This window comes from Micromys minutus (genome assembly GCF_963924665.1).
Source record: "Micromys minutus genome assembly, chromosome: X".
NCBI lineage: Eukaryota > Metazoa > Chordata > Mammalia > Rodentia > Muridae > Micromys > Micromys minutus.
In genome coordinates, this window is record NC_137970.1 from 111,435,082 (window position 1) to 111,507,170 (window position 72,089).

General features: G+C 39.6%; 3 protein-coding genes and 1 pseudogene across 4 annotated transcripts; 2 read left to right on the forward strand and 2 right to left on the reverse strand.

Moving 5' to 3' along the window:
* Window positions 1-8,718: 8,718 nt before the first annotated feature.
* LOC308415290 (cancer/testis antigen 55-like) lies at window positions 8,719-19,585 on the forward strand (the record flags this gene model as incomplete). The annotated part of the gene is made up of 5 exons (XM_080910277.1): window positions 8,719-8,800; window positions 9,671-9,855; window positions 17,967-18,111; window positions 18,778-18,890; window positions 19,391-19,585. 5 exons carry the CDS (start codon window positions 8,719-8,721, stop codon window positions 19,583-19,585), a joined length of 720 nt encoding a protein of 239 aa, XP_080766403.1.
* A 7,013-nt stretch (window positions 19,586-26,598) lies between these two features.
* Window positions 26,599-44,825, reverse strand: LOC308415206 (synaptonemal complex protein 3-like; the record flags this gene model as incomplete). The annotated part of the gene is made up of 6 exons (XM_080910223.1): window positions 26,599-26,700; window positions 29,877-29,975; window positions 32,805-32,904; window positions 33,575-33,692; window positions 40,504-40,581; window positions 44,654-44,825. The coding sequence occupies 6 exons, from the start codon at window positions 44,823-44,825 to the stop codon at window positions 26,599-26,601; spliced, it is 669 nt and encodes a 222-aa protein (XP_080766349.1).
* A 2,014-nt stretch (window positions 44,826-46,839) lies between these two features.
* On the reverse strand, window positions 46,840-49,983 carry LOC308415207 (methylosome subunit pICln-like; annotated as a pseudogene). The gene is made up of 3 exons: window positions 49,503-49,983; window positions 48,461-48,493; window positions 46,840-47,037 (listed from the first exon to the last, which is right to left on the reverse strand). The product of its transcript is annotated as a methylosome subunit pICln-like (transcript).
* On the forward strand, window positions 47,414-48,842 carry LOC308414593 (heterogeneous nuclear ribonucleoprotein F-like; the record flags this gene model as incomplete). Its single annotated transcript, XM_080909826.1, has 1 exon — window positions 47,414-48,842. Exon 1 carries the CDS (start codon window positions 47,604-47,606, stop codon window positions 48,840-48,842), a length of 1,239 nt encoding a protein of 412 aa, XP_080765952.1. The 5' UTR covers window positions 47,414-47,603.
* Window positions 49,984-72,089: the final 22,106 nt, after the last annotated feature.

Sequence of the window (72,089 nt, forward strand, 5' to 3'; positions counted from 1 at the left end):
ATGGGACTCATAACAAAGGGAGCAGGTTTGTCTCTGAGTATCTTGCCTGCTTTTGGGCTCTTTTCCTCTTATTTTTCCCTGCCTTGTCCAACCACCATATTAAGGCTTTCATCTTGTCTTATTGTGTCTTGTTTTGTTGTTCTTGGTGGTTTTCTTTCAGAGGCCTGGTCCGTTCTGAAAGAAAACAAAAGGGGAAGTGGATCTTGGGGAGAGAAATTCTTAGGTCTAGATTTGTTTCTAATTTGGAGTCTAGAAGAACTAGGGAATATTCCTCAGAGATAGGGGTAATTTATCTGAATTAGTAGGCAGGTGCAAAGGAAATTTTAGTTTCTTAAGGAGTAAAGGTGATGATTGTACTTAATTTTCAAAGAAGATCTTATCTTGGCACCACAAGACTGGCTGAGTTAGTTATTTTCCATCTCCAAGAGATGTAGATATAATCCAGGCTTTCTTTCAATGTCTCTCCTGTACACAATTCAATCCAAGGCAAGGGGTAAAAGGATATTTTGATATTTGTCTGAAGTGACTAGCCTCTGGTGAAAAATGGGAATCTAACTTTACAGAGATAAAGCTTCCTCAAATTAGATATAAGAATTTGTTAATGTTTGTGGACACCTTGTAATGGGTAGAAGCCTTTGCTACCTATAGAGAGATTGTTCTGACAATGGCCAAGACTCTTTTTACATCCCTAGGGTTGTGCTGCTCTTATAAGTTGGATCAGATAATGAACATGGTCTTATCTTGTTCATAGCTCAAATGGTCAGTAAGCCTTTAAAAGTAAAACCTGGAAGTTTTACTGTACCTATTGACCTCAGATTTCTGGACAGGTTAAACACATGAACCATACAATTAAGCCCATTGTTTCTAAATTAATTTTGGAGACTTGTGAAAACTGGTCCAACTTTTTACCCCTGATCATTCTTAGGGCAAGATATACCCTGACAAGATCCACTTAAGCTAAGACATTTTCATAAATAGGACTCCTGTTTTGTTATATATTTCCTCTTGATATGACTAGACTGGTTACTTATTCTTTTACTCTTGTTTCATTTTACACACACACACACACACACACACACACACACACACACACAAATCTAACTGGACTGAAGTGCCAAATAAACTTATTTTAAAAGCTGATCTCATGAAACTCAAAACACTTCTGATGCTATGGACAGACAGAAGCTTGCAGACAGAAACCTAGCATGACTGCCCTCTGAGAGGCCCAACAAGCAACCGAAAGTGGCAGATGTATATACTTACACCCAACCATTGGATAGAAGCCAGGAACCCCTTTGGTTGAATTAGGCAAAAGCTGGAGGAAGCTGAGGAGGAGGGTGACCCTGTAAGAGGACCAGCAGTCTCAACCTGGACCCCCAAGATCTCTCACACAGTGGTTCACCAATCAGGCAGCATATACTAGCTAAGATGAGGCCCCCAACACATATTCAGCAGAAGACTGCCTGGTCTGTGTCCAGTCAGAGAAGATGCACCTAAACCTCAAGAGACTAGAGACCCCAGGGAGTGAGGAGGTCTGGTGGGGTGGGTGGGGTGGGGACATGCTCTTGGACATGAGGGAAGAGGAATGGGATGGGGAACTGCCAGAGGGTGGACCGGGAGGGGGATAACAACTGGACTATAAAAAATGATTAAAGAATAATAATAATAATATAATTTCCCACTATTAAAGCTGGAAGTTACAGACTTGAGTAGAGAGCCTTTTAACATACCATACTGTTGGGATAACATTTTTGTACACTGTGTTAAGGTGTGTATGTATCCTTCCTCACCTGCCTAAGACATTCTCTGATTGGTTTTAATAAAGAGCTGAAAAGCTGTAATTAGGCAGAAAAGGAAAGGCATGACTTCTGGCAAGAGATAGAAACTTGGTAGAATCAGGCATGGGAGATTTTATAGCCAGATACAGGGAAAGGAACAGGTGCCAGGATTGAAGGAGAGGTAACAGGCCACACAACAAAAGTGGATTAGTATAAATAGGTTATTAAGTTATATGAGATAGTTGGGAACAATCCTAAGCTATAAGGCATAACCATTTATAAATGAATATAAGACTCTATCATTATTGAAAGCTGGCAGGTTGAGACAGTCTGGTGATATTTGGCTCACTAAACATGGGGCTAAGCTGAGCTGCAGAACAAGCCTGTAGATGCACAAATGGGCAGAAGGAACATTTTTCCAGAGCTGTGGTGGGACTGAGAAAACTAGAATTTCCAAAAGAATAAGGAATTAAGTTTGAAAACAGTAAAATCAAAAATGGCTGGTTGTAAGTCAGAAATATAAGTAAAATAATACAAAGTCTGAAAGCTTCAGTTCAGAAATCAGAACTATATACTCTTCTCATTGTTCTATTAGGCTTTCCAAAACTTCTTATTATACTTACTGACTCTCAGTATGCACAGAGTTGTTTTGCATATAGAAACTGCTGAACTTATTCCAGATGATTCCTTTGTTTTTTATATAACACAACAAGTAATTAGAAACTGAGCTCATCCAATAATATATATCATATTTAATCTTATACAGGTTTGCCAGGATTATTGGCACTAGGAAATGAAGAGCCAGATCAATTATGAATAGGAAATGTATTAGAGGCTTCAAAGGTTCATAAAAGGCATCAGGCAAATAGTAAAACTTTAGAGAAAAAACTCCTATAACTACACAACAAGCCAAGGAAATTATAAAAACAGTGTTCTGCTTATTTTTTATATAATCAAGCTCTATTACCTGCAAGAAGTAGCCCTTAAGGTAATTAAAGAAATGGAATTTGACAGACAGATGTTTCATTTGGCAGAGTTTGGAAAACTAAAGTGTGTATATCATACAATTGACACCTATTTAGGATTCTAATGGGCTCTCTCTTAACCTCTGGAAAGGCTAATTTTATAGTAATACGCTTATTTCAAGTGATGGCAATTTTAGGAATACCTTTACAGATTAAAACTGGTAATGCTTTGGCATCATGGACCCAGTAAAATACAATTTTTTAAATATTATCACATAAAACATATTACCAGTATACCTTATAATCCTACAGGACAAGCAATTGTGGAGAGATTTAACAGAACTTCAAAGGAAATGCTTACTAAACAGAAGGAGGACATAAAGCCTCCCAGAGATAGACTAAATAATGCTTTACTGACTTAACTTTTTAAAATGATTTAGACAGGCAGCACAGCTGCTGGAAAACACTAGATTCTAGAAAGAACTGCTGAATTACACCATCCCAATTATTTTAAGGATGTCAGGCAATGTGATGCATTGGGGTAGAAGTTAATCTTTTGTTTCAACAGAAAGGTAAAGCTGTGGATCCCTTCAAAATTAATAAAGCTTAGGGAGTGTAGCAGCTATTATTCTTCTGCAAATTGTGTTACCCAAAAAGACCCCAGTTGGTTCTGATTGGAAAATAAAGTTGTCAACAACCAATGGTTGGGCAGGAAGACTGAAGCAGGACTTTTAGGTTCCATGGCAAGAAACACAGGAGAATAGAAGAAGGAATTCTGCCATAAGAGGGGCATAGGATAGACCAGTCCATGAAGGAGCAGGAGGGTGAAATAGAGAAAATAAGGCTCCATGGAAGGGCTGCCAGAAGGAAACAGGGCAGCAAAGAGTTATCAGGGAGTGCTTTCCACAGGGAGGTTTGGAAATGCCCAGACATTGAGCTAGTCAAGGCATATCAAAATATAAGGTGTGTGTGTGTGTGTGTGTGTGTGTGTGTGTGTGTGTGTGTGTGTGTGTGTGTGTGTGTGTTTGGAGAGGATTAAATATTTGCTGCAACAAAGGAGACATCCTGAAAATCTTGGCTGTGGACCTGAAAGAAGAAACCAAGAAGAAAAACAAAACAGGTAATATAAGTGCTGATCCCTCTATACTGGACCATCTCTTAGACTGGCTGAAACATGTTTCCACAGTAGCCAATAAATCTTGTTGGCTACAGAGGCCTTATGACTTATCATTCCATACAATCCTTTCATATGGCATGGATGGAGATTTACATCACAGTTTGGTTGTACAGTCCAAACAGTGTTATAAAAATTTTACCTGTTCAAACAATGAGCAAAGATTTCACCTTTAGCTAATTTGTGCACACCGTCCATTCCACACATGTATTAATCCAAAAATGTATATTACCTTTAAAAGTTGATTTGCTTTGAGAACAAAAGGACCAGACACAAATGAAAACAAGACAAGTACCCCAGATGATCCAGCCACACAGACTGCCTCAGTTTCTGTTCTCTTAAAAACCTGCATGTTTTTAAATCTGTTGCCTCTCTGCAGACTCTACTTCCCAACAGGGCTGTCTTGTCTGGCTTCAGTAGGAAAGCATGCACATAATCTGGCAGAGAATTGATGCAACATGGTGGACCCACCCTCTCAGAATAAGAGAATGGGTGGTGGTGGGAAGGATTCTGTAACAAAGGACAGGGAGGAGGGTCAAGATGTAAAATATAAAGAAATACGAATAAGAATTAAGAATTAATTCACGATGTAAAATATAAAGAAATAAAAATTTGCATCCATAACAACTTTAGAAAGCCTAGCTAAGATGCCCCAGCCTCACAGACTGTTCCAGTCAAGACTCAGTTAAGTCCTATACTTTCCTATCACACAGAGCCTGGACTGCAGATGATACAGCTAGGTGTCCTACGACTTGACCAGTATTCTAGTTTTCATAGGGTCCCCAAAAGATGTCACTGCCCTCAGAAATCAGGAAGCATTTTTTTCTTTCCCCAAGAGGTGTGGTGGGTGGTTTTTTGGTTGGTTGGTGGGTGACAGATGTTTGTTGTCATTTAAGGGAGGGTTGGTTAACAATTGCTAATTGTCAGGGGAAAACAATGTAAAGGAAATTCTATTCAAGGATCTTTCACTCTTTCTTTTTCTTCTATCCTTATTGCTCTATCTAGTGTTAGGGGGAAGAGTGGGAGAGAAATGAAAAAAATAGAAGGGACATAAGAATGAGGATAAAGGGGTAGATTATTGAATCTACTTTTTAACTATAAAGCAGCTGCTAGTCTCAAATATTTTATATTGGTATGGATTTTTGCATAATAATACAAACTAAGGTTATTTTTGTTACAACATATTTTAATATGTTAAAACTTGTTTAAGGAATTGTAACTATGTAACTCATTTATAAATGCAATGTAAACTCTAGTCCTTTTATAAGCTACTACTAGACACTGTTTAGAATAATTTTGAGATACAAGTTAATAGTAAGTCAACCAATCTTAAGGTCATAATGTTAGGTACTAATTTAGTTAATTGGAGAAATAAGCTTTATTTAGACCCCTGTAGATGTTTTCAAAGTTAAATAAATAATAAATAACTAGAAACAAGCAATCTTTGTCTATCCAGATATACTTTAGGTAGATAGATGGTAGTCAAACACTTCAGAGATCTACAGAACATGACATTTAAATTTTTTTATTAACATAAGGCTTTTCATGACAGTGAGACATGTTAGCTCCTGGCTGCACCCCCATAGTACTTCACAAAAGATAATGAGCACATAAAGTTTGCTTGCTTGTGGCAAAGCTGCCACTGGGCACAAAAAGCTGCCCTTGCCTCTACAGCTCACAGTATGCCACCCAAACTGTAGACAAGCAGGACACTGAGAAATCAACTGACAAACTGTGCAGAAACAAAGTAGGCCAGTCAGTCCTTCAGTAATTTCTGCTTTACAAATAAGTGTGTCAGATACTCTGGGCCCAGATGACACCACCTTTCTGTCGGTCTAGATGTCCCAATATTGTAGAGAATTCCTGTGTGACTGTTCAGCTGTCCAGCAGTCTCTATCATTTCTATAGTTTTGGAAGCTGCTTGCTCTACACTTTCGGTTTACTTAGGTAATATTTATTCCTTCTCAGGTCTCTGATGGAGTTGAAGACTGGATAGTTATAATCTCACTTACCTTAAGCTGTTTATTATTTTAAAATGTTTTTAAGGTCTAAGAACACGTTTTTAGATTGATAAATGAAAGTTACAATAGAAAGTGATTTTAGGGATAGAACTTTGAACTTTGGATCCACCAAGATAGTATAGATAATAGGGTACTTTCTTCATGGTTGCCAAATACATATGAATTGGGCATTGTGAATGTAAATTTTACCTGATGGTTTTCATAATTGTTCTTAATGTATATAGTTTATTGATGATAGAAAAAGTACATTTTATTGGACTAAAAGGGGAAGTATTTTCCCATTTACAGATGAAAGGTCACAATGTAACAAAAAGGAGAAATATTTCTGTCCAGTGTGTGTGTGTGTGTGTGTGTCTGTGTGTGTGTGTGTGTGTGTGTGTGTGTGTGTGTTTCAATATTGCTGCGTATTCACTAGACCCAGATGACATCACCTTTCAGTCTATATGAAGGGTAATTGTGGGGGATTGCTTCAACCCTGCAACAATCCCCTATATTTTACTCGGGTCATTGGATCCACCTAGGAAATAAGATTATAATCAACAGGGCATGATGGGAAGATCTTTTTTACCATCCAGAGCAGACTATATCAAAGTTATCTATACCCTATTGGCTTAATAGCCCAGGTGACTAAACTTCTAGTTGCCTTTAAAAGTTCCTTGGTCTGAATACTCAGGATTATACTTGACTCCACAAATACCTTAGTGTAGTCCCAGATGTCCAAAATAAAAACTTTCAATTGGCTATAAATTGTAACTGGTCATCTTTGGTGGATTCCTTTTAATACTCATAGGTAGGCCTGTGCCAGGCAGCAAATAGTTGGCCATATGGGCTTCTCTAGCAGAGTAATCTTTTCTCTGGTCTCTGACCTCTGTTATGAGCTTGGAGAACAACAAATTGAAATAAAGCAGGACGCATTTCCTACACAAGAGCAGATATCTGAAATTTCCAGGGGTCAAAGTTCTTTTGTATCCTGTGCTTTACAGAGTATTTTTAAGGGACTGTTATCAAACTTGAGGGTTACAACCCAAACTTCAAGTCAGGTCCAACTAACCATCCTCAAATAAATCAATTAAAAGAACCGACTTAAAAGAAGAAAAATTGATTTATTTAATGGAGCCACATCAGGAAGTGGGACAAAGATATCCCCCAGGTCCATTTTCAGGGCCTGGAAATGAGACCCAAGTTTACATACAAGTATCAGGATAAGTACATCTAAGCAGTTCCAGTCAAGATTTGGTCCTGCATACTACTGGCACATCACTGTCTGGGCTTCAGTCTTATGCAGTGAGGTGGGTTGCCAATTTTTTGGAATAGTGAAATCGCTTACTTGGAGATAACATCCCACTTTGGATGGGACCATTTTCTTCTAACAGCATGAGATTCCTGGGAAAAATTCCCATTTGGTGGGAGTCCATTGTTTCAACAGTCTTATATTTGGACTAAGAGACAGAAGTATCCTTTTAGAATATCTTCACATCTGCCAGGCCAGTTATAGATGTGATATTTTGGCCCCAGGTGGTCTGGTCTGGTTCTCTCCTTAAGCCACACAATCAATAATCTAGGCATGTATCCCAAAAGGATTTTACTTCAACTATGGAAAATAGCCTAATTTAGATGTTGTCCCCATTCTACACAAGTATTGTCATCTGTACACAAGCACTGGAAAAAAACTTCTGCAAATTATAAAGTATATATTATAAAACAAGAATGCTCTCCCTAAAAGTTTTATTTATCCTCCCTCTCTCTCTCTCTCTCTCTCTCTCTCTCTCTCTCTCTCTCTCTCTCTCTCTCTCTCTCTCTCTCTCTCTCTCTCCCTCTCTCTCTCCCTCACCCCTTTCTCTCAGACACACACACACACAATATATATATTCTGATAATATAGGATTCTGACAACGGTGGCTAGTGCTTTTTAAAATTATTTTATATGTATAGATAGGTTTTTTTGGTTTGTTGAGACAGGGTCTCACTGTGACGTTTTGGATGGCCTGGAACTTGCTATGCAGACAAGGCAAACAACAAATACATAGACACATCTTGCCTGTGTCCAAAGAGCTGGTATTAACAGCAATGATAGCATGGGCCACCATTTCCAGTGTATATATGTGATTTTCTTCTATATGTGTGCAACACTTGAATTTCTGGTGTGGAATAGGCCAGTAGAGGGCATTGGAAAGAATACAACTGGCATTTTAGACAGTTGTGAGTTGTCTTGTAGGTACTGGAAAACCGAACATGGGCCCTAACTAATAGCTACAAGTGCCTTGGCTGAATAGTGCTAATGTCTATCACCAAGCATGATTTTTACTGGACAGAACAGAAACGGAGGTTTCACGTAAGACAAACTCCCGACCCTTTCATGAAAATGTAGAAAACATACAATGCCCTTAAAACCAAACTGAGTACCAAAGGGCACAACTGCAAGCAGCATTTCCAGAGACCTTCCTGTTGGTGGCGTCATAATGGGTGGGCGGGACCAAATGTCTTTGCCCAGTGCTGCTCATTGGCTATAGCCAGTGACATAAGCAGTGATGTAGTAACAGCATTGACTCTCATTGGCTTACCAGTGTAAAGAGGTGGACTCTTCCTTGTAAAGGAGCTATAAGGGAAGCTGGGCAGTAGCTGGAGAGGTACCTTGTCTCTAGCTCTTCTAAGAGCTCCCCTTTATCCATTCACTATCATATCACAGAGGTTGGGGTACAGGCCTTATCCTGAGAATCAGACAAAAAAAGCTGAGTCATCTGTAAGACTTGGGCATTGCCCAGGCAGGTAGTGATACCACCATGCTGAATCTTCTACATTGGATATCTGCATTATTTAAAGGAGGAAACACGTCTGAAGAAACATCACAGGAACAGCCTCTAGGTAATCTGGGAACCCCCCACCCCACACACACACTATAGGAGCTTCCTCAAAAAGGGTTTACCTCACCTTAAGGTGGATACAAGGGCACAAATAGCCTAGAGGGACCTACCGCCATCCTGGGTGGACATTGAGCGTGAGGATGTGCCTGAGTTTCCAAGAATTAGGCCAGTGATGAACTGAACTGTTCCCCAAGCTCCTTTGGTATGCCAAAGCAGGAGGGTGTTTGGACCAACTCACAGAACACGTGACACAAGTCTGTGGGCTGTACAGTCTCTGCCTCCGCATCATGTCCTTGAAAGATGCCTTTGTCTATCCCCCAGAAAAGGAAGCATCCCACTTTTGAGAGTGAAATTAGCCTTGTATCCACGCACACTTGTATCTGCAGACAGGAGGCAGGGCTTGTATAGAGGACACCATAAAGGACGGTGGCCCATTGTCCCAGCAGGACACTGGAGCCAGATTCCCAAACATTACATACCCACTATTCTTATGAAGAAGTGAAGAAAATTTGGCAACATGTCCTTACGTCGGCACATCCATTGTCAGAAGGGATGGTGAAGAATTCACAGCTATGGCTATGGATTTGCTGCTGCTGTTGGGTCAGGTGCACACTAGCAATAGTCTAAAGGGGCTTCCTGAGCAGGGAGATGAACACAGCCCTTGCATTGTTACTGGGACAGGTCGCCCACCGCTGAAATAGATGCCGTGGAGGTACCATTCAGTAGTCACAGCCTTAGGATGGCTGTTGTCTTATGGTCAGAGAAGAGATGCCATGGGCTCATGTCTACACGCGTGTGGGCGTAGAACTTGTATGTAGTGGGTGCTTGCATTTGACAGGAACAGTGTGACCTTTGTTTACCTGTGTTGTAGATAACTCCGAGTTTCAGTCTATTCGGGGAATTGTGACATCTCTGTGTAACGACTATGGCTGGATTAATGAATCCGTATTCTTTAATACGGACGTAGTCAGTGACAATGTGCCTCTGACCATCGGGACAAATGTCCTGGCACTTGTGGGAGAAAACAGAAGAACTCATATCTTCAAAGCAATCAAGGTATGGCTGGTCCTCCAGAGTGTTTTACTGTATTGCTTACCTTTCCATTTCCATAATAAAGTGCCCTCACCAGAGCAACTGAAGGAAGAGCCTTTCTTTGGGCTCCTGGGCTCACATTCTAGAAAAGAAAGAGGCCAACATGGCAGGGAGACATAGGGAGCAGCAGGTATGGTGACAGAAACTGGAAGCTGACTGCTCCCCTCTTCAAACACAATCACAAAGCACAGACGCAAATAGAAATGTTGCTAATTACTTTTGGCAAGCTCACAACTCCTAAACTTCCCCTGACACTGCCTCCAACTGGGTCCACGTTTTCACATATCTGAGCTTATGAGGGAATTCCTGGTTTGTCTAAAATTTCATTTTTTTCCACCAAGCTCACACCTAAACCTCCCCTTACAGTGCTTCCAGCTGGGGCCCAGGTTTTCAAGCAGCTGAGCTGATTAGGGAAGTCCTCATTTAAAGCACTATAGTGGGTGAGCAGGGGGGAGGCCTGGCATTAATGCCAGCACTCTGGAGTCAGAAGCAGGAGAATGCCCATGAGTTCAAGGCCTGCCTGGTCTCCATAGTGAGTTCTGTGCCAGTCAGAATTACATGGTGAAAACCCATTTTTAAAAATATTCAGGTAATGTTGATGTATGGTCAAAGTTGATATCCCACTTCTCTGACATTAAGGGAATTGATGTCTTAATATTTAAATGTATTTAAATGCACTGATGCCTCTTTGCTTACTAAATATCTTGTCTTCTCTTAATATTTCACCAACATGTGAATGATGATTCTGTATAATTCTGCAACTTCCATCATATAATGACCAACTATTTTCTCTTTAACATCAAAACCTGCAGATTTAGTGCGACGGTGTATTTCAAACACTTTTTGATGTCCGTTAAAGTGCACTTCCTGTTGACTTTAATTTTCAGATTTAGTATTTCTATGTATGAGTGTTTTGCTTGCATGTGTGCACATCTGTATTCCACATGTTTACCTGGTGGCAGAAGAGGTGGTAAGCCTCCACGTATGGGCAGTGGCTTTACCCCAGGTCCGTTGCAACAACACCAAGAGCTCTTAAAGACTGAGCCAACTCTCCAACCCCAACTACAGTGTATTTAACATAATTCAAAATTTTAAATACTATTATAAAATTTGGAAGACTTACAGAATTCTGTAAACATCATTTCAGTTCAACTCTTTACATATTGATGGCTATTGTCAAATTATTCTTCTTTATATTGTCCTACATGAAAGTCTCAGTAGCAGATCACAGATTATCTCTTTGTCAGTAAACAGACACTTACCATTATGACTACTACTACTACTACTATTACTATTATTATTATTACTATTATTTTTATTATTATTATTATATCATGGTACAATTGAAAACAGAGAAGAAGAGTTCTAATGTTTATTTTATTTTATTTTATTTTATTTTTTGAACAACTTTATTTTAAAAAACAAAGATAAATGTACAAATTTTAAGGATTTTTGCATAAAAGTATAGGAATACATTTTTGTCAATGTTTGGCTTTTTTTTCAAAGGTTTGATAGTGTGCATTAAGGTCTTACTAGTTACAATGAGCATAAAGTACATGTAAAACAGGATGTAACCCGGAATTAGTCAACGTTTTCTTGGTGTGTAAGGATTGAGCATAATTATTTTTTTCGTTTCTTTCCTTTCTTTCTTTTTTATTTTTTTTTCTTGAGCTTCACACAGTCTGTGAGTTGTTTCTGGAGTGTTCAGTGCTTTCTGGGGTTAGTATCTGATTATCAGTGACTGCATATTATGTCTGTTCTTTTGTGACTGGGTTATCTCACTCAGGATGATATTCTCTATATGCATCCGTGTTCTTAAGAATTTCGTTAAGTCATTGTTTCTCATAGCTGAGTAGTACTCCATTGTGTAAATATACCATAATTTTTGTATCCATTCACCATCTGAAGGACATCTGGGTTCTTTCCAACTTCTGGCTATTATAAATAGAGCTGCTATGAACATTGTGGTGCATTTATCTTTGTTGTGTACTAAAGTGTCTCTGGGGTATATGCCCAGAAGTTGAATATCTGGGTCTTCAGGTAGTACTATATCCAATTTTCTGAGGTATCGCCAGACTGATTTCCAGAGTGGTTGTATTAGCTTGCAACCCCACCAACAGTGGAGAAGTGTTCCTCTTTCTCCGCATCCTCGCCAGCATCTGTTGTCATCTGAGTTTTGGATCTTGGCCAATGTGACTGGTGTGAGGTGGAATCTCAGGGTTGTTTTGATTTGCATTTCCCTGATGGCTAAGGATGTCGAGCACTTCCTTAGATGTTTCTCAGCCATTCGATATTCCTCAACTGAGAACGTTTTGTTTAGCTCTGTACCCCATTTTTAATAGGGTTATTTGATTCTCTGGTGTCTAGCTTTTTGAGTTCTTTGTATACCTTGGATATTAGGCCTCTATCTGATGTGGAGTTGGTAAAGATCTTTTCCCATTTTGTTGGCTGCCGTTTTGTTTTCTTGACAATGTCCTTAGCCTTACAGAAACTTTGCAATCTCATTAAGGTCCACTTGTTAATCTTTGACCTTAGAGCTTGAGCCAGTGGTGATTTGTTCATAAAATTTTCTCCTGTGCCTATGTGTTCCAAGATTTTCCCTACTTTTTCATCTAATAGTTTAAGTGTATCTGGTTTAATGTGGAGATCTTTGATCCACTTACACTTGAGCTTTGTACAAGGAGATAAGAAAGGGTCTATTTTTCATTCTTTTGCATGCTGAGTGCCAGTTGGACCAGCACCATTTGTTGAATCGCTGTCCTTTTTCCATTGAATGTTTACGGCTCCTTTGTCAAAAATCAGGTGACCATATACATTAGGGCTCATTTCTGGATCTTCTATTCTATTCCATTGATCCACATTCCTATTTTTGTAGCAGTATCATGCAGTTTTCAGCACAATTGCCTTGTAATATTGCTTGAGGTCAGGGATAGTGTTTCCCACAGATGTTTTCTTGTTGTTGGGGATGGACTTTGCTATTCTAGGTCTTTTGTTATTCCATATGAAATTGCACATTGATCTTTTCAATTCCATGAAGAACTGGGTTGGAATTTTGATGGGGATTTCATTGAATCTGTAGATTGCTTTTGGTAGGATGGCCATTTTTAAAATGTTGATCTTTCCAATCCATGAGCATGGGAGATCTTTCCATTTTCTGAGATCATCCTCAATTTCCTTCTTTAGAGGTTTGAAGTTCTTGTCATACAGGTCCTTCACTTGCTTAGTTAGAGTCACACCAAAGTATTTCATAAATTTTGTGACAAATGTGAAGGGTACCTTTTCCCTAATTTCTTTCTCCACATGTTTGTCCTTTGAGTATAGGAAGGCTACTGATTTGTGTGAGTTAATTCTGTATCCAGCCACTTTGCTGAACTTGTTTATCAGCTGTAGGAGTTCTCTGGTGTAATTTTTGGGGTCACTTAAGTACACTATCATGTCATCGGCAAAGAGTGATGTTTTTATCTCTTCCTTTCTGATTTGTATCCTTTTGATCTCCTTTTGCTGTCTAATTGCTCCAGCCAGGATTTCCAGTACTATGTTGAATAGGTAGAAGGAGAATGGGCAGCCTTGTTAGGTCCCTGATTTTAGCAGGATTGCTTCAAGTTTCTCACTATTAAGTTTGATGTTGGCTGTTGGTTTGCTGTATATTGATTTTATTATGTTTAAGTATGGACTTTGGATTTCTGTTCTTTCCAGGACTTTTAACATGAAGGGGTGTTGAATTTTGTAAAATGCTTTCTCAGCATCTAGTGAGATGACCATGTGATTTTGTTCTTTGAGTTTGTTTATATGGAGGATTACATTGATGGATTTCCTTATATTAAACCATCCCTGCATCCCAGGGATGAAGCCTACTTGGTCATGATGAATGATCGTTTTGATGTGTTCATGGATTCGGTTTGCAAGGATTTTGTTGAGTATTTTTGCATCAATGTTCATAAGTGAGATTGGTCTGAAGTTCTCTTTCCTTTACGGTCTTTGTGTGCTTTAGGTACAAGGGTTATTGTAGCCTCAAAAAATCAGTTAGGTAGTATTCCATCTGATTCTAGCTTTTGGAATAGCTTGGAGAGTATTGTTGTTATATCCGCAATAAATGTCTGATAAAATTCTGCATTGAACCCGTCTGGACCTGGGCTTTTTTTAGTTGGGAGGCTTTTGATGACTTCTTCTATTTCTTTAGGTGTTATAGGATTATTTAGATGGTTTACTTGGTCCTGGTTTAAATTTAGGATCTTGTATCTGTCTAGGAATTCGTCCATTTTCTCCAGATTTTCCAATTTTGTGGAGTATAGGTTTTTGTAGTAGGATCTGATGATTTCTTGAATTTCCTCAGTTTCAGTTGTTATGTCTCTACTTTCCTTTCTGATTTTGTTAATTTGGATACTCTCTCTTTGCCCTCTAGTTAGTCTGGCTAGGGGATTATCAATCTTGTTGATTTTCTCAGAAAACCAGCTCTTGGTTTTGTTGATTTTTTTCAATGGTTCTTTTTGTTTCTATTTGGTCCATTTCTGCCCTAATTTTGATTATTTCTTGCCATCTACTCTTTTTGGGTATATCTGCTTCCTTTTGTTCTAGGGCTTTTAGCTGTGCTGTCAGGTTGCTGATGTGAGCTCTCTCCAGTTTCTTTTTGGAAGCACTTAGGGCTATGAGTTTTCCTCTCAGTACTGCTTTCATTGCATCCCATAGGACTGGGTATGTTGTGATTTAGTTTTCATTGAATTCTAGAAAATCCTTAATTTCTTTCTTTAGTTCTTCTTTTACCCTGGTATTGTTTAACAGAGCGTTGTTTAGTTTCCATGTGTATGTGGGCTTTTTGTTGTCTTTGTTGTTGTTAAAGACCAGCCGTAGACCATGGTGATCTGAGCAGATGCATGGGAGTATTTCAATGTTCTTATATCGATTGAGGCTCGTTCTGTGTCCAATTATGTGGTCAATTTTCGAGAAGGTGTCATGGGGTGGTGAGAAGAAGGTGTATTCTCTTACTTTAGGATGATATGTTCTGTAGATATCTATTAATTCCAGTTTGTTCAAAGTCTGTGCTAGTTTTACCGTGTCCTTGTTCAGTTTCTGTTTCCATGATCTGTCCATTGGAGAGAGTGGGGTATTAAAGTCTCCCACTATTACTGTGTGGGGTGAAATGTATTTTTTGAGCTTTAGTAGGGTTTCCATTATGAATGTGGGTGCTTTTTGATTTGGAGCATATATGTTAAGAATTGGGAGTTCCTCCTGACAGATTTCCCCGGTAATGAGTAAAAAGTGTCCTTCCTTATCTTTTTTGATAACTTTTGCTTGGAAATTTACTTTATTCGATATTAGAATAGCCACTCCAGCTTGGTTCTTGGGGCTGTTTGCTTGGAAGTTTTTTCCCAGCATTTTACTCTGAGATAGTGTCTGTCTTTGTCTCTGAGATGAGTTTCCTGTATGTAGCAAAAGGCTGGATTTTGTTTATGTATCCAGTCTGATAGCCTATGTCTCTTTATTGGGGAGTTGAGTCCATTTATGTTAATAGATATCAAGGAATAGTTGTTTCTGTTTCCTGCTATTATTGCCTTTGTGGGTTGAGTTGTATCTGTGTCTTTTTCTTCTTTTGGTTTTCTTGTTTAGTTTTCTTGTTTTCACTAGGCTGTATTTTCCCACATTGTATTGGGTTTTCCACCTAAAATTTGTTGTCGTGCTGGGTTTGTGGTCAGATATTGTGTAAATTTTGATTTGTCTTGAAATATCTTCTTCTCTCCATCTATGGTGATTGATAGTTTTGCTGGGTATAGCAGCTTGGGCTGGCACTTGTGCTCTCTTAGGGTGTGTATGATGTCTGTCCAGGCTCTTCTAGCTTTCATAGTCTCTGTTGAGAAATCGGGTGTGATTCTGATTGGTCTGCCTTTATATGTTACTTGACCTTTTTCCCTTACTGCTTTTAGTATTTCTTTGCTTTGGGCATTTGGTGTTTGGCTATTATGTGTTGGGCGGTATTTCTTTTCTGGTCCAATCTATTTGGAGTTCTGAAGGCTTCTTTTATGCTCGTGGTCATCTCATTCTTGAGGGTAGGGAAGTTTTCTTCTATGATTTTGTTGAAGATATTTACTGTGCCTCTTAGTTGATACTCTTCTCCCTCTTCTATTCCTATTATCCTTAGGTTCGGTCTTCTCATTGTGTCTTGGATTTCCTGAACATTTTGGGTTAGGAGCTTTTTGTTTTTTGCATCTTCTCTGGCTGTTTTGTCTATGTTTACAATGTTGTCTTCTGCTCCCAAAATTCTCTCTTCGATCTCTTGTAATCTATTGGAAATGCTTGCTTCTGTGACTCCTGATTTCTGTTTTTGGTGTTCTGCCTCTAGGGTTATCTCTTTTAGTGTTTTCTTTATTGTGTTAATTTCCGTTTTAATTTCTCTCTTCCATTCCTTCATTTCTTTGGTTCTGTTTTCCTCTAGTTCTTTGAGTTCTTTGAGTGTTTTTCTTGTTTCCTCTTTAAAAGCTTCTGAATCTTTTTGCTTTTCCTCCCGTTGTTGTTTAAGTATCTCTATCAGCATCTTGAGGTATGATTTCAGGTCTGCAGCTTCTTATTCTGGAGTGTTTGGCATTCCGAAGTTTGCTGTTATGGGAGAGCTGGGTTCTGGTGTTGCCAGGTTGTCTTGGTTTCCTTGGGATATACTCTTTCGCTTTCCTCTTGCCATTTTGTTGTCAGTGATATGTTCTCGCCTCTCCCTTGTATCTGGTCTGTGTCCCTGGATCTCCACTGGTCCAGATGGCAGATGGGCCTAGCCTTGTTCTGCGCCTCAGAGTTGCTGGGTGGGAACAGAAGTTCCAAAGTTGTGTTCCTGGTCCCTGGATCGGGCGGGGCGGGGGGGGTGCGCTTTCTGTGCGCACTCCCCAGAGATCTCTCTGCTCCCTGGCTGCCTCAATCTCCTACTCACTAGTTTTTAAACCTTTAGTGCCTGCCGGACCGGGTGGCAGATGGGCTGGGCTCTGTTCTGCACCCTGAAGACGCCGCCGGGTGGGTTAATTTAATTTTTATACACCTTAATGTTAGTTATAATCTTACTCCTTGTTCTCCTCATACAATCAATTCATCATAGACCTTTCCACAATCACAAAATATATTTCCTAGGAAATAGGTATGTGTTCTCTCACATTTCTAAATCCTGGGTTTTTGGTTTCCATATACTTTAAAATATCGATTCTGTCATAGGTGCACTCTGTCAGGAACATAGGAAACACTTCCCCCAATGTCAGAATCTATCAAATAACGGTAAATTCATAAAACAGTGATTACAATGGTGGCAATTTGCCAGAAAATCCTGCTGTCTTTGGTAATTTGGACAACGTTCCACGGGTCCTTTTATTTCAGTCTTAATCGTCATCCCTAATTCTCAAATAACACATCATAATTAATATGGAAATGAACAAAAATTGTAAGTTACCTACTGCACTCAAACTATTGGAGAAGCTGCAGCAGATTTTCAGGAGCTTGCAGATTAGGATGATAAAAGTATAAATACTCTTTATTGAAAAGATTAAAAACTGAAACACACTAGTTATAAAAAACGACTTCTGTAGTGTCTGCTGAGATTTCGTCAAAGATACAGATCTCTGTCCAGATGCAGAGCCAAAGAGCAGGACTTTCTCCAGGGTCAGGGATAGGTGGACTGATTGAATGAGGGTCACAGGGTGATCTGCAGGACTGGAAAAAGCAGGTAAGTAGACTTATCAGTAACAGGGAATGAGCTCAGCTGAAGACACAGGGCATTCTTTGCTTGTCCCTGTCAATCTTTGACTAATCCATCAAGTGTCAGAGAAAAGGTCATTGGGTCCATTGCCATCAAACAATAGATACACACCTCTTTATGTGGTTAAAAGGAGGGAGTTGCACCCTTACCTGGCTCTGACAAGTTCTTAGGCCTGGTTTTCCCGGTCACTGTTTACAAATGTCTCCAGTTTTCCATTCACTTCAATGCAGGTATACCAGCACCCCTTCTGTGCCCAGGAGTGAAAGCTGTTGCTTTGATGGGGAATCCATGGTAAGGGTGCAATCTCCTGCATGTAATTTTTATTTCACCTGCAGTCACTGTCTCTTTATAGGTGAAAGCTCTAAGTGATATTCCTGGTGGTACTGAGCCATCACAACTTGGCAGACAACTTTGTATTAGATGTGTCACCTCTGTAACTGAAGAAGAAGTCTATGTCAGCAAGGACACATTTTTCCCATTACACATGTTTTCTGGAGGTATGAATTATAGCTTTAAAAACATAGAGCAAGAAATCTAAGTATTGAGCTTGGGTCATAAGCTCTGGAGAGTGTGGGGAGTGTCCTTGAAGTTGAAAGTAAGGCACAATACAGGGGAAAGGACAATATTTTTAAATATTACCTAGAGATTCTGTCCCCTGTGGAGACCATCATCAAAGATCCATGTGGTTTTCCTGACTCTGTTGATTTCATTGGCTGTGTTGTTTTTGACCTTTGGTTTTTCACATAGAGTTTCTCAAAGTTACTGGAAACTCACATGTATCTGAAAATTGTGCATGAGATTAGGAAACCCATCTGTTACACTTTTGAGTGCTGAGATTCTAGTCCCTGTGTCACTGCCCGGGACACATGCACACTATAATCAGTGATGGCCTTACATACGTGTTATTGATTAATCTTGAAAATACTTGCATTGCACATGACTTTCTCAATGCCTGACAAATGCCTCATTGTAAAAGAGCCAGTGTTTAAGGGGCTTTCTCTTTTCCTTCCTATAGGAAGAGAGTTAAGGTGTCTAAGTATTGGAAAATCACTTTACATGCAGGAAATGTTGGTCAGCATATGGCTGTGAGGCAGGACCTAGGAAATGTGATATAACCTAACTTTATTAATGCTCAACAATTCTCACTTCCTTTGTTGTTTTAGCATTCAAGCCTTTCAAAGGAGACTTGCTGCTGGTTGAGTATTCCATGAACCCGGGCACTTCAAACATCAGTTTCCACTCTGTGAGTCCCCTCAACTCTCAGAATATGGATGAGGTAATCGACCTCCATGTTGTCTTGTTGTGGTTAGACAGCTGCCTCTCCTTCTTACTGATCTTTCTTGTCTAGGAGTTTGTTTGTTATGTTTGGCAGGATATCCCCTGCTGAGTGGACACAATTGTTCACTGATTGAAAAGGATATATGCAGAGAGTAGAGAGAGGGAGTGGGAGAGGGAGAGGGAAAGGGAGAGAGGGAGTTTGTGTGTTGTCCGTGACATGAGGCTGTTCTGTGGACAACAGTTAGACAATTGTCTTGTCTGTAAGGAAATAGTGGTGACATTTTGAGTGCACTGGGTTTGAATTGTTTAGCCTCCTGATCAAGGCGGGTCAGACCTTGGTTAGGGCAGCCTGAGAATGAGATGAAAAGTCAAGGAGGTACGTCGTGAGGTCCTGATAGGGTAAAGGAGCTGCTTAGGGTTGTGGGTCTGGGGGTGTGGAGGGCCATCTGTGGTGGGTTCTGTGATTCCCGGACTCATTGTCATCGTTTCTCCTCATAGGTCTGCGTTACTAGCATTGATGGAAGAAATGGTGTTTTGGATTCCAGCATCTTTTTCACCCTGGATTCTCTCCATACTCTCCCTGGGTATATACCCAGGGTGTACGACATTGTGAATGCTACGGTAGTAGACAGCCTACAATCCCACTTCTCTCGCAGAGTGGTGTCTATGTTTCCAGTGGATGTGCTGTATTAATCAATCCTTTTGAACCATTGTTAATGTTACTACTGGATTCTAATTTCTGGTTAAATAAAGTAGTATGAATCAACAAAGTAAATGTGTTGGAAGTCAAGATATTTTCTTTTTAGCACTCTTTTTTTTTTGGTTGTAGTTGTAGTGATGATGACAAAATGCATTTATTTTCGGACGATGACTGTCAATTCATAAATGTGTCCAATAGTGTCTTGAATATAGTACAACAATTCGTGTCCAGGTCAAAACCACATTTGTCCATATGCTAGAGTCTATCTTTTCTGCCAGTGGAACCTCTTTTCTATTTTAGCATTTCACTTCCATATAAAGGAGTGTTGAGTATTTTTCCATCAGCCAGCAGTTATGTTATTTCTTTGTAAATATCTGGGGAAGATTTTTACAGACATTAGTAAAAACATTCATTAAACAGTAGTTTAGCTGTTTTATAATTTTAGCAGTAGGGATTAAGTTGTTCAACAGTGCATTAGTAACTCATTTGCTCACTTAAATGTTAGTATGTGTTAGAATATGTTCTTTGAACTGTTAGGAGTAGCTTTTTTGCAGATATGAATCTGGTGGAAGCATCACAGCATGTTGTTTCATTAGTTTTTCTATATTTAAGGGTATTAGAGTGTCTTACATATGTACTCCCTGAAATTTCTTATTTCTCCTTGATGAAATATAAATACATCCTTGATCAATGGTATGAGAGCTTAAATATCACTGGGAAGTCATTTTGTCCTCATCCCTCGTGTACTGTCTATAATTTGATAATATTTCCAGCAAATAGGAAACAGTAGACTTCTTAACTCGACTCCACTCTGTCCACCAGCCAATTGTTCCTGCTCTGCCTAATAATAATATGAGATAGTAGGATAGGACCTGTTGAATTTGAACCTCGGCTTACTGATTCTTTCTACAGATTCTTTAAAATCTATTATATTTAAATTCATCTGTTTGTGTCCACATGTTCATGCATGCACACATATACACCACATGTCACAGTACTCATGTACAGGTCCAAGGAAAACCTGTGAAAATCTGCTTTCCCACATTGTATGTGTCCCAGCAACTGAATTCAGGTCATCAGGCTTTATCGAAAGCATCTTTAAAAATCATCCCAACTTTAATTTGTGTTTACCTAGATACTTCCCAGCCCCTTGATCCCCAGCAGCCACATCTGCCTTAGCAAAATTTTAGGGATTCTCTGTAATTCTTGACCTTGGCCCAGACACATTAACCAAATTATTCAATGTTTTTTTCAAGTTTCAAAATAAAACTAAAATAACCAAGAGGAAATATAAATTAAAAATAATTGCCATGTAGTGTCTGGAAGATACAGTTGAAGTTTGCAAGAAAACAAATGTTACTAGGCTGCCTCAAATTCATTGCTGATGTGCTTCCTAAAGCACTGAACTATTGAGGATTTTATTTTTCTTTTAAAAACAAGGTATCTATGAGGTTGGGCATTAAGAGACATTTTGGAAGCATGGGACCACTTTTGGCCATTAATAAAAGGAATTATATACTATTGCTTGGTTTAATCATCATGGTTGTCAAAAAAACTGTTTTGTTTTGTTTTGTTTTTTCATTTGAAATCCCCAGAAAGATTCCTCAAGGTCCAAATGCCTGAGTCTCACTCTATGCCTTCCCTTTCCAGCCAGGAAGAGGTTGCAGAGATAGTGCTCCCTGCAGATGTTTCATGAGTCCTAAGAGGTCTGAAATAGCTGCTGTTTTCCGAGAAAACAAGACATACTGAGTCCTTCTAAAATTCCTAGCAGGCAAGTCTGTATAGAGAATTCAGTTCTGGTTCTGGGTTCTTGTTAAAGATTATCAGGCCCATTTTGGGATCCTTCCAATTGGGAAAAAAAGTTTCTGAGAAGCTTTTTCCTAGTCCTATTGCACTTAGTAGGGACACCAATTAGTAGGGACATTGTCTTCTGGTTGTGCTTCTCATGGCATAACTGCTTTTGCTCAAAAGACTTGCTGGCTAACTGTGTGTGAGAGTGATTGAAAGCAAGCAGAGCAAGTTTGGCCTAAAGAGTTCATTACATTTCTTGATTTTAATGCTGGTGTTTCTGTTTTGTCTCCCTAGACAGACCCTTTTCTGTTGGAAGCTTGGAAAGAGGAGCTGGGCTGCAATCTGCACTCCCTTGATTGAGATTCTACCAATTTCTCCAGATTCTACCACTAGGTGATACCACCATTCTTTAAAGTTTGTTTTTGCTTTTTGTCTGCAACAAAGAAAGGCACCTTTCCTTGCCAGGACCCAAAATTCTTGGTACACACATGCATGTGAGTGTGTATACACACACACACACACACACACACACACACACACACACTAACAAGGAAGCTGAGGCAGGTCTTACATGGGGCCATTTCTTCATTGTTGGTGCTACTGGGTTTGTTTATATTAACCTACTTTTAAAAATTTTTATTTTAAAACTTTCTTTTATTGGATAATTTATGTATCTATGTTTCAAATGTTATCCCCTTTCCCTGTTTCCCCCTCTCCCCTCACCCTCCCCTGATTCTATGAGGGTGCTCCCCCACCCACCCCAACATCCTGGAATTCCCCTACACTTGGGAAACAAGCCTTCAAAAGACCAAGGGCTTCTCCTCCTATTGAAGCTAGACAAGGCCATCCCCTGCTACACGTGCAGCTGGAGCCATAGGTCCCCGCCATGTGTATGAACTCTTTGGTTGGTTTGGTTGGTGATTTAGTCTCTGGGAACTCTGGGGGTCATGTGATTGGTTGATTTTGTTGTTCTTCCTATTAAGTTGTAAACCCCTTCAGCTCCTTCACTCCTTTCTCTAACTCATCCATTTAGGTCCCTGTGCTCAGTCTTATGATTAGCAGAAAGCATCTTGCTCTGTATCAGTAAGGCTCTGGCAGAGTCTCTCAGGAGACATCCATATCATGCTCCTGTCAGCAAGGACTTCTTGGTATCAGCAATAGTGTCTGGGTTTGGTAGCTGCATATGGGATGGATCCCCAGGTGAGACAGTCTCTGCATGTCATCAGGGAAATGGAAATCTAAACAACCCTGGAATTCCACCTCACTCCAGTCAGGATGGCAAAAATAAAAGACTCAGATGACAGCAGATACTGGCGAGGATGTGGAGAAAGAGGAACACTCCTCCCCTTTTGGTGGGGTTGTAAACTGGTACAACCACTCTGGAAATCAGTCTGGCGGTTCCTCAGAAAACTGAACATAGTACTACATGAAAACCCAGCTATTCCAGTGTTGGTCATATACCCCAAAGATGCTCCAACATAAAGCAAGGACACATGCTCCACCATGTTTATAGCAGCCTTATTTATAATAGCAAGAAGCTGGAAAGAACCCTGATGTCTTTCATCAGAGGAATGGATACAGAAAATGTGGTACATTTACACAATGGAGTACTACTCAGCTATTAAAAACAACGACTTCATAAAATTCGTAGGCAAATGGGTGGAACTAGAAAATATCACCCTGAGTGAGGTAACCCAATCACAAAAGAACACACATGGTTTCCACTCACTGATAAGTGCATATTAGCCCAAAAGCTCAGAATACCTAAGATACAATCCACAGACCACATGAAGCTCCAGAGGAAGGAAGACCAAAATGTGGATGCTCCAGTTTTTCATAGAAAGAGGAACAAAATATTCATGGGAGGAAATACAGGGACAAAGAGTAGAGCAGAGACTGAAGGAAATCTTTTACTTAAGTCACAGTTTTCTCCTAACATGGTGACCACCAACTCTAAACTCTTACCCTATAACAGTCCGTGATCCACCAAAGAATGATACCCAGACTCAAATAGTACATAAACACAATGAGTGTTTTATTCTGTACAAGTTCAGCATGCTGGGGTCTCTCATTACCAGATAGAGAGACCCTGAAGTGAGTTTGCAGGGCTGATTTAAAGTACATTAGGGGAATCCTGGGATAGGTGGACTTTGTCTTACTATACTTCTAATGACATTCCATTACTGGGGAGTGGGGGCTGGCTGGAAACTGCTGACTCACTATCCTTGCTTCAGGCCAGGTTGTGGGGGCAGTTTCTGATGGCTGGGCATTTCTCACTGAAGCCTGGGATTTTTAGGCCTAATCTCCTAAACTGTCAATTTGAAGCCTGTCACAGAGTCAGCCTGTCTCATCAGCCCCTTCAATGTATGCTAAAGAATTTATCCTGAGGGGTTGGGGAAGAATACAGGATGCATTCTAAAAAGGAAGGGTGTGCATTTACCATGAGATTGGTTGACCCTCTTCTGAAGTGGGACGGCTATTACAAGTTCCCTGCACCTTGGCTATTGCTAAGAATGTTTGGTTCAAGTTCCTAGAGACCCAAGCCACCCTGATAAATTCCCTTATCTTGATCAATGGTTGACACCTGTTTAAAACTCACCCTCTTGGTTTAAGGTTTGTTTCTAAAGATTATCCTGATGTTTTGGATTCCAAAAATCTCCATCACCAGCCTGCCCTGCCCCCTTCAGAGGCCAAGGACCCTCTGCTGGTTTCCCTTCTTCCTTCCTATAATCCACATTCTTCTGTCATCCCCGTCTTCTCAAATCTCTTCCATATTCATCCTCCTTCCCCCAACATTAGGACCCCCTGTCCCATCTCATCCCACTCTTATCCTCATCCTAAATTCTTTCACTTCCTCTTCTGAATCTATAACCCTCGTTTCCAATCCTCCCCCAGGCATCATCACTATCCCTCCTGGAGATACACAGTTTCCCAACTTCTTTCATTTCCTTCACTATCCTTGGCTTCCTGCTTAAGAGTCCATCATTATCTGGACCTGACTCATGTTCAAGCCTCTGTTTTTCCACATTTGCAGGACCTACTATTTCCTGGGACAGGGGGTAATGACATAGAGTGTATTGCCCTTTCCCGACCTATGTTCCTTTTTCTACTTGCAATCTGTGTAACTGTTGGGCCCCTTTTTCTGATAAGTCCTGAGTGTCAACCCTTTTCCGGTCATGTCCTCTGTCCTCGTTGTTCCACCTGGGATGGTTCCCAGAAGCTCCTTTTGACTATTTACATCAGAAAAAAGGGCTCACACTGAAGCAAAGGCAAGCAAAGCAGGTTTTGCCCTCATCAATCAGTATAGATGCTGAAAAGCTTCTTGCCTTGGAGGCAACTTTCCCATCTAAGCACCCTGATTGAGACCCCAGTATATATGTTGGTTCCCAGGCTCTGGACACTTTTCAGTGATACATTATAACTGGAATTCATAGTGCAGCTTGGAAACACACAAATCTGTCTAAGACCAATAAGGTTCTTCAGGGCCCGTAAGTTCCCTTGAGCACTTCTCAAGTAGTTACAGGAAACTTTCCAAATTTACACCCTTTTGACCCACTGGACCCAGAAAATGCTAGGCCATTAACTTTGGCTTTTATCCCACAATCAGCTCTGGATATGTATGGAAAAGCTCCAAAAGCTAAAGGGTTTTATAGGGATGAATAGCTCTCAGTTCATCAAAATGGCCCCATAAGTTTGTTTTCTAGTAACCAAGACACTGAAAACAAAACCAAGCTGCCTCCCAGTGAGGTCTGGCTTCCTTCTTAGTCCTCTGAACTCAAGTCTGCATTCCAATTGTTGTCTGACCATCTTTTGCTGCTGTTGTCCAATCATGGAGTCCTGGGGAGGGTCACACATCTAAAGCATCTAAGCTTCCATTGTCCATGCTCATCTTCTGCTTAACAGAACAGGATTGGTACTTGCATTAAGTCACCAAAAACACATTTTTGACCTATACTGTTTCTGAGTTTCTAGTTGGAAGCTGGGACTGATGCTAGTCTCAGTAGACTTAAACCCTATTAAATGTAGTTGTGTGCTGGGGTGTAGTCATGGTCAAAGTTATCAACACTTTACATGCACATGTGTGTGAGCTTTGGGATGCAATGCATTTACTGGAATATTTCCTGGAACAAAACATTCCATATGCTTGATTACACTCTACATGTTACTTCTGCTGTTTGCTCTCAGAATCTTACTCCCAGAACATTCCAGAAAAATCCTTGAGAAAAGGAGATGCTGTATGTCACTCTCATACAAACAGAACTGCCATTTTCATAAGGGCAGTTGTACCTGCTTGAGAAAAACCAATGACACTGGGCTTGTTGACTGCACATTCATTCTTTTGTAGGAGAGGGCAGGGGGATTTGTTGGGCCTTCACCACTCATCTTTGCTAGAGAGTGGTTAGAGTATATAGGTTGGGGTATACTAGGTAAAGAGGACTCCATATATGAAATTATGAAAAAGCCATTATCTATACTGGGTAAAGACTTTCCAGTGTGACTTCTTTAGGGTCACCAACATTTCTGTCAGTAATGCCTCATTCATGTTCTATAGCTCTAAATTAGCTCAGTTTCCCTAGGAGAGCTTTGATTTTTGAAGTGGGGTTAGATTTTGCCAAGTCCCCCACTGCCTAGTCATTTGTACCTTGTGACTGATAAGAAATGTACTCATTCTAAAGCCAAAACCTACATTGTGTTCCAAAACATGGTTTCACCGTATAGCCTTAAATGTCCTAGAACGTAATACTATGAATCATGATATACTTAAATGTCCTGGAACATACTACTATTAATCATGATGTAAATATCTCTGTTTCCCAATGATTTTAGGTGACTACTGCTCTATAGACCAGGCTGGTCATGAACTGGCCTCTGCTTCACAAGTGCTGGGATTAAAGGCACCTGCTACTATGTCATGTCTCTAAACCTATATCTTTACTCATAAAAGTTAATTAACATTGTAAGAAAAATGCACTTTCTTGGGTTAACAGCTGTTTATTTAGAACTCAATAGGAATAGAGGTGTCACACTTTAAACAGTTAATGACTGAAAAATAATATAAAATACAGTCAAATTGGAAAGAAATGTGTCTGAGGTAACATGAATTACATCAACTCAGGTACAAGATTTTCTCAATACTCATCAGAATAACATTTGTATTTAAGGAAAACAAAGTATTTTGGTGCTTCCTGTATCCTGTGTTGTTAGAAATTGATATTTACTCTTCTGCAATTTTTCTCTGCAGGAAAACCAACTGCTTTTTAAACTCATTGTGCACACTAAGTACACTGCTCTTGTCATTCTCCAAGTTCTCCATACTCTAAAGCACAAAAGAAAGGTTTAATTACAAAACAACTTTTCATCATAGGTTCTAATGTTTAAAACTAATTTCCAAAATTAAGAATCTTTTCATATTCAAATAATATTTTTATCTATTTCATCATTATAAAACCATTGCAATATATAAACATCCAAATTCATACCATAAAGAATATATAGGTATTATGTAAGTGAATAAGTGAATCAAAGATAATTACAGCATTGCAAAAATAGTGCACTTTACATGAATGAATAGTTTAATGAGCAGTTAAGGTTAGAGAGAGCAAATAAGTGCAGCTCCCAGCCGCCCGAAGCACAGGTGGAAGCATAAAGAACTAGACACTGACTTAGACAACATACTAAGACTCAGTCTGAAAAGCAGAGTAGGGCCAGGGATTTATGTTAGTTGGTACAGTGCTTGCCAAGCATGAATGAATCCTAGATTTGATTCTTAGGGCAGCATAAACCAAGTAGTGGGACATGCTTATAATCTTAGCACTAGAGAGGTGAAGACAGAAGGATTAGGGCTTCATGACTATTCTCAAGTATATAGGAAGTCCAAGGCTAGCCTAAGACTTTAAACAGAGAGGAAGAACAAAAGTGTGTAGAATTAGAAACAATATTTTCCTTTACAAAAAAAATAAAAAGAAACACTAGAAGACCTAGAAGTCCAATCAGTAAATATCATTTTAAAAATTTCTGATAAGGTTCTTAAATATCAGGTTATAGTTTATTTATTATGACTAATGGTGTGAATAAAAATAATCAAATGCACTGTATTATGAGAATGTTTTCAAGTTATATAAAACAAAAATTACACTTTGGTACTTCTGTTTTTATTACAGGATCATGCTGTGTAGCCCAAGCTAGTCTCCAACTTTCCATCTCAAGGCTCCCTAGAACTGGTATCATTGGCAGCCTCTATCACATTTCTCTTGGCTTGTTGTTATGACACCAGGCCCACGCATTCCAATTCTGTAGCAGGCTTAGTGTGTACAGCCTCTGCACTTTCTCTTAAACTCAATTAAATTGCCATATAAAGGAAAACACCACACAATAAACTCCAATATAACTGATATACTTTGCCCATCTAGATCCTAAGGTTGTTTTTCTCAGGAATTTATAAATGGTTATAATTTAACAGGAAGGAATTAGCTAGAATTGATTATATAGCCATAATCTCATTTGGTAAAAAACCTTATATTTGTTACTCAGCTGAAGTTATAGCCTTTACTTTGTTATAGAATTTGTTTAATACAAGTTAACATTTTCATTGTCATAAATTTCCTCTATTGTTACAATTTAAAAAAAAACACAAGGCTTAGACCTAATCCTTTTAAATGTTATTATAAACTAATCTGAGATCATTAAACATAGTAATTAAGGACCAAATAAAAAAAATTCATGGCTCCTAGTTTACTATTAGAATGTTTTCAAAATTTTCTCATCAGATATAGTCCATATTACTTTATATAGCTAGGTGGTTTTCAAAACACCAAAAAAATCCACAAAAATATGACATTTAATATTATTTATCTTTTGTTGAGACAAATCTGTTCCTAACAGCCCCCATTTGGTAGATTCAAAGAAGAAATTTAACATCTCTACCTCCAAATGAGACATTACATTATAGCTTAATAGTCACTGGGCAGAAATTACCTATTTCATCTAAAGATAAATACTGTTCAAAAAGGAAACATTATGCAGAATAGTTGACTGATAATTTCTACTGAGCTGGAATGATCAGCCCTTCAAGATTCTACATTTCGAAACTATCAGATGATCCTAGGTCAAAAGGCTAAAGTCTTACTCTCACATGTTGCTAACAGGGGACTGTGCAAATAGATAACTGTCTCTACAACCTGTCTCAGTTCTGGAAGCCATGTTAAGCTTCCTATATCTACAGGTAATATTAGTCATTCTCAGATTTCTGACAAAATTAAAGACTAATTATAGTCTCATAGCCAATCTAAGCTGTTTAACTTTGAGAGAACATTATTTAATTGGATGGTTCAAGCTAGCCAGGACATAATATATAGATTTTTAGCCTTTCTTAAGCTGGAGAGAAAAGTTCCCTTTTTAATTGGATATAAAGGGTGAAATATAAGTTGATGTTGTTATGCAGGTAAAGGCAGACTCAAGAAAAATGAGGCCTGTGATTAGATGAGAAGGAAGGATAAACAGGAACAAAGTTTTAGAATGAGAGGGAGGAGCCAGAGTGAGGGGAAGGAGCTAGAAACAACATGGAAGCAGACATAGACATTCTTCTCTGTACATCTCGGCATAGATACAGGTTGTTTTAAATATTTTATATGGGATAGGTGTGTACAGAATGATTTGTGCTGTCTAGATGGGCAAATTATATCATATCAGTTATATCAGATTTTATTGTGTAGTGTTTTCCTTCATTTGGCAACTTAATTGAGTTCAAGAGAAGGTACAATGAAGGGATGTACCAAGCCCACCACAGAATTGGGATGTGTAGGCCTGGTGTGGTAACAACCCACCAAGGGAAATGTGAGAGAGGCCGCTACTGATACACACACACACACACACACACACACACACACACACGCACGCACGCACGCACGCACGCACGCACGCACGCACAGTAGTTCCATATGGCTTGCTGGTGCCCGAACTAATGCCAGAGAGCAGAGAGCAGCATGACAAAGTACCACAGTAGAACGGCTCATGAACTGTCTGGGTCAGAGAGTACTTGGGGGTCCATGTAGAGCTGCTGAGATAAATTAATGTTAGTTCCATATGGTCTGATGATGCCAAAACTAATGCCAGAAAGCAGCAAGGCCAAGTGCCATGCTCAAATGGCTCACAGACCGTCTGGGTCAAAGAGAGCTGGGGGCAGTGTGGAGCCACTGAGATAAATTAATATTAGTTTCATATGGCCTAAGGAAGCCAGAACTAGTGTGGGAGTGACCACCCAGGTCAGAGAGCCAGGAACAGTGTGGAGCGGTGACACACAGGAATTGGTCACATCACTTTTTACTTTTTACCACAAGAAAGTCTCAACATTTCCTGTTTTGAATAATTCCTTGCCAAAATCATGAAGAGATCTTCCAACCTGTTTATTCAATCACAATCAATTAATTCAGAATATAAAGTATTTAAGATGGTGAAATGTATTAAGAGAATGCATTGTTACAACATAGTGCATACCTGTAAGAACCTGTCACTTTCCTGCTTAAGGGCTCTCAGGCTGTGGCTCTGCCGTAATCTATTTTGTTGAAAAGTCTTCTGTTGTTGACAAAAGGCACTCTACAAATATAAACAAATAGCTATGTAATAGCAAGTAGTATGAAGTTTGTTGCTTTTGATGCTGTTCTGTAGATAAAGTCTACAACTCAGCTAACCACATGAACTAAAATATTCAATTCAGAAAAAAAAAACAATTATAAATTAATCTTAAAAGGATTCCTTAAAATCAATTGTTTTTATAATAAATGTCATCAATACTTTGTTTTGATATTTTTAATCACTTATTTTAGGCTTTTTTTGTTTGTTTGTTTTTGCCACTAACCAGGGGAAAACATCCTCAAAGTCCTGGCATAGGAATTTTTACAGACATATTCTGCATTGCACAGAACAGTAGGAACTCATTATTCTCCTGCCTCAACATTATTAATAACTGGTATTACATATATGCAGCTTGTGACAATGAGCAGGACTTCTCCATATTCAAGACATAACTCATTCTCATAGTGTCTACACAGATGGTTTTACAACAACCGTGTCCTTTAATCTCCTTAACCTATTCTCTACCAAGGACTTTGCCCTCTAACCTACTTTATCCACTCATTTAAATCTAGATTTTGCCACTGATGTTGACACACCTCTCTATACTGCTAATGGCAAATATGTATTATGACCTCCATGGCAGATGTTGCTTTGAACCTTACTATGTAGATTAATTCTGTAAAAACTTATCTAATACTTTAAACAACAACAGGAAATAGATGCTCACCATTCAATTTCCAAGATGAGGAAAGTGATATACAATGGTACATTGTTTGCTGTTCTTGAGCCACCTATGACTGAAATCTCAGCCAGATCTAAAACACTATGCTTCCACAATCTATGCTATAATCATTATAGAAACTTTCTTGCTACATATTATGGGCTCATATACATTTTTCCTGTAGCTTACTCTTTTTAGTATTACAGTTGAGCAACCTTCATGACCAAAAATCCATTAACTCTACCTTTTCACTGTTGTCTCTACTCCTATTATCTTCAGTTTTCTCTTTCTAGCCTTAAATTCCATAACCAGTTATTAAAAGTATCCTTTGCATATAAACCTTGCTCAGTGCTTACTCTTTCATATTTACTTGGCTAAATTCTAAATTTGGAAACCTCATCTCTAGCTAGTATACCTGATGCCATTACTTGCACAATTTGACAACATCATTTCATGGAGTACACATAAATGTACACATGTATATATGTACATGTACACATGGACTCAAGTGATGGTTCAGTCTCTCATCATCACATATCCCACCTACCTATAACTATATGCCATGTTCTTTCCTTTCTAGTTTTAAAGCTGTGTTATGCTTCTCTCTGACTAAGTTCAGTCTCTTCACATACCCCATTCTTAAATACCCAGCAGTTGTCTTTATTTTCCTCATTTTCAACATATGCCTCTTTCCTTAAAACAAACAACAGAAACTATTATATTACTTCTTGGCATATCTTAGGTTTTCCTATCGTGTATTATATTTTTTCTATAAAGTTTCTGCTCACTTTTCCCATCTAATCATGTGGATTCAGGACACCAATGATGAACTCTTTATTGTCAGATCTACCTCATTTCACCTGTAAGTAGCGTACTGTGAAAGTAATCTTTTCTTCTTTTAGAAGAGTTCTTTTACTTAGAGGAATTGAATTTCTACCTAATAGATCATTTGCTCTCAGTCTGTTTTACCAGCTCACTCTTGCCCTCCAGAATCAATGCATTGAAAACCCCAGGGATCTATTTGCCCTCATACTTCTCATTTACAGTTTTAGTCACCTCTTTATGGCTTTGGCTGATATTCATGGTTTAAAAATTACCTAAAATTAAGATTTCTCAACTCTGTATCCTTAACAAATGGCTTTCTCAACTCCATTCTTGCATACTAGTGGCTTAATCAACTGCTCCACTGCATGTCACAAGACTTTCAAATAGAATGATCTGCATCTGGATTGAACATACACCCCCACTACTGTTGGGGTACAATCAAGACCTCAAATGTTATATAAAAATGGGTTTCTAAAAACAAAAAAGTGAAAAGAAACGAATGAAAAGTATAATTAATACCATAAAATGTATACATGGGGCTAGTTTTGAGGAAATAGATAACATGTTTTTGACTGCTGAGAGTAAATGACGTGAAATGGTTCTGTAGCTTTGCAAAAGTGTGCTCACCTATCTTGCCCTGGGTTAAGTCAAGAGGTCAAAAAGGAAAAAGAGGAGGAGAGAAAAGGAAGGAAAGGGGGTGTGAAGCAGGCGAGAGGGAAAGAAGGAGAGGAGCATAAAGATGAGAGAAAAAAACAATGTAAACCATACTCTGATAAGTTCAGGAATTGGAAGATGATCAAAACTAGTTCAGTGATATTCCCTCACAGAAATATTATTCCAGGGCTATCAAGAAAGACTGTCTTATTATTATTAAAGCTAATAAATTTGTAGTTAAGTCTAAAATGAAAGATTTACCATATAGCATTTAGTAAATTCACTACAACCCAGAAACAGCTCAGATAATACTACATAATACATCCCTCACACCATTCAACTATGTCTGAAACAAACTTACCCACAATTTATTTTATACAAACCAGTAATCTTTCATTTATTCTTTTACAAGTTTCTGTTGCTTGAAATTATGAGAATCTTAACTAATATCAAAAGTCAAACAGCTTTTATGAGCACTGAATATGCCTATAATACCGTGCTTTCTGGTTCACCAGGAACAGAACACAAAACTAGTAACAGATCACAAAACCTGGCTCGTTTCCCTTTTACTTATGTAAGTGTAGCTTCTTTATTTTTCACTCGAGACTTAGTTATAATAGATTAAGTATAATACCAATTGGGATACCAACAGTTAGATTATCTTCAAGGTCTCCAAGTTTCTTCATATCAGAATCCCACTGCTGAAACAGAGTTATAATCTGCTCAGTATATTCAATTGTAAACTCCCGTCTGTAAAACATAATAATGAATGTAGTATTACATATCAAGAAGAAATTGTACAAAAAAGAATTCCCATATTATGCAGTATAAAAGGACATAATAGTAAAGTAAATATTCTTATGGGAAATAAAAAATAGATTTATATTGATTCTAGAAGTATTGTTCCTAATTAAAAATCTGCTCAATGCTTGTCTTATTAAATAATAATTGATCATCCATCTATTTGTGCATGCTTATATTTTTTCTACTGAGTACATGCTCTAATATCAGTACTACATGAGTTCCAAATAGAAATATTTCACTTAAGTTTTTATCTACTTGACACAGCCAAGATCACAAGTTAAATCTAGTAAAATACATAAATTATATACAATATGAAATTGACTTTTTTCTACCTTGTCAAGCATATCTATAAAAAATTAATAGCTTCTATGGCATCTACCTTTGACTGTACTTCCCGAATGAAGACGAATGACTTTTAAAAATGTTAATTCTCCTCAATTATTGTTTAAAAGGAGAAAACAATGATATTCTCAGGCTTCTCAGAAACTTATTTCATTCTAGCAAGCTATTACAACTATTAACATGAAAGAAAACAGAGCCACAATTTTTCACTAGACTCCACTTAATGGATACTATAAAATCATACAAATATGGCTATAAAGAAATGAAAGCTTACTCTTCATCTTGATGAACTTTCCAATGTTGTTTGATATGCTTGTCACAGTCCTTGACAACATCTTTAATATAAGACTCCATTTTCTTTTTCTTTTCAAGAACAGCATTGTTAAGGTGAGCTACATTGAAAAAAATATTTAAAATTTAATGTTGAACAAAACACCATTGCTCCCACATATGCAAGTAAACACAGACAAAGGTAAAAGCCGTTGAATAATACCAAGGATATACCAACAGTCTCAACTAACCCGGACCCCTGAAATCTCTCAGACACTGAGCCACTAACCAGGCAGTATATATGGGCTGGTTTGAACCCCCTGACACATATCTAACAGGAGATTGCCTGGTTTGGCTTCAGTGGGAGATAACATACCTAACCTTCTATAGAGATTTGAGGCCCCAGGGAATGGGGAGGTCTGGTGGGGGGCGAGGCACATCCTCTTAAATTTTGGGGGCAGGAGGAATGGAATAAGGAACTGTGGGAGAACTGACCAGGAAGACTGTAAAAAATACAGTTTGGATTTTACAACCGGACTGTAAAAAAAATAATAAAATTAAAAAGTTAAACATTAAAATTTTCAATAAAAATAGCATCAAGAAAATGCCCAATGCATGTTATATTTTACTGCTCTTAAGATTTTTAACTTTTAGATTAGATATACACAAGCAGCGTATTTCTGTTAATAGAAATATTCCAAAGTTAAGTAAAATTCTAAATATAAGAAACATCTCTGTTCCTAAGCGTTGTGAATGAGAACTACCTAACATTACTATAATTCTGACATTCCTACTGAAGATAATCTTTTAAATTTGGAGATCATAAAAAATTTTAATAAAATAGCAGAACAAAAAGAACCTTTAATTTTTCCCATGGAAAAATCATAAGAAAGGACTGTTTTTAGTTTATACAGTACTCTCCGATTGGAAGGATGCTTGACTGCATTATTGTTGTAACTAATTATATGAACAAAAAGAGCAACAACAAAACACAGCTAGAATCCAGGCTGGATGAGGTTGTCATACACCTTTTATACCCCATTGGGAGGCAGATGCAGGAAGATATAGTGAATTCCAGACAAACTTAGGTTGCATAGTGAGACCTTATCTCAAAATATTTTTAAATTGAGTTGAAAAATTTTAAAAAATTGAAAGCAAACATTCAAAAAGAATAACAATGAAGTGATAAAAATTTATCCGTAATACAGCAACAATTTAAAATAGACTTTTTACAATTGCAAGCAAAAGCCAAAGATGGAAAAAAAATCTTAGTTTAGTAATTATCAAGAATACTTTAAATAATTTTGTGAAATCTTTATATAAAATTTTTATAGTTCATAAAATTTTAATACTTTAGATAATGTTTGCCAAAGATATACCTTCCTAACATAATCAACCATCACTACCTATGATGAAACATAAACTATTATATTTTTTTTTATGTTTTCAGCATCTATAATAAATTTACAAAACAATTATTCTGATACCACTCAGCTGGGAAATACTCCAAAAAGACTTGACAGTATAAATTATCCCTTGAAAGAAAGAAATGTTAGCTGTTTTTAAAGAACATTTTCTCCTAAACTGGATGAAGTGTTTCTTTATCTGTCAATTGTCAATCAACAATTAAAGAAAAACATGCATCACAAGATTTAAAAAGAAAAGAGACCATGAATTTGAAATAAAACAGGGGTTGCATACATTGGAGGGTTTAGAAGAAAGAACGGGAAATTATATAACATTGTAATCTCAAAAAAAATTGTTACTACATAAGAATCAAATAGATATGAGTACTGTCTCTTACAAAGCTCATAAAACTGATAATTATGATTTTTTTACATCTGATTAAAGATCTCTCACTAACCAATAAAATTGTATTCATTTTTGATACATAATTTACTGTTAAATGATATAGGCAGGACTAATTGGACTCAGTGTGCTAAATATATACATCATAAAAGAGTCTTGTACAGGCAGAGACAGGTTTATGTCTTTGAATTTGAGGCCAGCCTGAGCCAAGTCTATGTAGTGTTTCAATGTGATCCCACCAGAGGCTACCACATAGATACTCTTAAAGCTGAAAAGAAAGTCTTTATTGCAGGCCAGGAGATGTATGGGGGATATGTCCAGATCATGCAGCTCTGAGCCTTTTATTTCATAGCCTTTTATGCATAAAAACCATATCCTGGTTGGTATCTCAGGCAGTAATGGGACTACAGGAGCAAAAAATCAGGGTTAGTACATGCATGAAATTTTCACTCAGAGACTTTCCCAACAACATCCTGAAATCATTGACTTTGCCACTGTTAATGTTTTGACAGGTGGGATGGCTAGTTTTTGTAGTCTTTTTTTTTTTTTAAATCAACTTGACAAAATCATCTGAGAGAAGATATCCCCAAATAAGGAAATACCTTTAGAAGATGGGACTATAAGCAATCCTGTAGGGCATTTTCTTAATTAGTGATGGGAAAAGACCCAGATATCGCCCTCCCCACCCCCGCTCTGTGTGTGTGTGTGTGTGTTTGTGTGTGTGTGTCTGTCTGTCTGTCTGTCTGCATGTCTCAAAGTAATGTCTCTTAGCACATGCACCTGTGATCTATATGAGAGCACACAGAGCAAGCCTGTCTGTCTGTATGTATGCATATATTTATATATGTGTGTCAATTTGACATCCCTTAGCACATGCTACTGGTTTCTATATGAGAGCAGGCTGAGCAAGCCATGAGGAGCAAGCCAGTAATTAGCACATGCTCCTGGGTTCTATATGAGAGCAGGCCGAGCAAGCCATGAGGAACAAGCCAGTAACAGCATTCTTCCACAGCTCTCTCATGAGCTTCTGTCTCAAGCTCCTGCCCCATTTGAGTTCTTGTTCTGTCTCTTTCAATGATGAACTTTGGTGTAGAAGAGTAAGCCAAATAAACCTGCTTTGGTCATGTTTTTTCATCACAGCAATAGTAACCCTGAGTAAGACAGGAGGAATTTCTTCCCACTTGCTGGGTTTCAAGCCCTGAATGGTGTTTCTATCGTGGCATCAGTTGTGCTAAGGTCTGGGGGCCTATTAAGGTCTGGGAGTCTACAAAGTTCTGGGGGCCTGTTACAATAAAGACACTGTGTTAAATGAAATAGGAGTTGAGAGGGAGAAAGGAGCCCAGGAGGATTCCTAGAGAATAGGCTATAGAACAGAGTAAGCTGAAGCATTGATATACATAAAGATGAGTATGTATAAATCTATTAATCAAAAACTATTTTTATAAAAGTTTCTCATCTATTTTACTTTCTATAAATTCCATTTAAGTCACACACCCAAAAGTACCAGGTTTATTTTTCCTATCAAGGAAAAGCTAACTAAGAAAATCTCCAATGATAAGTCAAAAATATTAGTAAAGTGAAAAAAATTAAATAAAATTAACAATCCTATAGTATATTAACACTATAATTTTAAGCAACATTCTCTAAATACAGATACATAAAAATGTACCTCCAATGGTTTTCATCTTATTCTTTACTTCATTTCTGCAAAGAAATTACATTTAAAAAGTTAAAGCTGCTGGTTTAACTCAATGGTAAAGTATCACACCCCAATGTTCAAAGCACTAGGCTTGATACCTACCACTAACAAAGCCAAACCTTTCAATCGAATGTTTATAATATAAAATGCTTAGTTTCAAGGAAATATCATGTGCAAAATAACATATACAATACTTGTTAGATACAAATGAAATAAACTTTTAATGGGAACTCAGTCCGAGATGATTGTGAGCTAGCTATGTAGCTCAGAATGTCACTGAACATCTTACCCTCCTGCATCTACCTCCCCAGTGCTGAGATTACAATTATGAAAATAAATTTTTGAGCAGGCGAAAGAAATCAATATATTACCTTCTATTTCTACCACCCCTTCTTGAAGGAACCAATACCTTCTTAGTATTACTAAATACTGGGCGTGCTTCTGCATTGAACAAGAAAAATAAAAAGACATTTGAAATTAAATATGATTTTTTTCCTTTAAACAAAATACCAAATTTGTAGTTCTTTCAGGCATAACACAAATCCAATATTACTCTGAAGATTAGGTGAAATAAAATCATAAATTACATCTGTTTTATACAAACAGTTTTTAAGTCTTTCTGGGGTAATGCCACTGCTAATTATTTACAATTAATTGATGTGTGAAAACTGTTAAGTCAATATATATTCCTAGAACTTTGATACAGGCTTATGAAGAACAAGTAAGAGTAAACAAAATGCATTGAAATATTAACCTTTTATTCTATTTTAAGCAACTATGTAAAAAAAAATCAAATTAAACCAAGCAGGTAAGATGATTTGGGAGGTAAGGGAGCAGGGCTTACTTCCAAGCCTAAAAACAACATTACTCATATCTGAGACACACATGGGAGAAGAGAGATCCAAATCCTACAAATTGTCCTCTCACCAGCTCTCTTCCCCAAGACACAAAAATAAATTGAACTATGGGATACCATCAATATTCAGAACTAGATACATTATACCTGTATAAGTAGAGTGTGCTGAATGCTCCAGAACAGCACCATCTTCTGCCTCTTCCTCATCTTCACCACCAAGAAAGTTATAGAGTGAAAAGTGCTTCTGTTTGTCCATTATTGGCTTCCCAAATGTTGACTGCATTTTTTCAGGGAAAAAATGTATTTTAATGTTTAATCTGAATCCAAAGCAATGTACTTAAACCAATATAATGTAAAATATCCAATAAGAATGACCTGAGTTGAATAAAATGTACCAGTTTTCATATATTATTGAATCAGAAGTCAGAAATCTGTAATTTCTGATTTTTTTTTTAAAAAAGAGGTCTGGAGAAATGCCTGTTATTAAGGATGCATACTGTTCTTGCAGAGGACTTCCCAACACTCAGATTAGGTGTCTCAGAACTTCCTCTAACACCAAATAGGGTCTAACATCACTGGTCTCCACAAGCAACTGAACTCACATGCACATACAAACATTTGATTCTTGAAAATCAAAATCTCAAGAAAAAAATGTAACAATAGCTTTAACCCTGACTCCTTGTGTTTTATTTAAGTACTGGGACATCTAATTTTTAGTCCCATCATTGTCAGATTCTTATGAATTTTGAACAAATATTTAAGGCAGTTTCTGATGCAAATAAACCTGTGAATGCTATCATTACAGATCACATGCATACCCAAAATCTTCTGATAGCTAAATAAATATAAAACAAAAATTGACAGGGCTGGATATGTAGTTTGGTAGTACAGGGCATGTTTACCATGCAACAAGATGTGGCTCAACTGTCAAAACTGCCAGAAAAAAAATGAGACATGATGACTGTGGTCTCTCTTTAATTACAGCATTCTATTCTAGAGGCAGAAAAAATGGCTAGTTCAAGGCCAGCCTAAGCCACAAATAGAGTTCCTGGTCATTCAGGCCTACAGTGAGCCCCTGTCTCAAAAACAGTCAAAGAAACAAAAACCTAATTGTTCAAACAAAAAGACAGATATGCCTGTACATTGTTATAAACCCAATATTCAAAAGACTGGAGCAGGAATATTGAAGAGTCATTTACAGATACAAAGCCATTTCATTTCTTACAGAAACAAAACAACAAAAAAATAGGACTTGAAAAATGGCTCAGCAGTTAGGCTCACTGAACAACCTGGGGGTGGGGGGAATGAAATAAAGGGTCTCTATGTGTAACCCTGGCTGACCTGGACTTAGTTTATAGACCAGACTGGCCTTGAACTCAGAGATCCTCTGCCTCTAGCATCCTGGGGTTAAAGGCTTGTGCCACCAGGTTACCACCCCCTCTCGAAGACGGATATTCAGTTCCCAATAGCAGCAGTCAGTGCTACCAAGTTCAAATATGCCTGGAGCTCAAACTCCGGGTAATATTATATCCTCTCTGGTGCACACAATGCACTCGTGTGCGATCACACACACACACACACACACACACACACACACACACACACACACACACAGCAGAGGGGGTGGGCAGAGGGGGGGAAGGAGGGAGGGAGGGAAGGAGGAAGGGAGAAGCAGGGAGGGAAATCTTTTTAAATAAATCTAGTCTGGTCCTTGAAAAAGTAATGTCTGTATAGTCTATACCAGACATGCAACACCATTTACAGAAAAATTAAAGTGGGTTTTTAAAGGCCTGACTTAAGAGGAAGTACAGAAATAAATAAGGTTCTATCCCTCAATATACTGGCTGCACACAACATGCCTCCAGCCACGCCTCTGAGGCCCCAGTCATTCCTCGATATACCTGACATGTCCTAGTCCCTCAGTCCACCCAAATCCCCATTCTCTAATCCCTCCTACCCTTTAAAGCTCCTCCTTACCCTCATCCCCTCACCTCTCATATAGGCTACCTCTTTGATCCCAGTTTCCATCTTCACAATGACAGCTAAGACTTCCCAGGGTCCCCACTCCTCTGAGCTTTTCTTCCTTCCTTTCACCCAGGCTTCCTTCAGCCTGTTCAAGGTCCAGTACTCACCACCTCCAATTTCCTGTGAGAGGCTCTAGCATGGTTCACCACGGCCTCCATTTTTCTCCTGGCGATCTAAGCAAGGTTTACGTCGGCCTCCATCGGCGGCCCGGAGTAAAACCAACGGGATTTATCTCATGGGTAAAATGGCGACCTGGACGGACCTCTCTCGAGGCGGCACACTCTTCCCCCTCCTCCACACTCATTCCTTCTCACACGCCTTCTCTTTTCACACTCATTCTTTCTCACACACCTCCTCTCCTCACACTCATTCCTTCTCACACGCCTTCCCTCCTTATACCCCTTCCTTCTCACACTGGTCCTCCTCTCCTCACACTCCGCCACTCCTCCTGCCCTCCTCACACCCCTTTCCTTCTCACATTCTCCCCTCTTGACACTTGTCCCCTCCTCGCACTTGAACTAAACACTGGATGAACCAGGCTTACCGGTCTCCAGAAAAGCGAAGACTCTCACAACGCCGGCCTCCTGTTCCTCGAAGCTTCCTCGGCAAAATGGAGTCTCAGCTGAGTGAGAGAAAGATCAGGAACATCTACGCTCCTTGCTGATTGGCTGAAAGATATGCACATGCGCACTTGATGTTGCAACGGGCCCTAGGGGTGGTGCGTGAGCCCTGGGGGATGTGAATGAGCCCTGGAGGTGGCGCTTGGGGCCCGAGGCGCGCAGGAGGCGCGCGGGGCCGAGACGCGCGGGGACTGACCCTCTTCATGTGGATGGTGCCCTAGAAGTTCAAGAACTAGCTAGTGTTTTTCTGGTTTTCCCTTCATGACCCTCCCGCAAACTGCTAAGCTTCTAACATTTGTTTAGACAGAACATAGTAGTTATTTCAGATACAGCATGCTTGCCACTGATTTAGAGGTATGATTTATTCAGTTTAAGTTTGTATAAACACCTGTCATTTTAGTTCATACATCTGGACCATGATCAAGGAGGTGGAAATTCAAATAGGTAGATATGACTGTTGAGGGCTGAGAAGTGTCTAAGAGCACGAAAAATGGAGTCAGGACAAGATGGAATTACTTTAATCATTTCAGAATAATTAAGGTGAAAGATATAAGTCTAATTTCATTTTTTTTCTGCAGGCAGAAATTCATCTTGAGGAATGAATTTAATTTTGTCTGATTTTCAAATTGCTGTCTAAGTATACCAACGTATTTTATCATCTTGTCCATTTTGTCCTATTAATTCAACATACCATCTTTTCAGACTGAACCTAACCTATTTATAAACTCTGCTGATTGACCTATCTATGTATCAGTACCACTTCCAAGTTTTAAAATTCTTGTATATATCTTAATGTGTTCTAAGCCAATTCTACTGATAGATGTTTGGAGTCAATTTTTTTCTTCTTTCTTCCCTTTTTTCTTTTTCTTTCTTTTTTGAGTACCTGTTTAAAAAAAAAAAAAAAAAGAATTATTCTCACATATATTGCAACCTAACCAAAGTTTCCCCCCCCCCTTCCCTCCTCCCAGGCTCTCTCCCCTACCTCTTCCTCAAATCCATGCCCCCTCCTCCCCTCAGAGAAGAGTGGGCCTTGCAGGGATATTAACCAAACACTGCACAGCAAGCACCAGGCACATACCAGCACATCAAGGCTGAACTAGGCAATCCAGTAGGAGGTTAAGTGTCCTACAAGTAGGCAAAAGAATCAGAGAGATCCCCCGTTTCCACTGTTAGGATTTCCATAAAACGCCAAGCTACTCAGCTATAACACATATGTAGAAGACTTAGGTCAGATCCCTACAGGCTCCCTGCGCTCTCTGAGCCCCCTTGTCAGTTGATTCTGTCAGCCCAATAATTATATGTAGCACTACACTGGGCTATTTCTCATGAATTCTGGTGATCTAATTCGGGTCTCATGCTTGTATGGCAAGTGCTTAAATAAGTCTTCTCTCCAGGCCCTACTGTTGAACTTTAAAATCATTTTGTAGAGTTTTAACATTTTTTTTTCAGTATGCGAGTGTTCTGCCATGGTCATATTTAGGTAGAAAGTTGTATACTTGTTGAATATAATAAATTTTATTTTTTTCATTTTCTAATTTCTGAAACTGCAGTACTAGATATACATGGTCCTAAACATTGATTTCCTGTGAAATAGTAGCTTGATAATTCTGGGGGTTTTTTATTTTTTATTTTTTTGTCTTTATGGAAGTAAGTTTTAGTTAACTGTCATTTTCTGTACAATTCTATATTACATTTAGTTTTGAAAAATGTTGTGGATATATAATAAATGAGTGCTGTAATATAATAAATTATATGTGGTTTAAATTTTTCTTCTTGTGTTTAAATGAACAATAAACTATATGATATATTAAAATATTTGATTTATGAAAAAATATTTTTTGTTTTTATTTTTGGGATAATTTATTTGTGCCATTGTGGCATGAAGAGACTGGGTATTTGTATGGGGACATCTTACAAGGGCTCAAACTTTAAGTCATAATAAACCGTTCATAAAGTTGCTTTTGTCAGAATATTTATTATTGCTGTTATTATGAATACTGGAGTTTGAACTTACTTAGTTGTAACTATCCTCAAATACAAGATGTTCCTGCTTCAACCTCCTGAGTAGCTGAGATTGCAGCCTTGCTCTACCAAGACTGATGCTATTTGTCTCTTTCAGGAAAGGTGGCACTATTTAGTCGTAGATATCCTTGACTCTGATGTCTTCCTGCCTCTGACTCCATCTAGATTGCTAAGATTACAGATTTGAGGTACCACACCCAGGCCTTTTTTTTTTTTTTTTTTTTTTTTTTTGCTTTACTTTCTGTTCTGCTCTTTTTTATGTCCTTCTCTTTCTCTGTTGCTTGCTAACTATTAACTTTGAACCACTAGCTTGTATTCTTTTTAAAAAAAATGTTTTTCCTTTTAGAATGATAAAACTCCCTGTATACTGTGGAGCTAAATCCCTGAGATTCTGATAAATCGTGTGTTTTTGCTACCGTTTCTATCTATGAATTTAAATATTTCTTTTGTGAGTTCTATGATTCGAGAGTTTTTTAATGTGCTAATAGCACTTCAAATAGATGTATTTCTAAAAATACATTATTTTCTTGGGATGGTCCAACAGTATTGGTCCTCTGAATTGAAGTTTATTATTTACATTGTGCTATGGTCATTTTTAAAGCCCTGTATGTTTGATAAGAAGGACATATTTTGATTTAGTACCACAGAATTCTAGATATGTGTATTAAATCAAACTTCTTGATTAAATTCAGTCTTTTACTTTTTTTGTTGACACATCTATCTCTTTGGCTACAAATAATTGAAGAATGCTTAGATACACAGTAAAAGACATATTTTAATAGTGTATTAATAAATTGTTTCTTTTATAGGTATCAACTTCACACACACACACACACACAAACACACACAAAGGGAGGAGGGAGATGGTCTTACTATAAAGTCTTGATTGTACTGAAACTTTCTTTGTAGACCAGGCTGGCATCAAACTCACAGAGATCCACCTGCCTCTGCCTCCGGAGTGCTGGGATTAAAAGCATGCATATCACACACCGTTATTTGTATTTTGAATTTATAAATTTAAAATATATAACTCTTTCTATGATTTGAACACTTAGAATTATACATTGACCATACTAATCTTACCTTCAGTTCTACAGTTTGATATTTATAAAAGCAGAATAGGAGGTATAAAGAGTGTAAAAGCCAGAGGGGATGGAGAAAACCAAGGAAACAAGGCCCTCTAAATTGATATGGTCAAAGCTCATATGAACTCATAGAAACTGAGACAACAATCACAGGGCCCCTGTATATGGATTGTGTTTTTATTGGAGTGTGTGAATGAGTGGGTCTCCGATTCTTGTGCCTGTTCTTGGGGCTCTTTTCCTTCTGTTGGTTTGTCCAACCTCAATGTTGGTTTTTGATTTTTTTTTTAACAGACTTGGTTCATTTATTTGGTGTCTTTTATAAAAACCTCTATGTGTTAGCCACAGCTGGAGCCTGGGTCCTCTGAACAGAGAGACTCTGGTGTGGGTTTTCACAAGATGACCAGTGAATTCCAGATAAGGAGACTTGGTGAACACAGTTTCTTTCCAGAGGTCAGGGGTCAGGTAGTTGTAGGTCTTGGAGTTGGCATCAAAGGTGGCCTTGGCAAAGTAGCCCCGGGTGGCAGTGCAGCCTCTGGCTGAAGTGTAGCAGTCATCTATCTATACCAGCCACCATCAGTAGCTTCTTGGGCACAGGAGCAGAGACAATGCCAGTGCCTCTGGAGGCAGGAATGAGACGCACCAGCACAGAGCCCGAGCGGCCTGTCACCTTGCATGGGACAGTGTGGGGCTTGCCAATCTTGTTCCCCCAGTAGCCTCTCGGCACAGGGACGATGGAAAGCTTGGCCAGATGATGGCCCCTCGGATGGTAGTGGCAACCTCCTTGGAGCACTCAACACCAAGACCAACGTGACCATTATAGCCCCCGATAGCGACGAAAGCCTTGAACCTGGTCCGCTGGCCAGCCCGAGTCTGCGTCTGCACTGGCATGATTTTCAGAACCTCATCCTTTAGAGATGCACCCAGGAAAAAGTCGATAATCTCAGACTCCTTAATGGGCAGGAAGAACAGGTCTCCTCCAAAGACTTGATCTTCATGTCCTTAACCAGGCGGCCCAGCTTAGTGACAGGGATCCACTCCTTGTCTTCAGCTTTACCTCCACTATCCCCGTGGACCCAGAGACCACTGCAGAATCCCCCATGGAAGCCCGGTCCTCTCTCTGCACCGGTGTCATCTGCCATTTGGTGTTTTCCCGAAGAAGAAGAAGAAGTGGCTTTTACTTTTTCTTTCTTTCTTTTTTTTTAATTGAAGAACTTTATTTTTTAAAAAATCAAAGATAAATGTACAAATTTTAAGCATTTTTTGCATAAAAGTATACAAATACATTTTTGTCATTGCTTGGCTTTTTTTTAAAGGTTTGATAGTGTGCATTAAGATCTTACTAATTACAATGAGCATAAGGTACGTGTAAAACAAGATGTAACCTGGAATTAGTCGAAGTTTTCTTGGTGTGTAAGGAGTAAACATAATGGTTTTTTTCTTTTTTTTTTTTTTTCTTGAACTTCACACAGTCTGAGAGTTGTTTCTGGGGTGTTCAGAGCTTTCTGGGGTTAGCATCCCACTATCAGTGACTGCATATTATGTCTGTTCTTTTGTGACTGGGTTACCTCACTCAGGATGATATTCTCTAGATGCAGCCATTTTCTTAAGAATTTCATAAAGTTATTGTTTCTGATAGCTGAGTAGTACTCCATTGTGTAAATGTACCACAATTTTTGTATCCATTCATCTACTGAAGGACATCTGGGTTCTTTCCAGCTTCTGGCTATTATAAATAGAGCTGCTATGAACATTGTGGTGCATGTGTGGCTTTTACTTTAATTTACTGTGTTTTAATGTTGTTTTGTTTTGTTGCTATCTCTTAGAAGATACAGATGGGAAGGAGGGTTGTGAGGAAATGGGAGCAGTAGAGAGGGGAAAATAAAATCATGATATATACTATGATAAAATAATCATTTTTTCAATAAAAAGGAAATAAAAATGATACATCCACATTTTAATATTTATCATATACTTTCCAATTTTCTTTAAAGCCTTCAATATAAACTTCTATTGCAAGTGTACCCTTGTTTCATATGAGATGTATTTAATTTTTTTTAGTGTTATAATCTTCCAATTCCTAATACATTAAGTCCACTTACATTTATGATGGCTAGCTCAAATGTATGAACTTACTGTTGTTACCAATATACACCATGAATTTTACCTTGTGCTTTGTTTTTTTCCTTTATTTTCTGAACAAATCTTTTTACTTTCTATTGTTTAATTCCATGTTTAAGCTTTCTATTGTTTTGGAATGAATATATTATATTCCTTCAGTAGTTATTGTTATATTTAAGCACACATATTTACAGGTCCAAAATGAATATTTCAGCCCTCCCTTCTAAAATTTCTGAGCACTTTGAACCTTTTAAATAAAAATTTTGTCCATTCTACTCATGTGTTTTTGGTGTCTATTAATTATTTCTATGCTAACTCATGTGACTGGATAATACTATTGTTATTTATATGTATAGCCACTTCATAAATTTACAGATGTGCCTATATTTAGAGTTCATTATTACTTCTTATACCATTTTTTTTAAATTTCAGATTACTTATTCTGTGACAGAAAGCTAATGTAAGAGCATAGGCAGTCAAGGACTTAACCTAGGAGAACATGACAGAGCTGATGGTAAATGAGGAGGAACAGAAGCTAGCACAAGTATTGTGTCATGACAAGATGTGGCAGAGCCCCAAGTAGAGGACCCATGAATCTGCGGAAAATGCTAGAGGCTGCTGCCTTGGAGGCCTTTGCTTTCTATCTCGGGGATAGGAGGGTTCTCAGAAGTCCCAGAGACATCTAAGCTTCAGCGCCTCACTTTGACCCTGAGTGTGCTCTGTGTATTTCACCAAATAGGCCTTGCAACTGTCAGACTGCACAGCAAAGGGAGGAATTGGAGGCCTTCTCAGAAGATGATTAGACACAGGAAGCTTGGGGGTAAATGGGAAACTAGAAACACTCACCCAGTTAATTCACCTTTGTTAATAGAGTTCCAGAGTCTCTTCGGCTGGTGACAGCTTGCTGTCTCACTATAGCTTGTCTTGAGAAATGCACTTTGGAGAAGAAAAAAGCCTTTCACCATTCTGGAGTGAAGAGGCACCGAATTTTTGTCTACAGTTATGAGCAGAATTGTATAATAGCATAAATCATCTTCAGTGATTAACATCTGCATCCTCAAACTGTCTGGCAACAGTTGGTGTGGTTTCTACCTTCATGCCATCCTTACAATTTCTTATTGAATCTTCTGTTCAGACTCCTGCCATATTATATTGGCAGCTCACAGACTTGAGAAAGCATTCCTTCTAATCTCTCCAACGTAGCTTGCCCTTCCACTGTTAAATGGGATAGTCCTCCAAGTTACATTTTGTTTTACATGTACTTTATGCTCATTGTAACTTGTAAGATTTCAATGCATACCATCAAACCTTTAAAAAAAATCAAGTACTGACAAAAATATATTCATATCATTTTATGCAAAATGCTTTTAAAATATGTGCAATTATCTCTGTTTTTTAAAATGAAGTTGTTTTGGCGCGGCGCGGTCGACTACCGGGCGAAGGCCGCGGAGCAGTGTCACCTTGCCCTCGGCCCCGCTTCCCGCCAAAAGGCTCGTCTCCAGGGGCTCCGCTTGTGCAAAAAGCGTTTGCCCCCGGTCATTTGAACTTCCATTTCAGGTTAAGAACAAAAAGAAGATGCACCTAGACTTTCCCCGGAGCCCTCTGCGTTTTTAAGGTGTCGGGTGGAGTTGGGGTTCGTAAGCCGCGTTCCTTATTGGAAATAGAAGTCACTTCTACCTTCCTCTCGTGGAAAACTTGTTATCTTCCACTAAGTGTTTCCTACAGAAGGCATCTGTGGTGGTTCTTTAAGCTACAAAAAATTGCCCAAGCTTGTGTGACATCAGCCCTGTCAAGTGTCTATGATGCTGGGCCTTGAGGGAGGTGAGGGCTATGTGGTCAAACTCCGTGGCCTACCCTGGTCCTGCTCAATTGAGGACGTACAAAACTTCCTCTCCGACTGCACAATTCATGATGGGGTCGCAGGTGTTCATTTCATTTATACTAGAAAAGGCAGGCAGAGTGCTGAGGCTTTTGTTGAACTTGAGTCAGAAGATGATGTAAAATTGGCTCTGAAAAAACACAGGGAAAGCATGGGACACCGGCATATCGAGGTGTTCAAGTCACACAGAACCGAGATGGATTGGGTATTGAAGTACAGTGGTCCAAACAGCGCCGACAGTGCCAGTGATGGCTTTGTGAGGCTTCGGGGACTCCCATTTGGATGCACAAAGGAAGAAATCGTTCAGTTCTTCTCAGGGTTGGAAATTGTGCCAAACGGGATCACACTACCTGTGGACCCGGAAGGCAAGATTACAGGGGAGGCCTTCGTTCAGTGTGCCTCACAAGAGTTTGCCGAGAAAGCCTTAGGGAAGCACAAGGAGAGAATAGGGCACAGGTATATTGAAGTGTTCAAGAGCAGTCAGGAGGAAGTTAGGTGGTACTCAGATCCACCTCTGAAGTTTACGTCCCTGCAGATACCTGGGCCTTTTGACAGGCCTGGCACAGCCCCTAGGTATATTGGCATTGTGAAACAGGAAGGCCTGGATAGGATGAGGTCTGGTGCTTATAGTATAGGCTATGTGGGCTATGAAGAATACAGTGACCTCAGTGATGGCTATGGTTTCACCACTGACCCGTTTGGGAGAGACCTCAGCTATTGTCTCTCAGGAATGTATGACCACAGATATGGAGACAGCGAGTTCCCAGGGCAGAGTACCACCGGTCACTGCGTCCGCATGAGAGGGCTGCCCTACAAAGCAACGGAGAACGACATTTACAACTTCTTCTCTCCACTCAACCCTGTGAGAGTTCATATTGAGATTGGTCCCGATGGAAGAGTGACGGGAGAAGCTGATGCTGAGTTTGCTACTCATGAAGAAGCAGTGGCAGCTATGTCCAAGGACAGGGCCAACATGCAGCACAGATACATAGAACTCTTCCTGAATTCAACTAGCAATGGGGCTTATAGCAGCCAGGTGATGCAGGGCATGGGTGTGTCAGCTGCCCAGGCAGCTTACAGTGGCCTGGAGAGCCGGTCAGTGAGTGGTTGTTACGGGGCTGGCTACAGCGGTCAGAACAGCATGGGTGGATATGATTAGTATTGTAGGAACATTTGAGTTATTTCAATCAGAAAATTTCATAGGCACCAATAAGCAGTCAAGAGCAGTTTATAACTCTAAAGGAAGCTGGGGGACCACTTTGCACCATGAGTTTGTGAAATGTGGATTAAAAAAATTACCTCTTCAGTGTTTCTCATGCAAACTTTTCTTCTAACATGTAATATTGACTAAACTAAAACTATTTTCTTCTGCTTTTCTCAATTAACATTTTTGGTAGTATAATTAAGAACGATGTTATCTGAGTTAGGTAGTTTAAGTATGCTGAGTGGATCTTTAAGCACACCACAGTGAACACACTGGGGACATGTACTTTTCTGGAGAACTCAAGGTGCTAGATCCCTGACGCTAAGAGAAGCATTTCTCATGTTCATTCTAATTTATATTTCCATTTAAAACTTTTAGGTTAAGTTTAAGCTTTTTAAAAGTTAGTTTTGAGAATTGAGACATAATACTAATACTGTAGGAATTGGTGAGGCCTTGACTTAAAGCTTTCTTTGTACTGTGATTTCCTTTTGGGTGTATTTTGCTAAGTGAAATTTGTTAAATTTTTTTAACTAAATTTTTTTCTTAAAATAAAGACTTTTTCACAATGAAATAAAAATTTTTTAATGAAGTTGTTTTTTAAAAAAAAATATGTAGGTTGTCCTCCTGTCCTTGTTCATGTGCTTCCACATCATACTCTTCTCCATCATAGTCATCTGAGTCTTCATCCTCAGCGTCTGGATGCAAGGGCTGGCACTCACACATTGCTGTGAACATGGCCTCCAATGCTGACTTATCACCGGGCACAAATCCAAATTCAGAAATGGTTTCAACATTATCATCTTCCTCATCTTTATCAGAGAGAGGTTCTTTTGATTCTTCTCCAAATTTGGCGTTTACCATAACATACAAATGCTCTTGATGCATTTGGGTCCCTGAACACTGCATGTAAATTAATGGCGGCATATTCCAGTGAGAATCCTAATCTTGAACCGTCTAACCAAGACAGGCAGCTCTTTGCAACATAAAGTGTGTCATGCCCCTTCCTTTTCAACTCAGCCTCGGTATCTGGCTGCCGCGGCCAGAGCCTGTCTACTGACCCAGGTGCTGGGAGGCTTTTGAGGCGACTCATTGCTGGAGAAAGTGTAGCTCCACACAAACTGAGAAAGCCAAGCACTACAATCCCCCTTTTATACCATTTTTATTATTGTCTTTCTACCTTAGAATTAACTTTTGTAAATACTTTTGAATAGTAAACAGAAGTTTGTGCTTTTAGAAATTGTCCTTATTTTGTCTTCAGTTTATAAAGTACAAAATTCTGTAATGGGAGACGGCTCATGGGTTAAAAGAGCTTACTTACTCTTCTTGAACAGGACCAGTGTTCAGTTCCCAACACCCACATGGTTATCAACTGTAGGGTTATTATGGTAGGAGTCCTGCGTCAGCTCCACCACACTGCACAGCTGCTCGGGGAGGCAGGATGCAGAAGTTTGACTGCACTTACCCAACATTGTCTCCAGGCGGGTGTCAGGCTATATGGAAGCGGGCAGGGACTGCCCTGGGGTGTGGAAACACAGTCTGAGGCTGGGGGAGGGGGTAGAAATTTGGAGCTGTTTTAAGGGTCCCCAAGCCTGCGATGAGGCCAGGGCTGTCTAATTCTCAGTCTCTTGGACACCCGGGTGCCAATGCATGCTCTGGAAGAGCTGAGAACAGAGTGGGGCCGACATAGCCTGCCCAGGGCTGAGGAGGAATAGGGGAGCTCCGCCTGGCACTGCAGGGATAATCCTTGGCTTGAATGTAGGCTTCCGGCTTGAGCTTGGCTTGGTGGTGTCAGAAGCTGGGAGCACAGAGAGAGGCCTTCTATGGGAGATTAGAAGGCTGGCGGCTCTGTAGGCAAAGGGCTCCTCTATTGTTGTACTTATGGTCTGGGGGCCCCACTCTGCTCCTCCGGTAGCTCCTCACACTGCAGGTCCCAGGGAAGGGTGCTTCTGGTGGCTCTGCCTGGCCCACAGGAGTTCAGGCTGGGAGGCGTGGGAACGAATCTCAGCAGGGTGCCGCCAGGCCTGTGAACTCTGGAGGACCAAGGCTCAGCCTGGTGCTCAGATTATAGATAGCCCTGCTGGCCAGGGCCATAAACCCCTGCCTGACTCTTAGAAAAAGTGCATAGCCTGCGATAAGGCTCTGGGATAAAGCGTTCATGGAGGACGAAGGAGTCAGGCCTAAATAGGAGCCAGGGCCGAGGAGAAGGTTTCAATGTGTGTCTTTATTTCCGTGCGCCTCTCTCCTATTTTCTGTTCTTTTTAAACAGCCCGAGATCCAACCACCGAATTCCCATACATTTGCCTCGGAGATTGGCCATAATTGTTTTTCTAATGCTTTCTCTCTCTCCCTCTCTCTCTCTCTCTCTCTCTCTCTCTCTCTCTCTCTCTCTCTCTCTCTCTCTCTCTCTCTCTCTCGATGGACTTAGGGAGTGGCTGATTTGGTTAGAGTCTACTTCAGTCTCTCCTGTGGAGGTGGGGTTTGGGGTCTTGCCTAGAGTCTTGTACATCTACCCCATTGTGGTGCATCCAAGCAAAGTGGATTTGCAATTGGGAGTTCAGGAAGCACCTGCCGGTTGGCAGTTACATGTCCTCGGGACTTCCACAGAACTCGACCTCTCACATTTCCAACTTTGGCCCTTCAAACCCACACTCTATGGCTCCTCACTGTGGATCCTGATGAAAAGAGGCAGTCCATGGTTTTAAGGCATTTATTGTCATAGTGGAAAGTGGATGAGTAAAACGGTACCCCACTTCTCAGGGTGAGCCTGAGATTAAATATCTCTTGCAGGGAGGAGTGTCTGGGAAGAAAAGGTTATTAGCTGAGCCTCTAGGCCTTTAGGTACCTCATTATAATGGAGATCTCTCTTGAGCCTATGTGACCTGTGGTCATGTCCTCTACCTGTGGAAGGACTGGGGCATTGCTCTTACATGACTGATGGTTACAAATCTATGAAAGGCTTCAGCTAGTGACAGGTGCTTGGTGCCTGGGAATCAGGTGAAATACATACCATCTCTTAGGGTCACCGGGGTTTCTAGCCTCAGCGTAACTGGGAACCAGAGTGCCTTTCACAGTCCTACACTCAACCATCATTAACTCCAGTTCCAGAGAGATTCAATCCCCTTTTCTGACCTCAGCTGACAGTGCACACAAATGTTGCATATATATACATGCATGCATATGTAGATACAGACATATATACATATATATATATATATATATATATATATATATACATGCACACAAACACATGCTCAAATGCATGCAGAAATAATGCACATACATATAGATAGAAAATATTTTTTAATCCTAGAGTGACAATTCTTTTTTAGTCCTTTAAATATACTTCTTTCATCAGTGTAAAGAAGTCTGTTTCTTCTTAGGTGAACCATATGTAACCAGGTACTGTCCTTCTTTACATAGGAGCTCTAAACTCACATTCCTGTGATCTTCCTGAGAACCAAATGTTCTGGAACATGCCTTTTTTCTGGTCCTCCCTCTGCTATTCTTTTTTCAGGTAGGAATCCTAGATTTGCAAAAAACTTCTCCAGCCCCCTCACACCCTCCCCCAGACTGAGGATGAGTTCTAAGTTGAGCACTTCCTCTAGACTTGGGAATATTGGCTATAGTAATCTTGTAATGCTTCAGAAGGTCTACTACCAAACTTTGAAATGTCACTTAGATTGAGCTGAATGAGAACTACATCTGCTACTCCATTTGAATATCAAAACTAAATTTCTCCTAAACTGATCCCTACCAAGCTAATCTTAAACCTAACAAGGTGGAATAACAGGAAATAGATTAAAATATTCACTCAGCATTGCTGGACAGATGGTTCAGTGGTTATGGGCACTGACTTCTCTTCCAGAGGACTCCAGTTCAATTCCCAGCAAACCATTTGGCAGCTCACAACTGTGTGTCACCAGTTTCAGAGGATCTGGCACAGATATGCAAGCACAACACCAACACACACAAAAATAAATTTTAAAAAATCCACCCAACAAAAAGGAGACAAGAAATGATGCTAAGAAATGTGACCAGTAACTTAATTCAAGAAGCCCAGGTCTTGAGAAACAAACATGAATATCATAAACACAAATAACAATAATTCTTCCAAAACTTGACACTTCCACAGTCATTATCCCTGATAAAAGTAACTTCTATGATATATAGGTGACCTAATATAGTTCCTTTTTCTATGATCATCACTTTTTCTCTGCCTGATTTGTTTTTGTGTTGGGTATATTCATTTGTTAAGGTGCTGTCTATTTATGTTACTTTAACCATGTTGGTTCTTACTACATAGGTACATTTTGTTTGTTTCATGGAAAATAATTTCAAACTGAAGATTGCCAGCAATTATTCCTATTTAATACCTCAATTAAATTGCATTAGCATTGTCTGCACTTAACTTTTATGAGTTGCATGTTGCTACATCAAAAACCACGCAGAATGTTACTGCCAAAAAGAAAATATTATATTATTTGTTCAAAATTATTTAAGTCAACATTTTAGGGGGATCCATATGACAGCCAGCATGTGACTGACTCAAAGAAACTGGATGATCTATTACCAGTTAATTTATAGGATTGGTGGTATTCTAGCTCTCCAGGGTGCTACCTCAGACTCTGTTTCATCCTCATTTTCTTTGTCCCAAAAGAAGCTAAAAGAAGGCAAACCCTGAACACTCTTCAAGCTTCAATTTACACACTTGCTCAAACAATTAAAAAAGTCCACAGACAGCTTCAAAAGGTGGAGAAATAATTCTACATGTTAATATGAGAGGCATCAAACTTCGAGTTTTTGAAAATAAGATCTCGGAGTTGTTAAAGTAACAAGTGAAAACAAGCAATTATTTGGCTATCTACAGAAATTATAGAGAATTCAAGACTGTAAAAATGACATTTAGTAGGTTTTTTTGCTTTGTTTTTTTTTTTCCTTGTATATCTGTGATGATAAATAAAAGCCAGGGCTATATGTGGAAAACTCTATTTAAGGACATGAGCTTCTGGTGAATTCATGGAAAATATATACCACTGATTTTTAGTGATGCTGAATTTGTGACTTGTCACTGGCCCTAAGAAGCATTTATATGGAGAGTGCTCATACACTTCCCTTTTTAAGTCAGGATTGCAAATAGCAAGGGACTCTGGGCTTTTACTTGATGTCTGCAAATGAGCTCCACCTATCACATTAAAATGGGTCAGAACTGATATTAAAAATATATGATAATGTTTTGTTTAAGTGGGTTTTTGTTTTATATTTTGTTTTGAGACAGTCTGTACACCAGACTAATAATTTAAACTATATATAACAAAGCAATAATACAACCCAGTGAATTTATTCACTAGTCTGTGACTGTTGGTCTGCCCCCAGGATCCACTAAGAACGACTCTACCTGCTTTGAGAGAGAAAATGACACACCTAATGCACTATTTTTATGGGAATGAAATGCAAGCATAGGAAGAAGATCCATAGTAAACACAATATTTACCAACTAGAAGGCCGGTAGGAAATGAAAATTATAATAGAGAAATAAACCTTTGAAAGGCTCAAAGACACTCAAACTGAAAAGCAAGCCGCAATGTTAAATCATACCTGGTCACATTTCCCTGCTCACTCCTGGGATCTTAAGCTAAATGCTTTGCTTCTACATGAGACTTAGGAGTTCACAAGACCGGCCACTGGCAGCAAAAAAAATCTGTTCCAGTTTATGGAAAATGATGCATTTACCTGAGGGCAGGGCTGTTTCTTTGCTAAATCATAATCTAATAGGGCACCTTTTTTAAATTCACAAGGCACCTTCCTAAAGGGAGTCATATTGCCAATGCAATTACTAAGATGTTCAAAAAAAATTCATAGGTCATAGATATATGAATTGCATGCCCATATTATTTTATTAAACCAGAACCTTAGAAATAATATTATAAATGAACTGTAAGGCATGGTTAATACTCCATTTCCACCGGTGACATTGACACTGCTCTGCAAAAACAATATGGCTGGATGCTGTCCACAAAGACCACATTCACAATATCATATAGCCTAGGTGTATAACCAGGAGGTGTATGGAGACAATCCAGGGTAAAAAAGATGATGTCATCCACGATGCCATTTCTTCCATCAATGCTAGTAATGCAGACCTATGAGGAGAAACGATGCCAATGAGTCTGGGGAATCACGGAACCCACCGCAGATGACCCTCCACACCCCCAGACCCACAACCCTAAGCAGCTCCCTCACCCTATCACGACCTCACAATGTACCACCCTGACTTTTCATCTCATTCTCAGGCTGCCCTAACCAAGGTCTGACCGGCCTTGATTAGCAGGCTGAACACTTCAAACCCAGTGCACTCAAAGTTTCCCCACTATTTCCTCACAGACAAGACGATTTTCTAACTGTTGTCCACAGAACAGCCTAACGTCAGGGACAACACACAACTTAGGAATCTCTCTCTCTCTCTCTCTCTCTCTCTCTCTCTCTCTCTCTCTCTCTCTCTCTCTCTCTCTCTCACACACACACACACACACTTTACATTATTCTCTGCATATTTCCTTTTCAATCAGTGAACCATTGTGTCCACTCAGCAGGGGATATACTGCCAAACATAACAAACAAACTCCTGGACAAGAAAGAGATCAGTAAGAAGGAGAGGCAGCTGTCTATCCATGACAACACAACATGGAGGTCAATTACCTCATCCATATTCTGAGAGTTGAGGGGGCTCACAGAGTGGAAATTGATGTTTGAAGTGCCCGGGTTCATGGAATACTCAACCAGAAGCAAGTCTCCTTTGAAAGGCTTGAATGCTAAAACAACCAAGAAAGTGAGAATTGTTGAGTATTAATAAAGTTAGGTCACACCACATTTCCTAGGCCAAAAAAAAAATGATTCAGTTTGCATGAAAGCATTGAACAAGTAAGGTAAGTATAGTCTAATGGGCTTAGGTTATATAATCTTAAGATTTTAATTACATAAAGCTTAACTTTACTATTTAAAAAGCAATTACAGAAATACATCAAAATATATGAAAAACATTATAGGATGTTGAAACACAAATATAAGAAAACCAAAAAGATATGTGTGAGTTTATACTTATCAAGTTAGCAATAAATTACTCATGTAGTTAAAAAGGAAAAAAAAAAGAATGCTGCTACCGGTAGGTGCACCAAGCTCCAGTGAAAGACCATGCATCCATGGATGTATAGGCAGTGCAAATCGGACTTGATCAGTGAAAAATGAAAGGGTACAAAGTAGGGTGAGTAGTGAAGAGCCAGGGTGAATATGGGGGAGGAGAAGACTATGGTCAAAGTTCATTATATAAAACTATTAGGAAGTAAATAAAATGTAATCATACCTCCACTAAGAAGTTGTGTGGGGAAGAAAGCTTCTTTGCTGATATAAATGTTGTCCTGTGTTGCAGCAGTAATGCTCTTAATGCAAAGTCTTTTGTCAACTTCTGATGGCTCAATATCATAAATAGAATCAGACATGGTTTTCACCTATAAAATATAAGGAGACAGTGGCTGAAGCTAAAACAATAATAACTTTTGTATATGTGTCAATGATTCAATATCAAAACAATGGTAATTTTATGACTTGGCTTGTCATAGTTGTAAGGACTTTTGGGACATATGCCTCTTGTGTCTGAGACAAAGTACTTTATTATTCACATCAAAACAGACCTCATTTTATCTTTTAAATGACAGCTCTCAACACACAAGGACTTGAAATGATGCATAAACTGTGTCTGTGCTTGTTCAGAGGATGTGTAAGTGTATTACCAAAATAAATTTCCTACCTATGCTTAATGCACTCACAGAAATTAGAAATGTTCTGTATGCCGACTCTACACTAAATCACAGACAGAATTTTTGGATTTTTCTCAGCAAACTTATATTCGCCCAGTTCTCATTTTTTTACCTTAAAAATAACCACTAATTGGTCTGAACAGATGGCATGGAGTCTAATATCATAATTGGTCTTCCAAAGGGCCCGAATTTGAATCCCAGCATCCATGTCAAGCAGCTCAAAATGCTGTTAAGTTTATAACTAGTGCCTCTGTTCTCTGTAGGCATCTATACATGGGTGGTATGCAGTCACAGAGACACCTGTTCTGAGGGACCACGATAGGAACTGAGGAGCAACCTAGAACAGGATCCTTCCAGTTTCCATGTGTGCCAAGAGTTGACCCTGTACCAAACTCTCCCTACCCAAATCCTGCCAGGGGAGAGCTGGTCTCCCAAGAGTGCTGACACACCCAAGAGCACAGGTGAAACCAACACTTTTGATCAAATACCTGGTCCAAGAGAGACCCACACAGGGCCCTCAGGACACAGGAAGTGAGGAGCAGTGGGGAACAGCATTCATCCTGTTTATGTCTGTGTCCTAGATTCTGGGCCATAGCTGTCCATACCCAAATTCTGCCTGGAGAGAGCTGGCCTACCAGGAGTGCTGACACACACAGGCTTATAGGAGGGATAAACCAGAGTCAAAGACATCAAGACCGGCTAACACCAGAGATAACCAGATGTCGAGAGGCAAGTGCAAGAGCATAAGCAACAGAAACCAGACTACCTGGCATCATCAGAACCCAGTTCTCCCACCACAGCAAGTCCTGGATACCACAATACACCAGAAAAGCAAGATTCTAATTTAAAATCACATCTCATGATGATGATAGAGGACTTTAAGAAGGACATAAATAACTCCCTTAAAGAAATAAAGGAAAAAACATGTAAACAGGTAAAAGCCCTTAAAGAGGAAGCACAAAGAATTAAAGAAAAAACAACCAAACAGGTGAAGGAATTGAACAAAACCATCCAGGATCTAAAAATGGAAATAGATAAAGAAATCATAAAGGGAGAGAACCCTAGAGATAGAAAACCTAGGAAAGAGATCAGGAGTCATAGATGTAAACAACCACCACCAACAGAATACAAGAGATAGAAGAGAATTTCAGGGACAGAAGATACCATAGAAAACATTGACACAACAATCACAGAAAATACAAAATGCAAAAAGCTCCTAACCCAAGACATACAGGAAATCTAGTTCACAATGAGGAGACCAAACCTAAAGATAATAGATGTAAGAGAGAAGAATCCCAATTTAAAGGACCAGTAAATATCTTCAACAAAATTATAAAAGAAAATTTCCCTAACTTAAAGAAAGAGATGACCATGAACATACAAAAAGCCTACAAAACTCCAAATAGATTGGACCAGAAAAGAAATTCCTCCTGTCACATAATAGTCAAAACACCAAATGAACAAAACAAAGAAAGACTATTAAAAGTAGTAAGGAGAAAAGGTCATGTAACATATAAAGTCAGACCTATCAACAGAAACTGTGAAAGCTAGAAGATCCTGGGCAGATGTCATACAGATCCTAAGAGAACACAAATGTCAGCCCAGGCTACTATATCCAGCAAAACTCTCAATTAATATAGATGGATAAACCAAGATATTCCATGACAAAAACAAATTTATACAATATCTTTCCACAAATCAGGCCACACAAAAGATAATAGATTGAAAACATCAACTACACCCTAGAAAAAGTAAAAAAAGAGTAATCTTTTTACAACGCAAAAGAATTTTTACAACTAACCCAAAAGAAGACAGACACACAAACATAATTCCACCTCTAACAACAAAAATAACATGGAACAACAATCATTAGTACATAATATCTTTCAACTTAATGGATTCAATTCCTCAATAAAAAGACATAGACTAACAGACTGTATACGTAATGGCTGCTCTGCATTTTGCTGTCTGCAGGAAACTCAACTCAATGACAAAGACTGGCACTACCTCAGAGTAAAAGGCTAGAAAAACAATTCCAAGAAAATGTTCCCAAGAAACAAGTGGAAGTAGCCATTGTAATATCAAATAAAATTGACTTTCAACCAAAAGTTATCAAATTTGATAAGGAAGGACACTTTATACTTGTCAAAGGAAAAATCTACGAAGATAAACTCTCAATTCAGAACATCTATGCTCCAAATGTAAGCGCATACACATTCATAAAAGCAACTTTATGAAAGCTCAACATGCACATTTTAACTCACACAATAATAGTGGAAGACTTCAACACCCCACTCTCATCTATGGACAGATCATCAAAACAGAAACTAGAGAGAGACATAGTGAAACTAACAGAAGTTATGAACCAAATATATTTAATATCTATCTATAAAACATTTCATCCTAAAACAAAAGAACCTCATGATACCTTTTTCAAAATTGACCATATATATTCAGTCACAAAACAGGCCTCAGCAGACAAGAAGATTGCAATAATCCCATGTGTCCTATCAAATCACCACAGACTAAGTCTGATCTTCAATAACAACAAAACAACAGAAATTCCACATACACCTGGAAACTGAACAATGCTCTACTCAATAATAACTTGTTTAAAGTAGAAACAAAGAAAGAAATTAAAGACATTTTATAATTTAATGAAAATGAAAGCACAATATACCCAAACCTATAGGATGCAATGAAAGCAGTACTAAGAGGAAAACTCATAGCTCTGAGTGCTTCCAAAAAGAAACTGGAGAGAGCATACACTAACAGTTTGACAGCACACCTCAAAGCTCTAGAACAAAAAGAAGTAAATTCACCCAAGAGTAGCAGACAACAGGAAATAATCAAACTCGGTTCTGAAATCAACCAAGTAGAAACAAAAAGAACTCTACAAAGAATCAACAAAATCAGGATCTGGTTCTTTGAGAAAAATCAACAAGATACATAAATCCTTAGCCAGATTAATCAGAGGGCCCAGAGAGAGTATCCAAATTAACAAAATTAGAAATGAAAAGAGAGAACAAAAACTAAGGTAATTAAAAAATCATCAGATTCTACTACAAAAGTGTATACTCTCAACTGGAAAATCTGGATGAAATAGACCATTTTCTAGACAGATACCGGGTACCAAAGTTGAATCAGGAAACTGAACAGAGTTGATTAGCAATGGGGGACGGGGAACTGGTTGTAACAACCAGAAAGTCCCAGATGCCAGGAATGCAAGAGCCTTCCAGGTCCCTGTGGGGATTAAATTAGCTGAAATATCCCACAAAAGGGAGTGAAAACCTGTGGAGAACATATCCAGAATAGGCATGGCCCCCAGTTGAGGGCCACTCACCCATCTCCAAAATTTTAACCCAGTTTTGCTCCTGTCTAAAGGAAATACAGGAACAAAGAGTGAAGCAGAGACTGAAGAAAAGCCATCCAGAAACTGTCCAACCTGGGGAATCTATCTCACATGCAGACACCAAACCCAAGCACTATTACTGAAGTGCATGCTGACAGGAGCAGGATACAGCTGTCTCCTGAGAGGTTCAACCAGAGCCTGACAAATTCAGATGGGGATGCTTGAAGCCAACTATCGGATGGATCACAGGGACCCCAATAAAGGAATTAGAGGGAGGACTGAAGGTGCTGAAGGGGCCTTATCTTGTATCAATGGGAAGGGAGGCCCTTTTTCCTGTGAAGACTTGATGCCCCCAGTGTAGAGGAATGCTAGGGATGTGAGTGAGATGGGAGTGGGTGGGTGGGTGGAGGAGCATCCTCATAGAAGTGGTGAAAGGGAGGATGGGATAGGGGGTTTGCAGAGTAGAAGCTATGAAGGGGGCTAACCTTTGACATGTAAATAAATAAAATACCCAATTATAAAAAATGTTTAAAGAAAATATCTTAATACACTGTTGCTCTTCCTAAAACAAATAGTGCTGAGTGGATGATCCAATTAATGGTACAGGACCACTACCTAGCCAGTTACAAAGCAAAATTTGGATCTTTGTCTTAGAACCCTATGTCAAAATAAAGGTGTCTAAATATTCACATTTTACTATACATACAGCTTTTAGAACAGAACAAAACCAAAATGAGGCATAGTATTTGAGGCTTGTAATGCCAGCAGTTTGAATGAGCAACCTAGGAGGTTGACTATGCATTTGAGAACAGCTAATGCTAGATAATGAACTCAAGGCATGTGACATACAGATTGAGACCCTTTCTCCTAAAATAAATAGTAAAAGAATTGAATGTCTGCATACATGATGAATTGACATTAGCTTTACAATCCTTCCTAAAATCAAAAGATAAAGATAAAATGATCATACTATGTAATAAAAATTACACATAGAATCAAGAAAATGTAGTATTAGGTAAAAGAATAGAAAGAAAGATGCACAATTTTCCTAATAAAGATAGATATTTTTCCTAGAATGGAAAATACTATTATGAATCTTACTAATAAGAGGAGCATAAAGAGTAAAATGCTACTTTATCATTAGGATGCAAAGACATTCAGGGATTGTTAGGGAAGTGTGTCAGTGGGTGAAGTGATTCCTAATCAAGCCCTAGGACCTGAATATTGGTTCTAAGCACCCACATAAAATGTAGTGCATGGTGGTACTAGTTTTAAATAGTGGCCATTACACATGTCTGCTTTTGCAACTACACGTGCATATACCACACAAGTACACAAACATGTACATGCACACACACACACACACACACACACACACACACACACACACAGAGAGAGAGAGAGAGAGAGACATACACACACACAAACTCCACCTCACACATTTACAAGCAACAAAAAATGGGAGTTTAAAAAATTATATGAATTCACTTTTTGTTCTCATTTGAGAATTATTCTATCATCATCATCATCATCTCATCATCAATGTTTACCAATACAGGCAAAGGGTTTTTATATAGCCTCTTGTTGAAATAATCAATTTGGACTATATAGGTAAAAATAATTTAAAACTAGCCAGTGATAAGTAAATACTTGGACAATCATGGTGTTTACAAAACTCTAAATTCTATAATAGAATTTAGAATTTGAACTCACACAAAAGGTTTAGGAACTGAAAAATCAGCATGGCAACCAAATGTTATAACTTCAAATCTGCTAAGCTAATAGAAGAATGTCAATTTTCACCCTATATCCAAAACAATACTTAGTCCAAGAAGAAATATCAAAATCCCATTAATACAAGAGGAACTTAGCAAACTCAGTCTTACCTTGATGGTTTTCAATGCATGGCTTGTTTCATATTCTTCCACAAGAGCAATAACACTCATTCCAACACTCACTGGAGCATTGCCACACACCACATCAACACTGAAGAAGATGCTTTCATTAATCCAGCCATAATCCGTGCAGAGATAGGTCACAACTCCTCTGACAGATTTAAACCTGGAGTTATCTACAACACAGGTAAACAAAGGTCACACTGGTTCCTGTCAAATGCAAGCACCCACCACATACAAGTTCTACGCCCACACGCGTGTAGACATGAGCCCATGGCATCTCTTCTCTGACCATAAGACAACAGCCATCCTAAGGCTGTGACTACTGAATGGTACCTCCACGGCATCTATTTCAGCGGTGGGCGACCTGTCCCAGTAACAATGCAAGGACTGTGTTCATCTCCCTGCTCAGGAAGCCCCTTTAGACTATTGCTAGTGTGCACCTGACCCAACAGCAGCAGCAAATCCATAGCCATAGCTGTGAATTCTTCACCATCCCTTCTGACAAAGGATGTGCCGACGTAAGGACATGTAGCCAAATTTTCTTCACTTCTTCATAAGAATAGTGGGTATGTAATGGTTGGGAATCTGGCTCCAGTGTCCTGCTGGGACAATGGGCCACCGTCCTTTATGGTGTCCTCTATACAAGCCCTGCCTCCTGGCTGCAGATACACGTGTGCGTGGATACAAGGCTAATTTCACTCTCAAAGGTGGGATGCTTCCTTCTCTGGGGGATAGACAAAGGCATCTTTCAAGGACAAGATGCGGAGGCAGAGACTGTACAGCCCACAGACTTGTGTCACGTGTTCTGTGAGTTGGTCCAAACACCCTCCTGCTTTGGCATACCAAAGGAGCTTGGGGCACAGTTCAGTTCATCACTGGCCTAATTCTTGGAAACTCAGGCACACCCTCACGCTCAATGTCCACCCAGGATGGCGGCAGGTCCCTCTAGGCTATTTGTGCCCTTGTATCCACCTTAAGGTGGGGTAAACCCTTTATGTGGAGTCTCCTCGAGTGTGTGTGTGTGCGGGGGTGGGGGGCGATAAACAGATTCTCAGAGGCATACCTTGGAACTGTAGTTTTCCTTCAGGCTCAGTCTTCCTCTGAAAGAAGTTTAAAAACCGGCGCAAAATTCTCTGCATAGTAAGGTGCTAACAGAGGCCTGGGTAGCACCAATGCCTTCTGACTATGCTTAAAATCTCCTTTCAAGTTCGCTTCTTCGGTCTCACTGAGATTTCAGTCAAGGAAAGACATCCCAGAAGAGAGCCAACAACAGAATACCTCCACAATGGCTTCCAGGTTTTCTGTTTGTGTCCTCTCCTAGGAGACCACTAGAGGACGTTCTACTTTTGACTGTCCAGCCAATGAGATGCCACACTGTGATTACGTCACTGCCAAAGCCAATGAGAGGCACTGACCTGGAAAATTTAGTCCCACCCACTTGACGTGGATGGACCAATAGAAAAGTCTCTGGAAAAAAACCCGTATGTTGGCCGTTTGTATGGGCGCTCAATTTGAGTGCGTGACTATGTATTTAGCGTTTGCGCTTTGCAATGTTTGGGTTCTTTTTTCCCCCCCTGGCTTATTTGGTTGCAAGTTTATTGATTTGTGATGGTTCCTCTTTACTATTGCAAGCACTTAGGTCTAGACATTTCTTCGATAACTTCGTGTACTGTATTCCATATACTTTAATTTCTTTTAACAATAAGTATATGAAAACTATTTTAATGTGTTTTTCATTCAACAGATTATAAATGTATCCTTAATATTCTTTATTAAAATTATTTTAATAAGGTTTATTCACTTATGCATGTGAGTACACCGCAGCTGTCTTCAGATACACCAGAAGAGGACATCAGATCCCATTACAGATGGTTGTGAGCCACCATGTGATTGCTGGGATTTGAACTCAGGACCTCTGGAAGAGCAGTCAGTGCTCTTTAATCGTTGAGCTATCTTTCCACCACCAAAAAATTTCCTTTGGGTTCTTCTTTACATTCTGTTTCTCAGGTTGTTTCTTGTCTTTTGTTCATTGATATTTTTTAAAAATTGGATATTGATCATCTATTCTTTTACACTGGGACAGTAAGAATCTCATTTAAATATTTCGGTTTATCAGAGAGCTGCCTGACTTATTTTACTATGCAAGGTCTTTATTTCTCTTATGAAAAATTATTCCAGTATTGATTATTAGTCCCATTTAATATTAATTTGGTCTCTTGTTTCTCTGATCCTGATGTTTTTCCTTGGATCTTAGCTGGTACTATTCCAATAAGTGGAAGATAAATCTCCAGCCTAGTGTATCCCTCATTAGGTATGGAGAAATATCATACTCATGGAGACAGAGATTTCATAGGGCTGGTAATACTTTTTAAGTGTTCCCTCTTTCATATAATCTCTTTATTTTTCTCATATTAAAAAAAGAAGAGTTTCTAAAGAAGCTTCTAGCATATTACTCTTGGTGTGTCTGGGTCTTTCCTGTGAACTGTGCTTAGATACATTGGTTTCTGTTAGCTACACTTACACACATTCTCCAATCCAGTATGGAGAGCACATACTTCTGACTGCTTCCTCTGGAGAGATCCTATGCTGATGAACTATGCCAGTTGTGTTTGTTTGGGATCAGAAGTTTCCTATCCAGGATGGGGAAACAATAAGATTACCCATACAGTTTTCTTGGTAGTTTGAAAGTTAAAAAACTGCGTCTGAATGACCATTTTATGAAACTGCCTGAAGTAGAAAGTGTATAATATTGCCTGAATAGAGAATGTCCTAAATACTGACTGCCTGGAGCTCAAGGTCCTTTTACTCCTTTTGACAGATGTTTACAGTCCCATCTCTGATGACAAGAAGTCCTATCCACATCATTTTATTACAAGAATCATTAAGCTGGGGCCGGGGAGATAGCTCAGAAGTTGAGGTCACTTGTTTATCTAGTAATAGGACCTGGGTTTCAGTTTCCAGCACCCATATGGAGACTTGCAACTGTCTATAACATACAGTTCCTGGAGATATGACATATGCTTCTGACCTCCAAAGGCCCCAGTAATGTATATGGTACCCATACATACAAGTAGGAAAAATATTCATACACACAAAAATTAAATATTTTAAATGAGCAAAAGATCTGAACAGGGATTTATTAAAAAGACATATAAGCAAACATTAGAAAATATGCCTTATAGATTTATCTATATAGGGCAAATACACATCAAAGCACAGTAAGAAATATTGATAATTATGAGTACTTAGCTGAGTATGGTGGCACACACTAGAAATCACAGCACTTGTGTGGAGGAAGATAAGAACTTCAAATCACACTTTACCTACATAGAAACAATCAAACCTGTTTCAAAAGTAAAAAAAAAAAAAAAAAAAAAAAAAAAAAAAAAAAAAAAACAGGTGCATAAGACATGGCTCAGCATTTAAGAGCAAGTGCCCACAGAGTAGCTCACAACCTCCTGTAACTTCCCTCACAGAGTAACCTGATGCTTTCTTCTCATCTCCCCAATTACCAGGTCAGTGCATGGTACTCATACAGTCACTTAGGCAAAACACTCCTGCACATAAAATGGCATTAAATAAAACAGAAAAAAATGTACCTTATAGCTCCAGACAAGCCCTCAATCCTGCATCCCAGACTGGTATGGAATTCCAGATCCTGCCCCTGCCTCTGCCTGTGTCCCGTCTGCCTCCTCAGCCCCTGCTTTATTGGAATCCTTGGCCTCTGCCTCCTTGGCCCCTGCTTCCTCGGAGGCCCTAATTCCATAGACTCTGCTCCTTGGCACCTGCTTCCACAGCCCATGCCTAGTTGAACTCTGCATCCTTGTGCCCTGCCAGTTTGGCCCATGCCTTCTCAGCATTCTCAGCCCCTGACATCTCTGTCTCAGCCTCTGTGTCCTCAGCTTCCTCAACCTTTGCCTTCTCAGACACTGCCTCCTCATTGGCCCAAAACTCTCATCATCCTCAACCCCTGACATCTTGGCCTCCTCAGACTTTGCTCCTTGACCTCAGCTTCTGCCATTGATTCTGTCTCCTCAACTTATGCCTTCTCAGAACCTGCATTCTCGGGCCATACACTTTTAGCATCCTCGGACCCTGACATCTCGACATCCATGCCTCTGCGTCCTAGGCCTCTATATCTGATTCTCTATTGTCGACCATTGTCTCCTTGGTCCCTGCCTTCTCTGCAATTTCTGCTCCTAACAATTCAGACTCCTCTGACTCTACACCTCGAAGTCTACGTGTGCATAACCTCTGCATCTGTCTCCTCACCTCTTACTATTCGATCTCTGCCTCATCTGCCTCTTACAACTTTCCATCCTCAGCACTAACAACTTGGGGTCTGGGACTCAGTCTCCAGGCACACTTACTCCACTGCCACTGCCTTCTGCATATGTATGCTTCCTGCATCCTCTGACTCCTTGTTTTCTGCATACCCTGCCTTTAAATTATGTGTGTGGGAATGACAATATTGACCGCAGTGGTCCAGGGAATAGACAGATGTGGTTAGAAAATGATGATTTAAGTTGTTATGGAGACAAAGCCTCAGTTATATACCTGAGTGTGGCTTGGAATTCTAGAAACTCACCTCTCCATCTCTCTGCTACTCTGCCTCTGCCCCTTCTGCCCCTCTGCCCCACTGCACCCCTGATCCTCTGCCCCTCTGCCTCTCTCCCCCCCATCCTCTGCCCCTCTGCCTCTCTCCCCCCCGACCCTCTGCCCCACTGCCCCCTGACCCTCTGCCACACTGCCCCTCTGTCCCTATGCCCCTTTGAGCCTCTGATCCTCTTATGCTCTGCCTCTCTGCCTCTCAGCCCCTCTGCCCAAATGTGGGGAAAAACACAATAACAAAAGAAAAATAAGTACAAAGCTATGTCAAAACGGGTGACCTACATCCATATTTTGAAGTCTGCCACTGATATTGTGTGTGAGCATTTGGAAGACAAGTTCTCCCTGGCTGTTTATAAAATGTATCATTTTTATTATTTCTATTATATGAATGTTTGAACATCAAGGAATGTGGCTGTTGGCTGGGCATGTACACGGACCCTGTGCTCTTCAGCAGCTAGCATCAGATAACATGGGACAAAAGTTGAAGGTGGTGTGAAATCCAGTGTGGCCCTGGTAATTGAACCATGAAGCCCCAACAAGAGCGGCCAATGCTCCTATCCTCTGAGCCATGTCTCCAGCTCTATGTTTTTCACTTGAAAAGAATGATGTAGAAACAGAACGTTTCTCAAAAGGTCCAACTTGATCTAAGCATATATTAATGCTTGCAAAGGACTGCCACAAAACAAATCATAACAAATGAATAGTTCTGACCAGGACTAAACTACCACTCTAAATGAAAATGTACTGGGAGCCATAAAGAAGGCAGGCATTACACTCTGACCAGGGCTGAGGTTGGTCCAACCATATTTGCCTTCTTCTTCACGGGCTTCTAGGTAGAAAGGGCCACCGTTTACGAGATCCACAACAGGAAGCCTTCAGATATGCCTCAATTCGACAACTGGGCATGGGATATCACAGAAGCGGCAGGAATGATTCACCTACATGCCCCTATGCCACTAGCCATTTTCAGGGATCCTGTGGCTTCCACCAGGGCCTCTCCAGACTCCATAGCATCAAATCTTTCTTGACCTGACTGCAAGAGTAGGGCCAGAGCTATAAGGTGACTACATAAGTTGCAAAACCTTCTTGTTTTCACAGAGGACTGGAGTTCCATTCACAGCACCTACACTGTAGCAGCACGCACTGCCTGCAGCTCCAGTGCCATACTCTGCTGCGCCCTCCTCTGGCCATGCCAGGCATTGCACACACAATGTGTTCATACAGTCATGCCTCTATACACACAACTGTACCCGCCTCTCCGGGTTATAAACTAAAATGAATGAAGAATACAGCATGAGTCTCCTTCTTCTGGGAAAGGTAGACCAGAGTTCGATCACAGCATGTGGCCTCACAGACAACTACGAAATTAGAGCCTATTTCCAACGCCCTAGGCATGGACACCACGATCCTACACGAGGGACTTTACACACAGACCTCTTTGCTGGTCTTTGCAACAGGAACTCTTTGATTGGCGGGCACAGGTACAGAGCAAAAGAACTCAGAGGACAAACGCGGCCCCTGGGACACCAAAGTCTCATTGGTGAGACCAGGAGCAGACCATCTGTCCTTGCAAGATCCTTCCATTGAGCGGCCAGATGCGAGAGCAGTTGGAGCATCTGCTAGGAGCTGGTGAGCAGAGCTCTAATGGGACACCATATTGGACGGTAGAAACACAACCATTTTGGACACTGAAAACACTGGGTTACCGAAATGCTAGGTGGAGTGAGAGCCTTGGGGGTGCATTAGGGGTCTCCTTAATCTGCAATGGCATTCAGACATTGGGGTAAGCAGGGGGTTTTTCTGCTCTTCTTAGGCACGCAGTTCCCCCCCGCCCCCGAAGAGAATCTTTGATAGCGTTTGTGCAGGTTTGCAGTGGGGAAGGGCTCTTGACAGTGCTCTCCCCTGGCGGCCCACTTGCATAAGCACACAGCTGGAACATTGCTCCTCTCTGATGATTACGAGTGGCTGATGGTGTTGAGTGGGAACCTGGCTGAGGACAGGATCTGAGGAAGGATTCTAGGTAGCAAACAGAAGTGCAGAGAAACAAGCTAGTGCATATAAACCGTTGTTCACCACGACCCTCACCCTGAGTGAACCTGGGCACTGGACCTCTTGCATGATTTGTGAGACAGCTTGAAGAGATTTAGATGGCCTTGAGTTCTGTATGTGGGTATGGGTAGAGGGGTTTGAGTGGAGATATCGAATCCCTCTGGTCAGTGAGTGAGAAGGAGGTATAAGATGCCTATGGAGGTGTTGCAAGTGGAAGTCTATGCTGTGTGAAGCACTGCCAATGCACATCAGAGCTGAGCCATCTCTTCTGATGCAATTAGCCCTTTTAAAAAGAAATCATAAAAGAAAACTTGAAGGCAATCTGGCCATTTTGAATTTAATTTTTTAATTTTTTTTTTTACTTATCTATCTACCATTTTCCAAATCTTTTCTCTTTGAAAAAAAAAAAGGCTTGATTGTTCCTTTCAATTTCCTTGATTATTCCTATCAGAGACACGAGTCGGAATCAGTAAATGAATGGCTTATTTGTCTTTCTTCTTCTTTTTTGTTTTCCTTTTTTTTTTCTTTGAGTCTTGATTTACTCATGGCTTTTCTGGGCCTAGCTCTATCAGGCCTTGAACTCACCTGTACCTGCCTTTGATTCCTATCTCCTGGGAATAATGCTTTACCCAATCCACACTAAGTTCATTTTGTATTTTCTTTCCCTCATAAAATGTCCTTGTCATGGATCCCAAACAATGCCATCTTATGCTTCCAACCTCCAGAAGCAACCTTCTAGCCTGGCGCTTATGCAGGCCAGACTGCTGAGTAGATCTCAGTCATAACCTGGTCACATATAAAGTGTCTCTTTTCACCACAATGGTCCATGTAGTTAGTGTGACAAATCTGTGATGTGCTATTAGGTATAGCATTCACCCCTGCAGCCACAAAGCTTGTAGTTTCCAGTAGTTCCTGATCATGATACTGCAGAATGTTCTGTCCATCCTTCAAGACACTGCCTTCTGATACCCAAATCTTGGTAGTGCCACTGTATTTCATGTGTCTGGGTGGACAATTTGTCCTAAACCATGTCTTAGTACACCTGTTGCATCTTGAGAATTTTGTTGCTCTTTCTGCTGGATGGTTTGCTTCTGGGAATCAGGCCATTACGTCCCTCTTTAGTCTGGAGGGTACAGAGTCATAGTCTGAGGCAGCGTGAAGTCTGGGCAAGGGTTAATGCCTCTTAATCCAGATGTTTCCTATGTATAAAATCCTTCATCATCACCATCCCTGGTTTTCAAAGAACTTGAGTTTTACATGTCTTATTATCAAATGCCACCTATTATTTTATCCAGTTAAGCACACACCTGGATACACCGGGACAGATTTGTACAGGGCCCTCTATAAACTTTTCTGAGATGTGCATCCTCATTGTAGTGGTCGTTCTCCACTGTAGAAGGACATATACTGAGAATCATTTGGTTACCTTTGCTCTAATGATATACCTGATCTTACTGTCTCAGTTTTCCTCTTGGTGAAAATCAAAAATTTTAAAGGGACCACGAAGCTGTGTGTGTGTGTGTGTGTGTGTGTGTGTGTGTGTGTGTAACTTATTGTAAAAGAGTTAATGGGCAAAGCCACTAGTTTTCCACTGACTGGAACTGAAATATTCAGATTACCTGTTACATTTCTCAAAACCAGAAATATGCCAGTTTCTTGCAAAGTGAAAAGACGTGCACAAATGAAGTAATTTTTAGTCACTGGGCACTTGTTTTTGTCATTCACCTACTTTTCCTAAACTAGTCACCAAAAAACTGCAGTGTTTGGCACTTGACTTTACTGAGCTATGTTATAATCCAGTGTAGAAACTCAAAGGAGGAAAGCACAGCTTCAGAGGATGTGCATTCCTATCATATAAAGGAATAAATGCCAAGTGAATCTGTATCGTGTAACTTTCTCTCTCTCTCTCTCTCTCTCTCTCTCTCTCTCTCTCTCTCTCTCTCTCTCTCTGTGTGTGTGTGTGTGTGTGTGTGTGTGTGTGTGTCCTTCTCTCCCTCCCTCTCTGTTTTAGGAAGAAGAATTGACCTGCTGGTGCCTCAGTTGTGAAAGCGGGTACCAAGGGGATATCAGTACAACTGTTCCTACAGCACATGATGAGTGGGGTGGATGAAGTTTCAGTACTCACATGGGGGCTGTACAGGAAGATGATGAATCTATGCAAGATAACTCAAACCAGAACAGTAATGACAGCTCCCAGACCAAAAGTCATTCTCCCAACTGTGCTCAGCAGCAGTTCTGGAACTCCTCTTACATGCAAGTACCTGAACCAACAGAGGCTGCCAGCCAGCTTCAGGAATTGTGCAGTCAGTGGCTGATGCCAGAGACCAACTCAGAAGAACAGATCTTAGAAGCTCCAGTGCTAGAGCAGTTCCTGACCATTCTGCCCCAGGCGATGAAGAACTGGGTGCAAAAGCAACATCCCAAAGATGTCAAATAGGCTGCAGCTCTGGTCAGCTGCTTGGAGACACAGCCTGATGCAATGTCCAGTGAGGTGAGAAGAAAGATTCCTTGTAAACCGCAATGATATAGGGCAAAGGTAGATATGTCTTCGTTGCCAGTTATCAAAGAGTGAGACAGCTTGGAATTCCCTTAGAATGACTGGGCAGAATCCAAAAAGCCAAAATGATGTGTTGATAGTCACTCCATAATAAGGCTGAGAAAGCCATGCAAAGTTATTCATGGCCTTAAACTGGAGAGGTGTTTCTCTTTCTCTCTCTCTCTCTCTCTCTCTCTCTCTCTCTCTCTCTCTCTCTCTCTCTCTCTCTCTCTCTCTCTCTCTCTCCCACTCTCTTTAAGGCCAGGAATTGATGGTGGTGGATCTGCTCTAACAGATCTAATACAAGACTTGATATCTTAGAAACAGAGAAATGAAAGGCAAGAAAGGGATGTTAAGGGGCGATCTAGAACATGTTACAGCACTTACAAAGACTAAAGTAAAGCAAAAATTCACTTACAGAGAACAGAAGCACAAGTTAGACAACTTTGGGGAGAGTGCAAAGGAAGAAAAAATTCAGAAAGAAAAATGGAAATACATTTTAAAAAATGCCCACAGAGAGGTAGAGAGACTCTAGGTGCTGGGGCTAACATCTTCTGTTGAAAATTGTTCCCTGAGCTGAGAGATAAGGACTTTCACTGGCCTGTCTATCCTAATGGCCTGCTCTCAGTGCTGCTAGTGAGTGGGGACCCAAGTTACTCTCCCAGTGACAACAGAAATCACCTCCCTTCGAAATCCAGCATAGGAATATCAGGCAGAGTTTATTGTTGCTATTTTATGCTAACCAAATCATGTAGAGGAAGGTTGGAACTCATCTATGTCTTCATTTTTCTCTCTGTTTAATTCCCTTTCCCCCTAAAAAATCCTTCCTTCCTTCTAGATTTAAAAATTTGGCTAACGGAAAAAGCTTTTTAAGTTCAGTGCCTTATCTTTTACAGAGAAGGAAAGGAGACAAAGCACTCCATGAGGGATAGCACCCAAGAGAGC